Consider the following 72089-nt stretch of genomic DNA (forward strand, 5'->3'; position numbering starts at 1 on the left):
TATTCTTTTAACCTCCTGGAAAATCAGAGGACTGGAGGACACAAAAGAACTTTAGAGATCCCCCAGTTCAAAAGCCTTATTTTACAAGTTAAGAAAACTGGACCAGAAGGTCAAATACTAAAGCTGAACCTTAAATACTTTGGCCACCTAATGAGAAAACAGGACTTACTGGAAAAGTCCCTGATGTTGGGAAAGATTGAAGGCAAAAGGAAAAAAGGATGGCAGAGGATGAGATAGATAGCGTCATGGAAACAATAAATGTGAACTTGGACGGACTTCGAGAAATAGTGGAGAAAAAATGGGCCTGGTATGCTATGATCTACATAGTCATGAAAAGCCGGGCACAACTGAACTACTGAACAACAGAGGAAACAAAGGCAGGGACAGGGGAGGTGATTTGTCCAAGATCATGCAGTTAGTTAGAGACAGTATGGTGCTAGACCTGGGGCCAAATCATACCACTGACACTTTTGGCAAGCTTCTTCTTAACCTCTCAGTTTCCTCATCTACAAAATGGGCATAATAGGACACAATAGAGATTCAGCTTCACATGCAATCCTTTTTTTCTCTTCCATGTTGTATTTGTAAATGCTCATTTCAGATGTTGTTTGTTAATACCAGAATTTTTAAAAGATATGTGAATTTATTTTATATTTATTATATTTAATTAAATATCTTTAATTATATGTATTGCATTTATTTATATTTCTTGTAATTTATATGTACACAAAAACTATTAAAAAGCATAAAAAAGAAAATGGGAATAACATAGGATTTCACAATGATCAATTGAGATTTTATGTATATACACATATAGGCATATATATACATATATGCATATGCATATATGCACATATATACACACACAGAGAGATGATTTTGCAGCCTTAAAGTGCTATAGGAATGCAAGCTCTTAGTCACAAAACTAAGACTAGAACCCAGGTGTCCTGGCTCCCAAGCCAGTGGCCTTTGCCTTATATCAAACCACTTGGCACCAATGGACCCAAAGCCCCTCTCCAAGTGTTTTTTTCATCCATGCCCATCTCTGTCAGCAGAGAACCATGGATAGATGGCTTTAAATAAAGCCAGATGAAATATGTCAACTGCAGGCCAAAGGACCATAAACCCCACCTACTAGTGTGTGTGTGTGTGTGTGTGTGTGTGTGTGTGTGTGTGTGTGTGTGTGCCTCCATGTGCCCTGAGCTCCTTCTCCCCTCCCTTCCTCCCCCCAGCTTATGATGCAATTACTGTACGTAGCTTTTAATTGAAGTCAGGTTTAGCCAGCTGGTTCTGGACTCCCCCAGAAGGAGGCTTGATAGAGGGTGGGATAGAACAGGAAGAGAAACAAATATGGTTCTCCCTTCTGAAAGGGGAGACAGCTATGAGAAAGAGGAAAAAAAAGACATCGTAGTCCTCTGGCTCCTCTTGTTGTCTGTTCCCTCACTGTTCAAAATGGCTACGGCTATCACTACTAATTTGTTGTATTTCAGTTGTTTTTTTAGTCATGCCCAACTCTTTGTGACCCCATTTGGGGTCCATCCAAAGATCCTGGAGTGGTTTGTCATTTCCTTCTCCAGCTCATTTTACAGATGAAGAAACTGAGGCCAGCAGGGTGAAGTGACTTTCCCAGGGTCACACAGCTAATAAGAGTCCAAGGCCAGATGAGTCTTCCTGACTCCAAGCTGGGTGCTCTATCCACTGTGCCAACTAGCTGCCCCATCACTGCTAATGGCTAGCTTTTTTTATAGCACTTCAAGGTGTGCACAGAGCTCCATACATACAATTTCAATTGATGCTCACAATTGTTACAACTCATTGGCAGGAAACACAGTTGTTCAACTTTAGGTGCACAGGTTGCTTTTCTTAAAAAAAGCTGCCTTTCTCTGCAAAGAAAAGAAGATGATGATGATGATGATGACAAGATAACAATAACAATAACTGGGTCAGAGGTCCAGGGAGCAGCAGTAGCAGCCTTTTAAGGCAACTTTTTGGTGGTTTGGTATTGATGAAAACAGCCACAGGAGCAGTGCTCATACAGTAGAGATAAATGCATTGCCAACGATGTGATGTGGTTCCCCAAAAATCTCCGAATCTGTAAGCTGGAAGGAAGCCCAGAGGCCCAGGGATCTACTCCAACCAATAAATGAAGTGAATGTTAGAGGGTTGGACTTGGAGCCAGTCTGGATTCGAATTCTGTTTTAGATGTAAGCTACGAGACCCAGGATAAGCATTAAACCCCTGGGGCCCTCCTATGAGAGGGTTGGACTACAAGACCTCTAAGGTCCCTCTTAGTTTTAATTCTAAGATCTCAAGAACCTCCTCTTCAACATATCTGACAAGGGATCAGTCAACCAGCTTTTCTTTAAAGACCTCCCAGTGAGGCAGATCCCACCACCTCTCCAAACAGGCACTTTCTCCTCAGGACAGACCTAATCGTTAACAAGTTTTTGGCTTACATTGAGTCAGTTTGCTTCTTTACAATTTAATCCATCCACTGCTCCTCAATCGTACAAGAGCCTTAGTCAGGGCTGGACTGAAAGAGGTGAAGGCATTGAGAAGTCCAGAAAATCCTCATAATCTGCATCTCACCCTGCCCTTCCCCCACCCCCAAAAAAAGACTATTTATCTTTTCACCATATTTTGGAGTATGTGTTGGAAGTCAGACTGTTCAGTGTAGAGACTGTTGGACTCGGAAATGGGAAGATAGGGGTTCAGATCCCCGATCTGACACTACTTGTGTGGCCAAGGAGAAGTCATTCAACCTTTTTAAGCCTGGGGTTCGTCATCTGTAGAATGGTAGGGCTGGTCTCTAACTTCCCCTTTAGCTTTAAATCTATGCTTCTTTGATCATTGTTTTAGTAGAGCAGAGATTCCTAATCTGGGATCCATGAACTTGTTTTTTAAAAAATATTTTGATAACTATTTCAATATAACTGGTTTCCTTTGTAATCCTATGTACTTTATTTTATGTATTTAAAAACATTATTCTAGGGGGCAGCTAGGTGGCGCAGAGGATAGAGCACTGGCCCTGATGTCAGGAGGACCTGAGTTCAAATTCGACCTCAGACCAAACACTTGACACTTACTAGCTGTGTGACCCTGGGCAAGTTACTTAACCCCAATTGTCTAAAAAAAAAATTATGCTAAAAAAAGTAAAATAAATTAAAAAATTATTCTGAAAAGAGATGTTACCAAACTGCCAAAAGGCACAAAGCACTGAAGCACAAAGTACTCTTGCCCCGAGGAAATGCTCAGCGGGGGCCAAAATTTTTCTTGTTAAAACTTTCTCTAAAACAGAAAACAAATGTGGGAGGATTTATTATGAGACTGGAAAGCTAATACTAGTTAACATTCATTTGGCATACCTACAGGGTTTGGACAAAGACAGGACTCTGTCTACAATGGGTACCTCCTTTCTTGGGAGGCCAGAGATAGCAACTCTGGCTCTGGTTGACTGCCTTCCACCTTGGGAACTACACAGATAACCACACCAGAGCACCTATGAAACCTAGATCCATGAAGTTACTACCAGGCTCCTTAGTAAACCGTCTTCTCTCTTCAGGATATTCATAAATTATGAGCCACAGCCTCCAACATAGGAAGCAGCAGGAGACAAAAGCCAGCATGTACTTTCAGCATTTTCAGGCAATATTCTTCGTTCATACTGTCACTAAACTCTTAAGTCAGATCTGCTTCTGTCCCGAACATGAGAAGGCATTTCTGACTGAACACTGACCTCCAGTGTCTGTCTACAGAAATAGACGCTTCAGATCACAAAAGAATTACTCTTCACCTGAAGAGTTCCTTGATATTCATATACTGACTAACCATTTTTCTATGCAATTCAGTTCTGTAGTGTGGTTGCTTCAGATGCTGGACTTCAGCTCTCCTGGCCTTTCTCAACAGATCACCCCGAATTGGGCTTTGGTTCTCAGAAATAACCATCATTTGAGTGCTTCCAGAGGGGGTTTTCTTTCTTTCCTTCTTAAGCACTCACTTTTTGGTACCTTATTGTTGTTCATCCTTCATTCTAAAGAGGATCGGTGACATCAGGAAGGTGATGTCTTGACTTGCAAGTAAATTGGATTTAAGTGAGGCAATGCTGTGCAAAGTCATCAGCCTCACAGCTGCCTTCAAAGACCACCACCAACAAAGAGCAATTGTTTCTATTCAGGCCAGAACTGTGAGGGTCGTCCCCTCCCAGACTGACTCATTTGTGAAGGCAAGCTAGGCCACCTTTTGCCTCCATTCTTACAAGTTCTTGGATCCCAGATTAGGAATCTCTGCTCTACTAAAACAATGATCAAAGAAGTCTTTAATTACTGATTGGGTGTTGCCTCACACAAACTGAGACCTGGGAAAGACATTAGCTTGAAGAGGCCAAGGTCTCCTGAGTCTCCCATTACCAGTCGTCTTGACCTGTGTCTTGCTACTTATAATATAAGGGGAAGGGAGGAAGAGGCTTGCCAATGTGTCATATGTCTTTGGATAGAAGGGACATGTAGAGCAGGGATCCCCCTTCTAATTTTCTTTTTGATTGGTGGTTTCTTTTCACCTCCCCAAAGTCTACAGGTCTTTTAAAGATGGACTGATACTACCTGTGTTCCAGTTCCTCCTGGGGAGAGGCTACAGGTGATAGTGACAGCAACGGACAACATGGAAGGTAATATTACTTCTTAAAACATTTTTTAAAATACACATTCTCATTTGATCCTCACAACCAGTCAACCAGTCACAACCTCACAACAACTGGGAGGTGGGTGCCAGTATTACCAGTGTATAAACGACCTCACCATGGGTCAAAAATCTCCCATGTGGACAACTTAGTGCTCTAAGAGTCTGTTCCTCTGCTTCCCAATACAGCTGTGCTTCATTCATCCCCAAAATCCACCCCTAGCTTTAATTCTAAAGACTCACCCATTAAACCAGTTTAGTATTGTTTAGTTAATTTGAAAGGTAGGGGCCACTCTTGAAAATCAGAAAGAGGAAGCAGAGGGGAAGAGGATACCATTCCCCTCAGTCACCACACTTGGGTGGACATACCAAGGGAAGGAAGACTCATCTCGTGATAGATTCCCTAACTCACACGGATGTCTTTTCCAGCCTGTCAGTTCAAACATTCTTTTTAAAGAAGCTTTTATCACAGCTCTCCTACAAGATGGACAACGAATTCTGCAAGGGATCAACCCCTTTAAAGAACCACCGCTGCTCACTGGAGGATGTTAGCCAATGTTTACTAGCAGACAGTTTTGATCTCATTGAAGGTGCATGAAAAAAGCTTTGATGAGATTGTCACCAAGCTGCGGGGGCTTGTGCATAAAATTACAAAGAATCAGCTTAATAATAATGCACTAAGGTTCTCTATCCCTCCAATATTCTTGAAAACAAGAAGCATTATGAACTTTGCTTTTGGGACATGAAGTTCAGGTTTTAATTGTTTTAACGACTGACCATGAATGGGCAAATTTATTTTTCATCTTTGGGGAAATCCTGAAGCAGAGCAGATCATTATATCCTCTGTGTGGTAATTCTCTAGGAAGAAACCTTAATCTTAGGGAGCGGCCACAAGTGCAGAGAGGTTAAACGGCTTACCCAGGGTCACACGGCTAATGTCAGAGATAAGACTTGAACCTCGGTCCTTCTGATCCTGAAGTCCAGCTTTCTATCCACTATATTATACCACTCAGCAGTTTTAGGTGCCATTAAGTGAAACCAAGTATTAAACCCTATTTTGGGAATCTGAAAGTACCTTACAGTGACACAAGGGAGAAGCAACTATATTGCATGATCATACTAGTGTGACTAAGGTTGACAACTTGAGTCTCACACGGGGGTTTCATCACAAGTTTCCATGCTTCAGTTTCTTGGTCTATAAATTATAAACTATAATCCTAGTGATAGATATAGTCGTGAAATGAAATGTAAATGCTTAATAATTTATTAAGAATGTTGTTTCTTATCCAATTGTCAGCATTTTGTCACATGCATAGCATAATTGAGATTTCAAAAAAGTCCTTCACATCATCCTGAAATGTACTAGGTTACTAAGCACTCTGCCCCAGGCTATGGAATTTCTTCAGACCACGTGGCAACTTGTTGAGCTGCCATGAAAAATTTATATTTTAAAAGCTACTTTCCTTACTTTTTTTGTCACCTCACATCAGATATGTGAATGACTACTTTCTTTACCATTTTCTCTTAGCGCATTTACGTTGAACCTATTATGCTAAAGTGTTTCCTCACAGTTCCTAGGTCTGAGTCAATGGGGGGTTGGGATAAGGCAGATCATTGTTTGTATTCCAAGACTAAGCCTGATTCAGAGACAGAGCTATCATGTCTGTTTATTCAGTATTCTTATTCTGCAGAAGTTACTGTTGCACTCTTTTGAAAGATCCATTAAAATTCTTTCCTTACCCATAACCTCTTTTCAGCACCTAGTCCATAATCTTTCAGAAAAAAAAAAGTTTCTCAGTCTGTACGAACATGTGTGAAGTGTGATTTTCTTGGCTATTTGGAGAGCATGACTTCATAAGAGAGCTTTACCATACAAAGTCAAACCACTCAAAGGAGGATGTGACTTCATCCTACACAACTATGAGCATTACAAAGTAGATGTTTCCAAAGAAAGAGAATGGTCTTAGTGATTTTTCATGCTTGTGGGCCACTCCTTTCTCCTAGAACAGAGGGAACCCACAGCAAGTTTTCCTGCCATATTAAAGACTTTAAAAGGTTAGAAAAAAAGATGACTAAATTAGCCTTCTGTAAACAGTCTTTTACCAAGTGTGGAGAGAAAGATGATTTCGATTCTTAAATTTTGCCAAAACAACTCTGTCATCACAGGAAGAGACTGGATAACCAAAGAGCGTTCTTGTTTCTCTGTGTCTGATGTCCTTCTTGGAATGTTGTGGTTTAAATTCCCCTCGTAGCACAGTGAGAGTCACTTCTGCACCTACATAGCACTGTTGGTGGGGCAACCACAGTGATGTGAGAGATGAGAGGAATGGCCCATGGGACAGCTGTGTACCAAGTGAGGAAGAAGGAAGTTGGTAACAGCCAAATCATACACCTTCAACACAATGGGGGGAAACGAATTTGCTTTTAATGACAGGCAAAAGAAACATTATCAAACATAACACTGAATACAACTGCCCCCACCCTCACATCTCACATGAAGGACTAAAGGACTTTATCAACTATTCTAGAGTAAACTGAGGAAGCTTCTGGAGTAGAATTAGAGGGAAGGAAGAGAGAAACAATGATCATTCCATTTCAATCCACAAAAATCTTTCATTTCTCATCCATGTATTTTAAAAGAATGGTTAGAATAAATCCTTATGAACATAGCAAGGTATTCAAAATGCTGCTGAGGTTGGTGAGTCTCTTGCAGGTCAAGATGCTTCCCTATCCTTCCTCCCCCACACCCTTACTCCAAGCAATCAACCTACCCATTTCTCTGGCAGCTCCCTCTGCCAGACTATCAAAGACATTAAAGGGGGTAGACAGACAGAACTAGAAGAGACTGAGGGACAAGGAAAAATTAATTCTTGATTTCTTGAAGCAATGGGACCTAAACAAAGGATTTTGCTCTTTCCTATTCTAATTTTGGCTGATTCCTATACAGTTGTACAAGTCTTCTTTATATAACTTCGTTCACATTGCCCAGGAAGTAGAATTTTTTTGTGTGTTGATTTCCCCAAAATTGGCATGACACTCTGGTAAGGCAAAACAGAGTCGAGGCTGAAAACTATTCCTTTGAAAATGGGACAAATTCCTTTTGTTAACAAAAGTTTCTCTTCCCTCAAAAGGGTAAAGAAAAAAAGGTTTTAGTTTGTTTTTTTTTTTAGAGGAAGGGATTCATCTGGGCTCTCCTCCCATGATTCACAGGGTTCATGCTTCAGTTAGGAACCCACTTGGGTAAGCTAAAGCCTCAAAAGCCACCCCCTAAGCTCAAACTAAATGAAGAGGCTTTTAAGACCTGAAGGAAGACATGGAAGATGAAACAAAGGGGGAAAACTTCCCCTAGTATTCTGACTGAATTCCTTGTGATAAGTGGTCAGACCTATTATTGAAAATTAATAGGTATAGATTTTGTACACATATACACACAAAAAAAAGTTGCCGTGTGTGAGCTCATTCACCTATAGGAAATTCCCCTCCCATGTCCCCTAGAAGCAAAGGAATGAGTTCCTATCCTGCCGACAACCGTTGGCAAACTCAATGTTTACATAAAACACCAGCCTCTCAAAGAGAGAGAATCTCTCTTTTCTACAGCTAAAAGTCAGGCCTCCAAAGATATAGGAAGCACACATTCCTAACTTGTCAGAATGCTCAACCTCATGCTTCTAGAAAATCACTCTTAAAAAATATCACCACCACAAAGCTACCTTTGAGTACATATGTAGATTTCTTGTCAAGGCTGTTGTGACTTCTTAAATCTTTTTCTTTCTTTTTTTAGTCAATTGAGATTAAACGACTTGTCTAGGGTCACATAGCTAGTAAGTATCTAAGCCTTATTTGAACCCGGGTCCTCCTGACTTCGGGACTTGGTGGTCTATCCACCGCTCCACCTAGCTACCCCGGTGACTTATTAAATCTTCACCAAATTTATGCAGATTTCACTTCCATATAGTTTCATGTAATGGAATATTGCCTCTTTGAGAGCTTACAAAGTGATTTGAACTGGTAGACCTCCAAAACGCCTACAGATGTAACCTAGCCCTAAGATAATGTTTATCCTCAAAAATCCCATATAGAAGGTTCACATCTATCAAGAGGCTCATGCCTCTCCTCACTGAGCAAATTACCTATTCTGGAAACAACTACTATGATATGCTTGGATTTCAAAGGTCAACTTCATAGGGTCAATGGTGAACTCACTATTTAAAAATTACTTTCAAAAAGTACCCAGTAACTAAATCGCTGCCTCAATAGATAAAATTCAGAAAACTGGCTGCAAGTAATATCATGTCTGAGGCCCTACAAGCACAGATAAGGAGAAGAAAAAAAAAAAAGAAACAGAAAAAGGAAAGGAAACTCCCCCTCTCCCCCCTTGTACTGGGCTATGTACTGCAATAGTCAGTTAGCTTAGCTAGTGTTACATAACTGAGACACAACTTATATTTTTCTCTTGACTGCAAACATATTCGCCATATTGTCTTCACAGTCTTTAAAATTTAGCCTGTTAAACAGAACAATCTGTAGTGCCCAGACACTGAACTGAGCCCCGTTCTCTTCCAGTGTTTCAGGAACGGTGTTAAGCCTAACGGAGTAGATCACAGAAAGGCACAAACAACTGCTTTTCGCTGAATGTTACGTTTGGGGTGTTTGTCTAGAAGGGGAAAGCCCATATGCTATGTGATTTTTCGAGCTAAGCTATTCTGATGACAAATGTTTTTATTCCAATCTTCTAGATCCCAAGAACCCAGGGAAGGGAGGGAAAAATAATCAGAGCATGAACTATTCTAGTTCTTTGTGCTCTGAAGAATCCAGTGGCCAAAGGGAATTCTACCAAACAAAGAAAACTTCTGGACCGAACATTAAACCTAGAGGGCACAATTTTATGAGGTGAAAAAATACTTTTCCTTGTCAATGAGCCACTGGTCTTAAATAAATCAGAGCACCCATTCTTTTATGGAGAAGGGGAATAGAATCTACTAATAAATAATTTTTAGGTACAAGGCATTATCTAATACCCCATAGTGCAATCTCAGACACAGCTTAGTGCATGGGAAAGTGAATTATGCCATATGTGAAAGGAAGGAGGCACAAAGTTCCCATAAAACACTGTATCAGAACCTCTTAACCTCACTTCAAAAGTCACACCCACCACTACCCTATGACAGGTCTTTGTCAATACTCAAGGCCTCACCCATTGGCCAGCTAGCATTGGGAACATCAAACGGGATCTAATGGGGAGACCAAATCCATATTAGCAGGTCTAAAACCAGATGTGTTGAACACACACCTGGAGTAAAAGAGGTTAGGACCCCCTACGTACACTGCACCATACAGCCTGCCCACTCAATGCTAAATTTTGGTTTCATTCAATTTCATACACAAAAAGAATACAGATTAGTATCCACAACACACCATGTAACATTGCCATAACTTCTATATACAGTCGGTAGACAGCCCAGAGCCAGAATTTTATTTCCCTGCTTTCTTCACTTTTCCTTGGTCATCCACCTTCCTGATAGCTGCTTGGATGGCTTCTTGGTCACCCAGGAACTGATGAGGGCCAACAGCATGGAGGTTTTCGTCCAGTTCCAAGAGGATGGGGATGCCAGTAGGGAGGGTGATGTTGATAATGTCATCATCCGAGATGCCTGCAGAACAGGGAGAAGGGAGCAAGGAAGAAATACTTTTAAAAAAATAGGCAGATGGGTCTTTTTTTTTAAATAATAAAGTAACACAATAACCCCATTTAATAAGCATTAAATTCTTATTCTTATTCTGCACATATTCATAATTTAGGGATCACAGGGGCATGAATAAAATATAAATTTGTCCCTGCCCTGCCCACAAAGATTTTGACAGAGCTGAAGACTAAACACAAGAGAAAACAAAATCACGCTTACTCTCTCAAGTTCTGAGTTTTATGAGGGTAAACAACATTTTGTTAATCTGTTCCTGCTCAGAATGCTTTGGAAAAAGCATGGGGAAAAGAGACAAGTAGAATAGCTTTGAAAGTTACAATTGGATTTCATCTCTATTTTGCAAGGAAAAGCAAGCTATATGCAGTAGAGATTCAGTTTCATGTACCATCTTCTCTTTCTATATAGAAATGCTCATTTGTGTATGTATGTTTTGTTATTAAGTTAAAAAATACAATTTAATTTTTTTTTAAGAAAGAGCTCAAAATTTGGAGTTGGAAGACCAAGTTTCTGATCCTATTTCTGTCTTTTGTGACCTTAATAAGTTACTTCACCCTTCAGATTACACGGTGTCTCTTCTGTAAAATAAAGGGGCTGGGTTCTCTTTACTCTCTCTACATCTAGGATCTTAGGGTGTTTGGTCTTTCTACACACGTTTGTGGAGACTATGTTTTCTTCAGAAAGCCTTCATCCTCCTCTTTAGAAATCTGAAGGCCAGAGGCCTCTTCTCTCACTTCCTTTTTCTTCTATATATAGTAAGGCATTTAAAAAAAAAACTATCACAGTCAAACACTGCCCTAGTTCTCTGGAGGTATTACTAAAATTAGATCTCTTCCTCTAATGTCTCTACAAGCCAGGCTCATTTGGTAGGAATGTGGCTGGCATTTCCAACACCAATCAGGCCTGGAGCACTCTGGGCCAGACCCTGCCAAGCATAAGCTTTCCTCCCTGGGTTCACAGCAGCTGTTTCAGGTGAGTCACCTTTACATCTGGGTACTAGGGTGCCTCTGCACACAGTAGAACAAGAAAGTATGGTGGACGATGGAGGAAAGTTTACAAGTAGAAAGCAGCATAAACATTCATGCTTTAACACAGAAAATAGTTATTTAATAACTTCTATGCTTTAACATAGAAAATAGTTATTTAATAAAGGAATTCAAAAGTCTATACAACAAGCACTTATTAAGTGCTTACTATGTGCCCAGAACTGAAAAAAAAGTACAAAAGCAAAACTGTTCCTGCCTTCGTGGAGTTTCTAGTCTAACAAGGGAGATATAATTCACACCTCTAACTAAATAGAAGACATATCTATAGGTATATAGATATATCTTCTATTATATATTATTCTATTTTTAAAATTTTTATTATATATTATTCTATTATATCTTCTATTATTACATAATCCAGGGTAAACCATAACCTCTCAGCCTCGGTTTCCTCATCTCTTAAACAGGAATAATAATAGTACATTACCTCAGCATTATTTTAAGGATCAAAGGAGGTAATATGTGCATATCACTTGGAAAACTTTAAAGCGCTAAGTAAATATTAGCTATTGTTGTATGATCATGACTAGTTAGTGGAAACAAATGGTAGAATTTGAATTGGAAGAGACCTAGGTATCAATCTAGTCCAAACAATACCAGAAACGGTAGACTGCAGTATCCCTGCTACTCCCCAAATTCTCAAGTTTACAAAGAACATGGCCAGAGAAAACAGGTGCCAAACATTGACTCCCAAATTGAAATAAGAGTGAGAACCAGCCCATCTACAAAAGGTGTCATTTATGAAGGTCTCAGAGATCTCCAAAGACAAGCCAGAACACATGCACCAATCAGACCCAAGGGAGGCCAAATTCCCTCTTTAGGTGGAGAAGCAGGAAGAGGGCTACAACAGCTAGTCCGATTGGTATAAAGAAAAGTATAAAATTGCTAACGAAGACCTGGACCCTAATTCTGCCCACGGCTCTTACTAGTTATGTGGCTTTGGGCAAATCACTTCACCTCATTTGGACTTAGTGTGCTCGTCCATAAAATGAAGGGGTGGGATTATGTGACCTCTGGGCTCCCTTCAGGCCTAGGTTTATGATCCCTGCATCCTTCCCTGTGCCCTAAAATTCCAGGTCCAGAATTTAGGAACCCTTCCAATTAGAGAAGTCCTGCAATCCTTTTGCTTTGTTTTTGTTCAGTCATTGCTTCAGTCACTCTTCGTGACCCCATTTGAGGTTTTCTTGGCAAAGATACTAGAGTGGTTTGCCATTTCCTTCTCCAGTTCATTTTACAGATGAGGAAACTGAGGCAAGCAGGATTTAGTGACCTGCCCAGGGTCTTGTTATCCCACTACAAACCAAAGGGGAAAGGAGGGAGAGACAGAATATGCATAAGAGCATTAAACTGGGTGACTAGACACCCAGATCTCTGTGACATGACTATGTAAACTCTGAGACTGGCTGTCCCAGATCTATCCTGACAGGGCCAAAGCAGCTGCCGCATGGATCCTCTTACTGACAGCTAGCTGGTTAAGTCCGCTCACTCATGTTACCTTGAGAATTCAAGGACTCACTTACTCATTCAATCCCAAGTATTTACTGAATTCCAATTAAGTGAATTTTACTGTGAGATATACAAAGAAGTCCCCACTATTAGCAAGCTGTGTGGCCCCGGGTGATAATAGTAACAACAACCAACATTTATATAGTACTTACTACGTGCCAGGCACTGTGCTAAGTGTTCTACAATTATTATCTCATTTGATCCTCACAACAACCCTGGGAAGTAGGTGCTAGTATTATCCCCATTTTACAGATGAGAAAACTAAGGAAAACAAAGGCAAACTTTGTTTAGAACTCAGGTCTTCCTAACTCCAAGCCTGGTGGCTCTATCCACTGTGGCATTACCTAGCTTGGGCTACAGTTTTTTCATCACATAATAAATGTGCCTTTATTCTCTCTGAGGAACTATCCTTCATCCATCCAACAAGTATTTGTTAACCATAGGACATGGTCCTTACCCTGAAGAAGCTCAGAGTCTATTATTTAATTTTATTTCCCCCAACAGGGAAAAAAATTTTTTTTCAAAAAACACAAGGTTAAGTTCAGAGGTGGGAAGAGAGGACAATGCCGTCAGTCAGACCCAGGAAGTGCCAGTTCTAACTCATAATTATTCTTCAGGTTGGGTGAGATCTGGGGGGGGTTCTCTCTCCTGCAAGGCAGCTCAGAACTCTCTGGGAGCTTTGGAATAAGCCTCCCCTTGAGAATTAGCCCCTAAGCAGAACATTTGACAGTTTCCAGGAACTCCAGGGCTATTCTAGGCTTATGTGGATGTCCCCCAACAAAAGCTGAAATCAAAACAAAACCAAAAAGCCTACACCAAACTGAAAGTCTGGCCCAGAAAAGACCAGAGCTGTTAGGTATCTGAAGTGCTCTTGTTTATGCTTCATTAGCAGGTACTTTCCTGTTGAAGCTTGCCAGGACCTACCAACAAGCATTTGTATTTCTTGAGGAGATGCTCTCTTGTATTTAACATATGCCAGGGGCTATGATGACTGATGTTGGCCTCTTCCGTTTACAATACCCACCTCCCCAAAGCAGCTTTAACTGAAAATAAGAATTTATAGTCCAACATGTTCCACTAGACCTATACCCACCCCTAAAGTTACTAAAATATATAAAACACACACACACACACACACACACACACACACACACAGAGTGGGTAAGAAGAAAGGGATTGTCAGCCCCTAGGAGACAAATTTTCTTAAAGAGAAGAGAATTGATGTCCAAATGAATTTCTTCAATCACCTGAAGCTTTTTTTTTTTAATCACCTGATCTTTTCCTACTGGTTCATTTCATCCATTTCCAAGAAAACTTTTGTGTGTCCAACTCAACCAAGCCTCTGGTCTCTCCCCATTCCATTATACAATGCACACCAATAAAAAACTAAACCTTCCAAAGCTTCTCATCCTGTCACCCTTTTATTAAAAAAAAACCAAACCAAAAAAAACCCAAAAATAACCTTCAGGGGCTTCCCATTACCAAGTAAATGAAGATAGGGCAGGCATTCATGGTCCTCTATGATTTGGCCCCATCTCACATTTCCAGATTTCCCTCACTGTGTAAAGGGCACCCCCCCATTACCTAATTAAACTGAACTAATTGCTGTTCCTTGAAAACACCCCGAACACTTGGTTACCTCGGCCTTTGCTCATGCTATTCCATGTACCTCACCTTTTCCAGCCCTATTTATCCAATTCCAGAATTCCCATCCTTAAAGACTCAGCTCAAATACCACCTCCATGAAGCCCTTCCTGATGCCTCCTGGCCAGAAGTAATCTCCTCTTTTTTCTGAACTTTGTCTCTCCATGTATTTTTACCTCCTACCTTGTATCATGGTAGTCAGGGTACTTTTCTGATATTCTGATAACTAAACTTGACAGGGACTAGACCTCATATCCTCCAAGGTGGCTGACATATAACAAGTGCCCAAAAACTATATGTTAAATTAAAAGTACTTCATTCCACTACTGTAGATGCCTTCAAAAAGACAGGCTCTGAGTGCTGCTTGTAAGAGGCAGAACAAAGGCATGATGGGACAGAGAAAACAGGGTATGTACTAAAGATGGAAAGCTGGGTAAGTGATAAAAAGCCTTTTAAAGACATGTCTGGATTTATAGTGAAGTTCTCCACTTAAATTGTTTTCAAATGACTAGTATGGAAGTTCCATCCCTATAACACTGTTATAGATTGAAACTTAAGTGACAATATGTCTGTAAACAATGCTTCACCTAATGCCTGGCTATTCAGGCATAGTCCTGTTAGCAATGCACCATTCATCAATCCGCTGGTGGCAGAGTACCTTAACTGTGGGCCCAAATCTTTCCAATTGAAAGTCTGGCACTCTAAATGTTATGCCAAGTTGCCTTTCTAGATGAATAGTACAGAAAAGAGGATCCGTGAATACTTAGCCTTTTTCACAAGCTCCCAAATGTCAGGTGTGAAGCAGAGAGCCAAATCACCCTTAACTCTATGAATAAGTCTCACAATCCAATTAATCAGATCTTGTTTTAATCAGCAAAAAGATTTCATTAGCATAATTTTCACTCTCAATTTGAAGTGTTAATATACTGTATGTATTTAAATACCAGCTTTGAAGCAGGGTCTAACCAAAGCAATTTTTCTTTTTAAAAAATGTATACAGCAATATAATAATACAACCTTATTAAATTTCCAGTGAAATCCATCACACACAAGCACAGAAAAGAACTTAGTTTAGTTTAACAACCACACAAAAACATTTCCAACGAACAGCAGACTTTCCATTCCATTTAAATGACTCAAGCCACACAGACGGACCAACAAACTAATTGCTTATAAATATTTAAGACAGAAAAACTGGTTAATGAGTCAACTGGATGCTAGGTGCTTAAGATTCAAAAAAGGCAAATCCAGAAGAGTTACAGTCCAATAGTTGCTCATGTTTATACATTTTAGGTCAATAATTTCAATACAAGTCTCAACTCATGGCCCTAAGAAGGTCAGTGGACAGATTCCAAAAAGCTGGAGTAACCCAGTCAAGAACATGATTTGACCAATTTGCACCAACATTAGCCAAATGTCCATTACAAAAATTCACTTTGAGGGGCTTCTAAGTAATATTATTGTAATAGAAGGCAGCAAAGCATAATGAATAATGTACTGGATTCCAATTCAGAAAAGATCACGGGTCAAACCTCATCACAGTCACTTACCTTGAGCTCCCAGGCAAGTCCTTTTAACATCTTTCAATTTCAGTTTATTTATTTATAAGATGGGTATAATTCCTGCAGTACCAACCTCACAGGGTTACTGTGAGAATCAAAGAAACACAGCCACAAAGCATCTTATAGACTTTGGCCCAGACAAAATACCAGTCATTCTATTTGGCTTTCCTGCCCTTGAGGGGTTTGGAGAGGAAAGAGACAGGGAAAGCTTTCAGACTGATGGAAGGAAAACCTTGAGTTGAGCTGTTCCCAAATGGAATGGACGCAGCCAGAACCTAGCAAGTTCATGGACAGTCTTTAAACAGAAGTTAGATGGCCATTAGTCAGTCAATGTTAGAGAAGAGTTTCATGTTTTCCATTGAGGTTGAAGGAGATAACCTCAGAGGTACCTTCCAATTTTGCAGTTCTACAAAGGAGCTGGACAGACCAAGTTTTGAACTGCCCAGATATGAGGAAGGAAGTGTAATTAAAAAACTAAAACCACCACCACCAATCCTTTAACTTTCTTCCTGCTGCTTCCTGGATCTATGCTTGTGAAAGGCGTTCAAGAATTAGGGAGTGTCAGGCTTTGTTTAATTGGTTAGACTCTTTCAGGTTGGGTAGAGGAAGAGGTATCTTGAGGTTAAGGAGACAACAAACATGTGTATGCACACACTTCCCTTTCCAGCCTACAATGCAAATGTCATGTAATTAAGTTTGTAGGGGTTTTTTAGGGTTTTTTAAAAAATGTATGTTTCCCCCAGCCCCGATCTGCCACCATGACCATACATGCCAAGAGAAGTATGCCATTTAACAGGACAGGAACCAAAGAAGCAAATGTTTGCTGTACAAATTGTTCTTTGTAAAGAATTCATAATTAACCAGAACAAAAGTAAAGTTATCAATAAACCACGTGCCAGAACTCTGATAAGCTTTACTCCACAGAATTCTTCTTTGCGTGCCTACCTCACTCAATGCAGGATTGTTTACTCACATCTTCCCAGAGATGGAGGCCTTCCACAGGAAGCCCTTTAAGACTGAGGCAGGTTCTAGCTTCTTCTTCAGTAAACTGTTCTAGAGCCATAATATCCTTGGTGACAAGAGCATCTTAAATCTACACCACATCTCGGAAATGAAAACTCCATTTCTTATTGTCTTCAGCAGAAATCTTCCTAAATTAAGCTGGGCAGTCAGCTAAGCATCTACTAAAGAGAAAACTAAAACTAAAGCATGACAGAAGAGAGCTTTTTTCCCCACCTGGTAGCAGAACAGGAAGTCTTTGAGCAATGAGGAAAGCTTTAAAAACAGAAGTCTTGTTTTCATAATTATGGCCACTGCCCCAAAGAGGTATGCACCTGGTAGAGGTTGAAGTGGTTGAAAACCCAGTTTGAAATCTTTTTTTAGAGAGTAATCAAGAGCAGAAGAGGAAAACTTCCCTACTGTGAATAATGTTCTATGTGCCTTCTCTGGCTTCTTGGCTCATCATCAAGAGATGATACAGTGGCAGTAGTTTGGGGGCCCAAGAACCTGGGTTTGAATCTGGCTTGGTACTTATTTGTCTAAGGCACTTAATTTTTGAGCCTCAGTTTTCCTCCTCTGTAAAATGAAGGGATTGGACTAGATGACCTTGAAAGTCTCTTCCAGTTTTAATGTTAGTACAGAAATTCTGCCAATCTGGGGTATTTGCTGAACATCATTTGTGAAATATTGTATCATGTGCCACAAAAATAAAAAAAATAGGTTTCCGAGTAAGGAATTTTTAACCTACTGAGGAGAAGCAAGATTATGTTTTGTGTTGACTAAGAAGAAAGTAAAAGTAACAACATTTGAAATGTTCAGCAGAATTTTCCTCCAGAGGAAACTTCATAGAAGCGAATTTTTTGGATAGGAAATGGGCTGCTTTTGTTTCTTCCTACACACACACACACACACACACACACACACACACACACACACAGAGCCTTTTTATTCCTTTCCTGTCAGTGTCTACTTTTAGTGTTAACTTTTGTTAGCTGTCTAGACTATATTCCCCTTTTGGAAGCCCTTTTGATTCTAGCAAGCAAATGTTCTACGCAATAATAATTTTCAAGTCCCAAATTATTTAGAAACTGCCAAATAGGGATATATTTTGAAATACACACATAATGGGGTCACAATTTAATCTACTAAGAAGATATGATTAAAGATTAGGGAAATTTCATTTTTCAATGATTTTTGGGAGAGATAAGAGAATGAGAAAGCAAAAAGAGTCAAAATTAGCCAGTGAAATAATAAAGTCTTTAGGCTTTGTCAAGAGGTGGTCATTTAAATCACTCTTAGTTTCTGTTTTTGCTTTTGTCCTGAACACTGGTACTGCGAACTCCCTTCTACCAATCAATACACATCTTCAACTCTTCTGTAGTCTTAGGAAATTGCTTACAAGATCCATAAAATTAAAACCAGTCAAATCAGGTTGCAAAAAGATGTGCTCAATTTCTCCCAATTTGGGTGCCACAGGGCTAGAAGGACTGAGATTGAGAAAAGATGTTGTTCAGCAAGAGGGACCGAAGCACTATGTGTACTATCACCTTATCCCTTAGGATAAGAGAGAGTAAAGGAATCGTGTTTAATTCAGAATATATATTTTCTAGCCACCCTTCCCTAAATAGAGTCAGGGCTTATACTATAAATTCCAAATTAATATAGTATTAAAGATGAGAATAACTTATTCCATAGGATTATAAAATCACAGATCTATATGGAAAGAAGCTCAGAAGCCATCTCTTCCAACCCCCTCATTTTACAGATATTGAAACTGAGGCCCAGAAAGGTTAAAGCGTCTTTCCCAAGGTCACACAGGTAGTAAGTAAGACAGCCCTGAACCCAAGTCCTTTGATTATGCCCTTTCCACCATACCACAATGACTATGCCCTAAGGAAAAAAGTTAAACATAAAAACACTGAATAAACCCTTTAATGCTAGGTCCACATGGCCTATTTTAAATTATATTTCACCTAACTTGGAGCACCCTATGTTCTAAGTATCCAATTTTCACATTTTTGAAGATAGAGGAATAGTCTGGCAGAGGTTAACCAACCAAGCTGACTTGAAAATGAACAAAAATGCTTATTATGAGCCTTGATTGTATAGTAAAGATGGGGTAGGGATGGTAGTATTTAGGGAGGAAATCCTTTCTATATGGTACCATATTTTTAACTGTAAAATAAAACTGCTGAGCTAACTTCTGCAAGCTTTAATTTCAATTCCCATATAGGAACACTTAATCAAACTTCACACCATTAGGTAGGCAGGTGTTGTTTTTTCTCATTGGAGTTGACACTTGACTGCTTATGGAAATCTATTCCACTAAAATGCCAAAAGGCAGCTTACTCAGGCCTTTTCTCCACTGTGACACCCAGTCTCTGCAACTAGAACTCGCTGCGCTTTGGACTATTTCTAATTTCATCCCGTCACTTCTGGGCTTAGTTATTCTCCTATACACAATCCTCCAGGGGTTGAATCCACGTTCTCTGGTGTGGCACACTCACCCCTGCTCCCAACTAAAGAAGTCTCCATATTCTGATGATTGGTCACAGAGACTAAATAAATGACTTCCCTGGGTGGGATCCAGACGAAGCCAATTTGAAGGACCTTTTCTTTCCTCAGTGAGGGCTGGCAAAAAACAAATGCCAGAAGTGACCATGCCAGCCACAGAAGAGGAAATGAAAACTTCCTGCCTGGGAAACCTTGAGCTAGCTTCTATTAAATGATTCAACTGCACATTCAGAGCTTCCATGAAAATGTTTTGTAAAAAGTGGGTCGGAAAAGACATTTGGGGAACAGATCACAGTGTAGCATGGAACAAAATAACAGCTAAAATTTATAGAGCTAGTACTAGAGTTTACAAAGCACTTTACATAGATTATTTCATTTAACTCTCACAGCAATTTGGGTGGGGCGGGTAGAGGGGTACTATTATTAGCTCCATTTTGAAGAAGGCAAGGCAATATTGCTGCTCAGTCCTTTTTCAGTTGTGTCTGACTCTTTGTGACCCCATTTGGGCTTTTCTTGACAAATATGCTGGAATGGGCTGCCATTTCCTTCTCCAGCTCAATTTACAGATGAGGAAACTGAGGCAAACAGGGTTAAGTGATTTGCCCAGTAAGTGTCTGAGGCCAGATTTGAACTTAGGTCTTCTTGACTTGCCCACTGCACCACCTAGATGTCCAGACAGGCAGACAGAGTTTTTAAAAAAAAGAATAACTTGCCTGGGATCACAAAGCTAGTTAAGTGTCTGAGGAAGGACTTGAACTCAGGTCTTCCTGCCTCTGATACTTTATCCACCATTTCACTTATGGGATTTCAGTTATCCAAATATCTGTTAGACTTCTTTCCCTGTCAAAAGCTGACTAGATAAACATTTCTTCATATATATATATATATATATATATATATATATATATATATATATATATATATATATATATATATATATATATATATATATATATTATATATATATATACATATATATATACATATATATATATACATATATATATACATATATATATACATATATATATATACATATATATATATACACACATATATATATGTGTGTGTGTGTGTGTGTGTGTATGTATATGTATATGTGTGTATATGTATGTATGTATATATGTGTGTGTGTATACACACACACACATACACACACACACACATATACATGAAGGGACACACTGCTGGATCTCTCACAAACAACAAGATGTATGTGTGCTGGAGGGAAAAATGGTACAAGCCTCAAAGGGAAATGACTAGCATCCCTGAATTAGTGATAGAAGAGTAGAGGAAATCCAGGCATAGTCTGACAAGCATCCTAGATTTGGGTTGAGATTTCAATAAGGCACAGAAGAGAAAACAGGTAGGATCCCACAGCCTAAAATCTTACAGGCAAGTCAACACAGGAAGGTGGGAATCTCTCAAAAAAGAAAATCTTAGGAAACAGAGAATACAATTCCAACAGGAAGGAGAAGGAGTTATCAAAAGATGTGGGTTTACAACAAGCCAAGCAATTGAGATTTTTAAAAGATACGTACTGGGCCACTTAAGTGGCGCAGTGGATAAAACACCACGGTCGGAAAGATTCATCTTCATGAATTCAAATCTGGCCTCAGGCACGTACTAGCTGTGTGACCTGGGCAAGTAATTTAACCCTGTTTACCTCAGTTTCCTCTATCTGTAAAATGAGCTGAAGAAGGAAATGGCAAATCACTCCAAGTATCTTTGCCAAGAAAACCCTAAATAGGGTCACAAAGAGTCATACATGACTGAAATGACTCAAAAACAACATCAACAACAGAGGACAGAAAATGGAAGATAAACAGAAAGGCTTATTACAGTCTTATGAAAAATATTGTCAGAAATCCTCAAGGTTCAAAAAAGCCAAGTCTGACAATGAAAACTAGAAATAGCAAAAAGAGCTGGGATGTGTGTATGTCTGTGTGTGTGGGTGGGTGTGTGTGGGGGTGTGTTTGTTTAAGTCATGTTGGGGGAAGGAAGAGAAATCAAAAAAGAGACAGGACCATTGGCTTGGAGCACACAGGATGAAATCTGACAGAGAAGGCAGACTTGGTCAACCCATAGTTAGCATCGATTCTATAATGCCAAAGGAGAATGATGTTTAAACTAGAGAGAACAAAATGGCTAAATGGAGTTGAAGTTATCTTCTTATGCCCTTAATAAGGTAAGTCATCAAACCCAGATGGACTAAATGACTGGTGACTAAAAGAAAAATAATTGCTGAGCCACTGTCAAAAATACAAGATAGAAGAGATGTGGGGTAAATAGCAGTTTATCTGAAAAATACCTACAAACCCCAAATGAATCAACAGTGCAAGGCCAAGAAGGTGCTGAGCTTCATTATGAGAGGGTTGTCCTCCAAGATCCCTCCAAGCTTTAAATCTTATGATCGATGAGTCTGGTGGTCATGGCCCTATATAGTACTCTGACCTTATGAGACATGGAATGTTCTGTTCAGCTTTGCAGAATTATATTTTAAGAAAGATATTGATAAGTTTAAGGCTGTACAGAGAACAACTAGGATGGTGAAAGGCCATGAGATCATGCCACATGATAATTAGTTGAAAGAACTAAATATTTAAGTCAAAGATAAGATTGCAATGGACCTGGTAGTTGGGAGTTCAAGTTTGTGCTGGCTGGGAGCCCAGGGATCATGGACAGATAAGACTTGGCTTCGGTTGATTGGCCTTGGTCCTCACAATCCTCCCAAAAAACAGGACCTTGACAAGTTCCACGAACTGAAGGCCAAAGTCCGGCAGATATGAACCAGCTTGGCCCCTTAGCCCCAATCATCCATAAAACCAGAACCTTCCAGCACCCCCCTCAGGGGTCCATGGCCAACAGTACTACAGTAGGAAAGATGCCAGGCCCTCCAGCGCAGGGGGGCATCTTAGTCCAGAAAGCATCAGATTTTGATAAAGAAGAAATTACAGGACCTGGTTAGAGAAACAGATCCCAACGAATATCTGGATGAAGATGTGGAAGAGATGCTACTACAGATCACTGATGACTTCATCCAGAGTATAGAGTGAAGGCAGCACGCCAACTGGCCCGCCATTGAAACTCTAACACTTTCAGAGATCAAAGATGTCTAGCTGCATTTAGAGCACCAGCGGAATATGTGAGTCCCAGGTTTTAGTTCAGAAGAAATATGACCCTACAAAATGGCCTGCATCACAGAGGCTCACAAACAGAGAATGGCCTTGATCCACAAAACAACCAAGAAATAACACACAGGAGTGGCAGAGAGGAGATGGTGCTTCATTTGGAGACACTGGAGAGGCCGCCACAATATCGCCTATGGAATTGTTTATGCTTTAAAAAGAAGCATACGTATTTTTATTAACAGTACATCTATAGCGACTGAGGAGACCTGCCCAAAAAAACAATCTAGCCATTGACACTTGACACTTACTAATTGTATGACCCTGGGCAAGTCACATAACCCCAACTGCATCACCAAAAAAAAAACCAACAACAAAAAAACCCCCCAAAAACCTAGCCATTTTATGGTCCTAGATCCCCTTCCTTTTACTTGCCCTCTCAGAAGGGAGCACTGTATCTCAGCCCAAAGGCAGTTTTATTTGTGGTTTATCCTAAGTGGTTGGCCAAGGAACAGAGAGCATCCTGGTCTTGTTTGGTACGACAGTAGAGGTTTCTGTTTTCCTTTCCTCTCCATACTTTGTAACATTGTTTACATGAATATGACTTTGATTTGATTTTCAAAAATAAAGATGTTATTAATCTAAAAAAAGAGAGAAGATTGCAGGGATGGAGGGAGAGGTGGAAGATAATATCTGTATTCAAGTATCTGAAGGGTTGCCATGAGGAAGAATTTCAGAAGTATCTAAAAGTCAACCAGGGTACATGATGTACACATAAAGGATGATACTATAAATAAGCAAATTAAGAGAGAATAAACTATTGTTTATCTGTCAGATTTATGGATAAGGGAAGAATTTAGGACCAAAGAAGATATAGAGAGCATTGCAAAATGCGAAATAGATAATTTTGATTACATTAAATTAAAAAGGTTTTACACCAACAAAAGCAATGCAAGCAAAATTATAAGGAAAGCAGAAAACTGGGGGGAAATTTTGCAACAAGTATCTCAAATATATAAAGAACCAAGTCAAATTTATAAAAACACAAGTCATTGCCCACGGCTGAAGGATATGAAAAGGCAGTTTTCAGACAAAGAAATCAAAGCTATCTATAATTATATGAAAAAATGCTCTCAATCACTATTGACCTGAGAAATGCAAATTAAAACAACTCTAAGGTACCATCTCATGCCTAACAGAGAGACTAATATGACAAAAAAGGAAAATGTTGGATGTTGGAGGAGATGTGGGAAGACTGGGACACTAATGCACTGTTGGTGGAGTTGTGAACTGATCCAACCATCCTGGAGAGCAATTTGGAACTATGCCTAAAGGGCTATAAAACTCCTTTGATCCAGCAATACCATTGCTAGATCTGTATCTCAAAGACATCCAAAAAAAAGGGAAAAGGACTTATTTGTACAGAAATATTTGTGGCAGCTCTTCTTGTGGTGGCTAAGAATTGCAAATTGAAGGGAAGCCCATCAACTGGGGAATGACTAAACAAGCTGTGGTATATGATTTTAATGGAATATTATTGTTCTATAAGAAATGACAAGCAGGATAATTTCAGAAAAACCTAGAAAGACTCACATGAATTGATGCGTAGTGAAGAGAACAAAACCAGGAGAACGTCGTACACGGTAACAGCAACACTGTTTGATGAAGAACTGTGAAAGACTTAGCTATTCTCAGCAGCGCAATGATCCAAGACAATCCCAAAGGGCTAAGGATGAAGCATACTATCCACTTCCAGAGAAAGAATTGATATTATTTGAATACAGACTGAAATATGCTGTTTTTCATTTTCTTTCTTTTTTTATGGAAATGTTTTACATAATTGCACATGTATAATCTCTATCTGATTGCTTACCATCTCAGAGATGGGGGAGGCAAGAGAGGGAGAGAGGGATAGAATTTGGAACTTAAAACTTTAAATAAAAGTGTTAAAAAATTAGGAAACAAAAACAAAAGGAAAAGCCAACCAGGCTAAAACAGGGCCCCCAAATTCAGTTTTCTTCCTTATTTCTGTGGAAGATACCACCTTCCAGTCACCCAGCTTTAAAACTCTTCACTCCCTCTCACTGTCTTATTAAATCAGTTGCTGAAACTTGTTATTTCTACTTACGCAACATCTTTTGCATCCAGCCTACCTCACAAAGCCGCTGTGAGGATTAAATGAAATATTGATAAAGCACTTAGCACAGTACCTGGCACATAATAGACTCTATATAAATGTGTATTCCCTTCCCCTCCTCCTTCCGTTTCTCTTAATATAGGCCCTCATCACCCTTCACCTGGACTATCATTCCTCTCTTTTCTAGCTTCTCCAGTTCATCCTCCACATAGATGATAAAATGGTATTTCTAAAACATGGTTCTGACCATAACGTTCCCTCTGCTTCTAGGTCAGGATAAAATACAAAGTATCCACTCCATAATCAGGCTTCAACCAATCTTTCAGATTTATTGTCCACCACTCCCCACCACACATGCTACATGCCAGTCCAACTAGCCTCACTGTACCCAACCTTCCAGCTCCCATTGACATGTCTTTGCACATGCTCCTCATCTGTGCCTCCTGAAATCTTCAAGCCATCATAGCTCAAAGTGCAAGTTCCTTTCCAGACCCCCCCAATGGTTAACGCTCCTTGCTAAGTTACTATGTATATGATGTGTGCATACGCATTCACTAATCTGCATACACATTGTTTCCCTCTTGTAGAATGTGATTTTTATTTCCCCAGCACCTATCCTAGTAACCAGCAGGCCGCAAGCGATTAATAACTGTTTGTTGGACTGGACGAATTAGGCTTCATTCTGCACCTCTCCAGAGGGTAGAATGATGAGCAACGAGAAGTTGTAAAGAGGCAAAATCAACATCGATACACAGTTCGGGGGTGGGGGGCTGGGGGGTGGAAAAGAGTTTTTTAAATATTGAGAGCTAGCCAAAAGTGAACTGACTGCCTCAAAAGGCAGTACATTCCCGACACTGAAGAGCTTCAAAACGAAGGCAGTATGATGTAAAAGGGATTAATTATTATTTAGGTATGAAATACACTGCTAGGTGGCACAGTGGATAAAGGGCAGGCCCTGGGAATCAGGACGACTTGAGTTCAAATCTGGCCTTAGATACTAGCTGTATGACCCTGGGCAAGTCACTTAATCCTGTTGGCCTCAGTTTCCTCATCTGTAAAATGAGCTGGAGAAGGAAATGGCAAACTACTCCAGTATCTTTGCCAAGAAAACCCCAAAAGGGATCAGGAAGAGCTGGCCATGACTGAAACACCATCACCACATGTCTTTGCAGGTCCCTTCCAACTGAGATTCTGGGACATGGTGAATCTGCTCTAATATATGGGTACGTCATAGGATGGGCCTTTTTAAAACTGAAATTTAACAATTTGGGTAGGAGTTACTAACACTATACAAAAGATACTCCAGTATCAAATGTTTCTTCATTGATACTTTTCAAAGTATCTTTTGAGTATTAGGAGCTAGTGCCAAGGGGACAAATCAAACAAAGGTAATTTTGAGTAGCTTTAAGTCTGGAAAGATAAAATTTGTTCTTTCAAAGTTGTGTATAATTCATTGTTTGAGCAGAGATAAATCTGCATAGAAAAGCAAAGCCATTCTGAGGCCTTACTTGCTTTATTATCCACCATGATTCAATAATCAGAGACTCAGCAAAAAGGCAAGAGATCGCAGAGGCACTTAACATGTGTCCTAACCTGTTTTAAGTACTCTGTCTTCTGGTTTCTTAGTTTTCTAAGATTTCTAGGGTATTATTATCTCCAAATATATATTAATTTCTCATGATAACCAAACCCAAAATGACATTAATAAAACCAGAATAATTCCTCGAAGCCAGTTCTGCCTTTAAGAAAACACTAAAAGAGAGTTAAAGGAATGTTAGAACCAGCCTCCCCTCCCTTCCCCTGTAATTTCTCAGGTGCAGTCTTGACTATGATAAATAGCTTTATTAATTGGTCTCCCTGCTTCTAGTCTCTTCCTTCTATAATCCATCCTCCACATATCTGTCAAAATATCTTTCTAAGGCACAAATCTGACCATGTCACTTGTGTTAAAATAGTCAGTGGCTCCCTATTGCCCTATGGATCAAATGTAAAGCACTCAGTGTAGTATGTAAGCCATTGAAAATATGACTTCAAACTTCCTTTCCAACATTATTCACATCACCCTTATTTACTAATTCTGTTTCAGAGAAAGCAAACGTCTATCTATTCTGCAAACACAGTGTTCCATCTCTCACCTCAGTGTATTTTGCCTACACCATCCCACATCCCACATCCCCATGCCTAGACTGGATGCCTTCCTCAATTCTACTTCTTAGAATGCTTATCCTTCAAGCATTAACTCAGGTATGTTCTCAGTGAACCTGTCAACTGGCAAGTGTCAGTGTTTTCTCCTTCCACAAATTACCTTGACTAAACTTATCTGTTTACATATTGAATCACCCAGTGGAATGTAAGTTTGAAAGTAGATACTATTATATATTGTCTTTGTATTTCTAGCATATGGCACTGCATCTAGTAGGTGCTTAATAAATGTTTATGGAATTGAAGGAGACAAGGCAGTCTTGGCCATAGAAAAACAGAAAGATACCAATCACAATGAGGTGCCACAAGTAGTGTGTGAAATGAGGCAAGCTGAGACCTATCCAGCAGTGTACTGAGTCTCCACAGATTTTGCCTATTCCTTATTCCTTCTCTACTGAAGCTGTGAGTTATGAAGGAGGCTGCATCCAAAACTACTGGGGGGCGGGGGGAAGAGGACTGAAACTATCCTTATTTGAGAATGTGGCTGAGTGTTTTCTATTGCTTTATTATTCATTTTGATCCCAATTAAATGGTTTAACCATGTCAATGCTGTTCTTTGCCTGGGTCTCTAAAAAGTTAATCACAAAGATCTCTACAAGGCAAGCTCCTTTTACTAGGCTTCTAACTTTCAATGAATTGATGGAATCTTTCAGAATATGCAAAGCAAAAATATCACACTTAAATAAGAAAGGAAGAACTTATTAAGCACCCACCATGTGACAGGCAGCTAGGTGATGCAGCGGATAGAGCTCTGAGCTTGGAATGGGAAGAATCCTTTTCACGAATTCAAATCTGGCCTCAGACACTTACTTAAGCTGTGCGATTCTGGGCAAGTCACTTAACCCTGTTCGCCTCAGTTCCTCTTCTGTAAAATGAGGGAGGCAAAGATTAAGTGACCTGCCTAGGGTCATACAACTGGTGTCTTGAGGCTAGACTTGAACTCAGATCTTCCTGATTCCAGGCCCAGAGCTCCATGCACCTAGGGAATCTGGTGCACAGGAACTTAGGTAAAGTAAGTTCTTTTCATGTTTTCAATTTTGTCAACTATGATAATGGCCAAGTTTTCTAGGTTCTTCTTTAATCAGCACTGCAACAAAATATTACTTGTCTCTGCTACCTCACAAGAGTGTAGGGGAATTTATGTTAAGGATCTCCAAATACTGACTAACATTTAAGAGGACATGTAGTCCCCTATTCTTGTGGAATATTTGATCACAGATAATAGCTTTTGGAGCTGGAAGGAACCTTAGAGATCCCAACCAATTTCTTCCCCCCTCCATTTTAAACACGAGGATATTGAGGTCAAAAGAAGTTAAATGGCTTGTCCAAAGTCACCATGGTCATAAAATAGGAGACCCAAAATAGGAACCCAGGTCCTTTGACTCAGCACTCTTTCCATTACATCATGCAAAGATACAAGATAAATGAATATACTTCAGAAAGACATTAATGAAGTCCTTTTAGATTTCACAATTGTCCAGTTTCCTAATCAGATTTATAACCAGAACCAAGTAGAGCCATAACTAGGGCAGAGTAACCAGGGTTTTCAAACGGAGAAGGTACTGAAAGCATGCACAGTCCTTCAGCAAATTAGAAGCAACTGAGAACAGCTAACCAGGTGACATGTCAGTGGCTGCATAAGCTTTTTCCCTCCTTATGCTCCCCTTCCTCCCCCTCCCCCAACTCCCACCCAACAGCCTTCCCTGAAGTATGAGGGGACTTTAGTACTACTTGTCTCCAAAGTATATTCAGTCGGTCAATAAGCACTTATGAAATGCCTACTGTGTACCAGGTACTGTGCCAAGTGCTGGGGATACAAAGAAAGGCCAAAGACAGTCCCTGCCCTCAAGGAGCTCACAATCAAATCATGCTGCTTGGGCTAGAAGAATTTTGTACTATTTAACCCACATCCAAAGATGATTAATTAGAGCTTCAAAACCAGTTGTTAGCATGCAATAGTAATTGGTAGGATCCAGCAATTCTGCTGCCATAAGCCTAGAGTGGGCAAAATATACATATATTTTTAAATTGGGGTTGCATTCTTTGCTCCCATGGTCAACAAGGAGGAAAAAAAAACCCAACATTTTCCAGCCTGGCTAATGAATGTAGGCACTTTTACTGTGTTCCTTCTCAGATGTGGTTGCTTCTCAGTAGAAAGTTATGCCAGTCTACTCTGAGAAATGCTCGTTTTCAAAGCTAAGAAAGGTCCAGTTTGGACATGGAGGAGGGGGTACAGCAAGAAAAGGGGAAATAGTGTCTGAAATTTCCCTCCAGAGCTTTTGCAGGAACAAACACTTAAGGATAAAGATATGGGGGAATGCAGACGATCACTTAGGCTCCCATTCCTAGAACATGAGGCTTTATGTTAAAGAGATTAAATTCATTTCTCTCTCTTAGAAATCCTCAGCTGGCTTACGAATTCACTGCTAGGATTTGCTTTAGTGCTCCCTTAAAACTTGTGACATAAATTGTTAGCCTTTGACCGCTTTAGCTATTGGAAGCTATCAGAAGGCAGTTTTCAAAAGAAATGAAGCTTAACCATATGAAAGAATGCTATAAATGATTACTAATGAGAGAAATACAAATTAAAATGGGTTTCACCTCACATCTAGACAACAAAAAAAGGAAAACTCTACATTAAGAGGCATGGTAGGAAGACAGGCACACAAATGCCTGTGGGTAGAGCTTGGGAGGCAGTCTATCTATCCTGGAAAATCATTTGGAATTATGTTCGAAAAGCCAGGCACCTGTTTGAGAACAGGGAAGGCCTCACTGCAGTTCCCTATACCAATGAAATCACAAGACAAGTCTCTCCCAACTCACCAAAAACCCCAAGAAACCCAAACCTCTAAAAGTCACAAAACCATACATTCTTCCTAAGCCAGCAATACCACTACTAGCCACATATCCCCAAGGATGCCAAAGAGAAAAAGATACTGTATGTCCTAAAAATAATAATAATAATAATAATAATAATAATAATAATAATAATTCTAGCACTTTGTAATAGAAAAAATTGCAAGGAAAGTAAGTACCTATTGACTGAGGAAATGTTGAGCAAATTGTGGTATATGAGGTAACAGCATGGCATAAAAATGACAGATATGAAGATTTTAGAGAAATTTGGGAGGACCTTATGAAATGATGCAGAATGAAGTAAGCAAAACCACAAGAATTTATATGACGACGACAATAATGAAACAAAAAACACTGAAAGGCTTAAGAACCTTCATCAGAACAGTGACTAATGATTTCGGAGAACTTTGTTGCATGCCTCTCTATGTCTCAGAAGACAGGTGGTGTGTGCTACATGGCCACGTTTTTTGTTTTTTTGCTTAACTATACTCCTTTGTTACAAAGGAGGGTTTCTTTGGGGAGTAAGGTAAGGGAATCATTTTTAAAAAGTAATTAACCAGGGGCAGCTAGGTGGTGCAGTGGATAGAGCACAGGCCCTGGATTTAGGAGGAACTGAGTTCAAATCCAGCCTCAGACACAAAACACTCACTAGCTGTGTGACCCTGGGCAAGTCGCTTAACCCCATTTGCCCAGCCAAAAAAAAAAAGTAATTAACCTTTCTCTTCCAGAAGTTAAGAAAAAATCCATCCCTTCCCATAACAGAAGAAATACATTTGATTTTTCAAGATTTGAGAAACTTCAGAAACTGAAAATCCTTTAAATTTCCACAAAAGAATTTATTGGAATATATGCATATGAGTCACAGATTAGCACTAGAAAGACCTTAGGAACGACCTACTTAATCTAACCCTCTTATTATTATTATTTTTGGTGAGGCAATTGGCATTAAGTGACTTGCCCAGGGTCACACACCTAATAAATGTCAAGTGTCCTCCTGGCTCCAGGGCCTATGCTCTATCCACTGTGCCACCTAAGTGCCCCATCAACCCTCTTATTTTACAGCGGATTGGATGCTGTGGCCCAAAGGGGTGAAGCAATTTTGTGTGTTGCTGAAAGCTAGTTCAGACATCCAAGTTCAACTTCCTGCTTGCCACCAGTTCCTGGTCTACTCTTTTTCTGCATCATACTATTGCTGTTCTCAATTCTATCTCATACTTCTTGTCTCCACCAGGGGGTGCTATGCATTGAGGAATACAAGTCCACAGCTGGACCATGAGAACAGTAGGATTTAGAGTCACAGGGGTTCTTAAGAGATTTAATCCAGTTCACACACTTGGCAGATAAAGTAATCAAGGTCAAGATAAGGGAAGTGACTCACCCAAGGTCACTTCGGTAGTAAGTTAGAAAGCCAAAACACAAACCTAGGTATTTCTTATTTAAAGCCAGTGTTATTTCTACTACTGCTCTTTGCAAAGTTACCAATCTTTATCCTCACTGCCACATCGATGGCTGTTTCTCAGTCTTCATCCTTCTTGGCCTCTCTGAAGCATCTGACGGTGTTGATCATGCTCTTTAGGTTTTCTGATGCTGCCTTCTCCTGGTAATCCCCCTACCACTCTACTATTTCTTAGTTTCCATTGCTGAATCGTACCCTCCCTGATCTAATGTGTACACCCAAGGCTCTGGCCCAGGTTCTTTATTCCTCTCTCTGACAGTCCCAATTAGGGAGTTCATGGGGTTCCATGGACTTATTTAACCATCATCTCTCTGCAGATCCTCCCAAACCCTTTTTTCCCAAGCTCCAGTCCAACACTACTGCCTCTTGGATATGTCCGTAGGCATCTCAAACCCAGGATGTCCATAACAGAACTCATTATCTTCCCCAAAAATCTATCCCTAGTCTAAATATTCCTATTTCTGCTGAGAGTACCATCATCCTTCCTGTCACTCCAGTCCTAATCCTCCCTGTCATCTTCAATTCCTCATTCTCACTCATCCCATATATCTGGTCACTTGTCATCACTTCTCTATGTGCACAGTGCTCACACATATTCACTCCTTTCCACTCGTATAACAACCACCTTATTTCAATTCCTCATCATCTCTCTATGGGACTACTGTAATAGGCTCCTAATTGGTCTCCTCAAAACACTTTATATTGTTCCGCTTACATCCTTTTCTTATACCAAACTAAATCCCTAAAGTTCCTTCTGTTAAAATAGTAACTCCTGTTCCATCTGTTTATGTACTTTGTCTTTTGAAGGGCCTACAGAATGCAACTATGATTGATGGGCAATTAAATAAACTGGCTCATTATCAGACCTTCCATTTCATACAGAATAGAAGGAAGTTGGTGGCACAAGGAGTATCTAGGAGGAGGTGCCATTACAGCTGTAGAATCCTGCACCCATAGATGGACTACAGTAACATCCTAGGAAAAGGACGAGAAGGAATAGTGTTGAACCTTAGAAGGATGGCTTAGACATAAGGACGTCCTGATCAAGAGATTGGAGAAAAAAAAAACACTCTCTGGAAGAGGTCATAGACTTTATTCTTTAGGGAAGGAAATCTATGTAGAGTTAGAAGAGTCTCATCTGGAATCCTGGAATAGAAGGGTAGTCTAGATACCCTTTTTTCTAATGCCCCCAAAACATCAATTTCAGATTAAAATTTGCTCTTCCTTCCTCACACTCCCCAAAAGATTCTTCAATCTTATCTGGAGCACAAGATACTTCTATAGGTACTAAATATTTTCTTTTAAACTGATTTTATTGAGCACCTACTATGTGCAAAGCAGTGATCTATGCAACAAAAATAGGCTTTTTGCCAAACAAACTGATGAACTGACCACATTTGACCATGTATGCCTCATCCTGCACTCTCAGTCCAACACGTCAGTCCCTAAAGGATTGAGGTGTATGCCCTGTGGAAGGCAGGGGTCATTGCATCCATCTGAATTCTGATGCCTTTTTCGTGTATTGGTTTTACATTATTATGGTAACTGCATGCTTTTTATCTTTGTTTTGCCTCTCTGAGTCACTTCATATTAACCTTCTTGAATTTTATTCTGAATTTTTTTGGGGTCATTTCTTATGACTCAATAATACAGACATACCTCAGAGATATTGTGGATTTGGTTCCAGACCACCGCAATAAAGTGAATACGCAATAAAAAGAGTCACACGAATTTCTGGGTTTCCCAATACATATAAAAGTTATGTTTACACTATACTGTAGTCTATTAAGTATATAATAGTATCATCTCTAAAAAAAAAAGTAACACTTAAATTAAAAAATACTTTGTTGCTAAAAAAAAAAAAGAAAATAGGCCTTTTGGTTAGGGGGGCACTGAGGAGGAAAAAAATTGGGGATGTAGTCGGAAAGTCTCCTCTTTTTGTAAACCCTTGTTAGAAGAATACTTCTCTTCCTGAAATTAGGACATCCCTGGAGATCTGGAATATGTGATCACTATAGGTACAAGACAAGGTCCCTGCCCTGAAAAGCTTACAATCTGGATGAAAAAGCTATATTCGGGCATGGATATAAGAACCTAATTCATAGCAGCCTTTATCTAGACAGTCTTAAGGGCATAAAACTAAGACTGAAAAACACCTGGTAAAAGCTTCCTCATGCATCAAACTATTTTCAGTGTAAAAGCAAATGAGGGCTTTTTCAGCAGCCAAACGCAAATGTCAACATCTTCACACTAAATCTCTCTTCTTTATTCACAGCATAAGTAGCTGAGTACCTATTCTACAAAGAGTAATATGTTCTCCCAGCTGACAAGAGTTGCAGAAGCAACACACTTTAAAGGGGAGTAAAAGGAATAGAGGGGCAGCTAAGGGGCCCCGTGCATAGAGTGCCGGGCTGGGAGTCAGGAAGACTCATCTTCGTGAGTTCAAATCCACCTTCAGAACACTTACTAGTTGTGTGACCCTGGGCAAGTCACTTAACCCTATTGGCCTCAGTTTCCTCATCTGTCAAATAAGCTGGAAAAAGAAATGGCAAACCACCCCAAATGGAGTCATGGAGAGTCGGACACAAGTGAAAAATGACTGAACAATGACAAGAAAAAGGGACAGCACCCTGGAAGCACACAATAAAAGGACAACCCAGAGAGCAGTCCTAAGAAGCAGACACCACAAGATTTCAAAGCACAGTAGTCTGGAGTGAATTAGCTTGTGAAGTAAACAAACTTTAAACGATGGTAGCCACTGTATTGCTGTAATACAAATACCATAGCTCATGATTTAAGCTTCCAACTGATCCAGTGAGCATCTGCTAAATAAAAGCACTGGAGGATCATTAAGTCAATGTTGTTCCTGGCCTCCACGAGCTTACATTCTATCAGTGGGTACATCGTATTCGCAGATAAGTATAAACACCTGATTGCTTCAGGAAGAAGAGGACATACCACCAGGAACTGGGGGTCAAATACTAACTAACGGTTCCCCAAAAGGGGCCTTCAGGCCTTGAATGAGCCTTGAAGGGAGCTGCGGATTCTAAAAACTGTTGACTCTTCTATAAACTATGGTTCAAGGCCATAATTCTGTAACCTTGCTTAAGAATGAAGGGAAACATATAAGTCACAGAAAGAATTATAGTAGAAATAAAGGTTTTGGTCCTTAAATTTCAGCTATCTGGAAAATCCGTTTGGGCAAACGGCCAGCCTTCAGCAATGCTAAGTAAATCTGGAGGCATTTGTCCTTTTCCTTTACACTGATTGAGCTAGTGTTGGAAAACAAGAGGGTGGGGCCTGAGGATTAGCCATAGGAAATAACTTTGAAAACATTAAAACAGCATGGAAACTAATCGGAACAAAGAGCTCTAGAATTTGGTTCGCCATCGGACTCCAGTCTGGCCAGCTGCTAGCCACCCCTCCTGATGTTCTCTGTACCGACATTCCGTCTCCTACTTCTCCCCGGACCTTTTCAGAGGCGGCTCCCCGGGGGCTGGGATGCTCCCGTTCTTCACCTTCACATCTCAGATCAGTTTAAGGCTCAGCTCCAATCCACCTCCTTCCAGACAGCTATTCCAGCTCCCCTACTTGTTAGCTCCTTCTCCTTCACCCTAAGAACTAGGCAGTACAATGTACAGAGCGCTGGGTTCAAATCAGGTCTCAGACACTTCATAGCTTTGTGACCCTGGGCAAGTCAAGTCACTTAACTTCTGTTTGCCTCAGTTGACTCCCGTGTAAAATAGAGATAATAACAGCACCTACCTCACAGAGCTGTTGTGAGGATTAAATAAGATGATACTTGTAAAGCACTTACCACAGTGCCTGGCATGTAACAGGTGCTTATGTAAATGCCGATTTCCTTCCCCATCAGATCACTGCATATTTATTTTGTACATGTGTGTACATGTACTTATCTGTGACCCTGTTTATACAGGGGCCCTTAACCTGAAGTCCACGGACCCCCGAGGTATTTATGGATAGAGTTTAGAAGACACCCCTGAACTTGGGTAGGAAAAAAAAATTACACCTTTATTTTCACTAATCTTTAGTTTTCTTTGCTATGTATCTTGTGTGTTATTCTGAGGTGTCCACTGACCTCACTAGACTGCCAAAGAGGTCCAGGATGTAAAACAAGATTAAAGAAAACCTGTCCTAGCCAAATGAAGACTGTCGGAAAGCCGACACTGTCTCGTTTTTGTATTTGTATCACCGGTGCCTAAAAATAGTGCTTAGTATATGTTCTTGTTCAGTCTTTGTTTAGTCTTGCCGCCTGACTCTTCGTGACCTCATGTGGGGTGTTCTTGGCAAAGATACCGAAGTGGTTCGCCCTTTTCTTCTCCAGCTCATTTGACAGATGAGGAAACTGAGGTAAACAGTTTAGTGACTTGCTCAGGGTCACACGTGTCTGAGGCCACATTTGAACTCACAAAGATGAGTCTTCCTGATTCCAAGCCTGGCACTTTATCCTAGCTGCCCTGTGTGGTGTGTGGTACACACTTAATAAATACATATTGAGAATGGAAGCTCAGTGACCTCATTTTAAATATTACATTTTCTCCTAGCTTGTCTTTCCCCTATATATCCATTGTTTGGAAAAAATAGATGTTGGGGGCAGGACGGACACACACACACACACACCACACACACACACACACACATATTATTTGATTTACAAGAATATGATGATTCTCAGACCTGAATTACAAAGAGGCTGGGAACATAAAGGTGTTCAAATATGTCTAGTTCATGTATTAGTAACTGCATCCTTTCTAAACCAAAAATAGCACATAAGCACATCATGTAAATCTAGTAAGCAGCACTGTTTCATACCTTCCAGATGTTTCAGGAGTGCTCTACTACTATTGCCATGAGCAGAGATGAGAATAGTTTTGCCACTTCTCAGTTCGGGGGCAATCCTTTCAGTCCAATAGGGAAGAAGCCTGTCCAACACTTCCTTCAGGCTTTCTGCTCGGGGCAGCTGGTCCACAGGCACGTCACAAACCTTGTATCTCCGGTCGTTGTAGATTTCATGATAGTAAGGATGAGATTCATCAATGGGAGGTGGAGTTACATTGTAGCTTCTCCTCCAGATTCTCACTTGTTCTTCACCGTGATTCAGTGCCATTTTCTCCCTGTTAAGGCCTATGAGGGCCCCGTAGTGCCTTTCATTTAGTCGCCAGGAGCTCTCCAACGGAACCCATTCCTGACCCAACTCTTCCAATATCAGCCAAGCAGTATGGATAGACCGATTAAGGACAGAGGTAAAGACAAGATCAAACTCAAAGCGCAGGGCTTTGAGCTGCTTGCCACAGTTTCGGGCTTCCTGCTCTCCATCGCTGTTAAGCTTCTGATCCACCCAGCTGCAAAAGCGATTCTCCTTATTCCAAGCTCCTTCTCCATGCCTTAACAAGACAAGTTTATACTTGGCCATTGCGACAGTGAGTTTTCCTAAAGCTCTCGAATAGACCCACGTTTAAGGATGGCAATGCATCTAGAAAGGGGAGGGGGAAAAGGCAAAGTGAGTCACGCTGCTCCTCCTCCTTCAATACTCTCACTAGGAAGAGGCAGCAAAGACAATAGGTGTTTTTTATTTACATTGGACAGCTTCCAAAGAGAATTAGCATTCCTTTGAACACCTTTTCACACCATACCTACCTAGCCACTCATAGGCTACAGCACATTCTCTGAAGATACCTTACAGATAATTAATTACAGGGAACCCGGCTGACTTGGGTGTCTTGATGGCAAGATATTATGTGTTAATTATAGGGTATCAATTAACAGAACACCTACCTACTACACCCAAATGGTATGTGGTGGTTCCTCCACATGCATAAGCAATGTGGATTCGTTCTGGGGAGAAAGGATTTGGTGGAACGAATGGTGTCAGGGAATGTTGTGTCGATGGGAACACACCTAACTTCTAACAGTGCCTCAGGCTTTGAAGAAGTCCCACCCACCTTTACGTGCCTCCACTTTCTCTCCTTAAAGAGAAAGGAGGTAGAGAAAAGGAATCATTCCTGGGTTCTGGAAAGTTTACATTCCCTTTCTTTCCCAAAGTCTATTAAAAATGGTCACCCCAGAAAAAGAACACGAGCATATCCATGTTATGTAGAAGTCATTCTGAAATACGGCAGCTATCATTATCACTACCCATATTTATATCAACAGTCACCAAGTATTTATTAAACACATAGCATGTGCCAGACACTGTGTTAGATGCTGAAGATGCTGAAGAAAAAAAGGGAGGGGGGAGGGAAGTCTTTTCCCCTAAGGGTCTTACATTCTATTTGGGGAGAAAAAAATGTACAAATAAAAATAAATGTGATAGCTTTGGGAGGAAAGGAAACCTTATTATTTAATTATTTTAAAAGTACTTTCCTTATAACAACCCTGGGTTAGGTAGATAGTAAAACCCATCTTCTACAGATGAAGAAACTGTTTCTTCATCAACTTCTCCAGAGTTACAGAATTGATAAATCAGAAGCCATATTTAAATGCATCTCCTCAGACTTCAAGTCCAGCACTACTCTACCATGCTGCCCCTCATTGTTCAAAATAAACCAAATGCTACAGCTATCCCAAATAGATCCCCAAGCAAGGCTCTAAGGAGCCCAACGTAAAACTGACAGCCATGAAAAATACACGAAAAGACGAACTCAATATGGTGGCACTCACCTGAATGGTCAGAGGCATTTAACTTGCAGCAGGTCTCAGTCCTGCTATACAGGGAAGCCTGTGACAGAAAAAAAACATGGGCACAAAAAACAAGTTATCCAGAGCAGCTGGGTAAAGCTGCCTGGAGGAGCAGATAAAAAACCAAGCAAGGTCTGAGCAAGGTCAAAGACAAGACACAGATAACAGGGCCTTCGCGCTTACACACGAGCCACGCCCTTCACAGTAAGGGCTACTAGTTACATGTCAAAAATACATGGTATCAACCCAAACGACTGCTTAATCCTATGTCCCCTCTCCCCAAAAAGGGGCCATTCTTTTCTAATCCTTGGTTCTTTCACATGTAAAGTGAGGAGGTTTACTACGTAATCTCAGGGCAGGAGTTCTTAACTTGTTTGCATCACCGATGTCTTCGGCAGTCAGGGGAAGCCTAGGATCCCTTCAGAATAAGGTTTTTAAATGCATAAAATAAAACACACAGGACTGAAGGAAACCTATGTCATAATACAGTAATCAAAGGATTGGGTGGCACAGTGAGGAGAGCACCGGGACTGGAGTCAGGGAGATTCATCTTCCTGAGTTCAAATCTGGCCTCAGACACTTACTAGCTGTGTGACCCTGGGCCAGTCACTTAACCCTATCGGCCTTGGTTTTCTCATCTGTAAAATGAGCTGGAGAAGAAAATGATAAATCACTCCACTATCTCTGACAAGAAAACTCTGACAACACAAAAACTAAGGGGTCAGGGAAAGTCAGATAAGACTGAAAAATAACTGAACGATAACACAAATCAAACTATTAGTTTAAAAATCAAGTGAATGGGCCCTAGATTAAGAAGTATTGCTTAATTAAGAGTTCCTTTTGGCTCTAAATCTGCTGGTGATGTTTTGCTGCATATCCTATTCATCTCATCCTCCTCCCACAAGACACCAAAGCTTAGCCAGATGGCTGTTGAACAGTCATTTGACCACTACTTTTATTAAGAAGACTCACGTAACAGCACAGTGCTTAGGTATTTGGAAAAGACAAAAAGATCATTAAGATGTAGTGCCAGCAGTGGTTAAATCATATCTATCCTGGCAAATAAGGCATGTGTTTACATGCATCAGCCCCCAACCTCTTTGATATTTGCAACGTGGGGAGGGAAGATTATGGGAATCACTGGGTCTTGGGCCTCCTCTGCTATTCTTAGCAACTCATTAATCTCTGAAATTCTTTCCCTGTTTACTAAAAGACAGTGATTCACCCAGAAATACATCATCATCAGTAGCAAGGTTAAGACTCTAGACTCAACATTTCTCTCTCTCTTTAGAGGCGTCTAGAGCTACAGGAAAAATGCCTTTTAAAAGGAGCCCGAGGGTTGGTGAGAAACAAAGGAGGGAGAAGATCTGGAAGTCATTAAGATGAGGTAGCATTTACATTTAAGTTTTCTCTTTCCCGGAAAGTTTGGGGCTTGGGCATTTCTTTGTTTGGAGCTAGAACAAGGGTGCAGTGATTTAGGGCTATGGCAGCTCCAGACTATTTACCTAGTTAAGACTACCTCTGGGGTGAGGGTATGGGAAAGAGAATTCTGTGCCCCTCACCTTGAAGGCCAGGAAGAAGGCAGAGATGAGAGAAAAGGAGTGTCAAGGCATTCAGACAATAAGTGATCAGTTCTGGCTCTCCTTTCAAAAGTAATTAATGCCAAGCTGCAATTCTCATCTCAAGCGGGCTCTGTAAGCTGCAGCAGCTATCTTTAAAGCAGAACTTCATATCTATATGTGTGTGTATACATACACATGCATATATACACAATACACACATTTGTGCACTCATGTGTGCATACATGCATATGTATATATACATACACATATGTATGTATGTACATAGGCATGTGAAAAGAAATGCTAGAATCCTTCCCTCAACCTCCAATATACATAGCAACAAATATACAGAGGAAGGGGTGAGTTGATGGTTATATAAGAATAAATGGTAAATACACTGAGTACTAGAAAAAACATGGACTCTTGAGTCATAGGGCCTAGATACACTGATTCCACTTATTACTACCTATGCGACCCCGGGCAAGTCACTTCTCTAAGTTTCCTCCTCTGTGAAACAAAAGGGTTAGACTAGATTTTTGTGGGGGTCTCTTCTGGTTTTACAACCTGTTATCCTAATATAAATCCATATAAACATGTTGTTTTATATTACACTGATGCTTCATCAGGAGGTGACCCTAGAGTTTCAAGGGTTATGCCAACAGATCACTCAGCTTGCACTCAGCTGAAAAAGTAGAGTATGGCACCAGTAGTAAAAATTTGTTGCTGGATATTACGAACATGTGGCCTCAGACTAAATTTTTGAGGGGGTAGAGAGATAGCAATTCTGAGACCATTTAAGTTCTGGTGGGCAGTGAAGGAAATTATATCTATTAAATTACAGATCACTGACACATGCATAAAATTAAATTTATAATATATCATAATTACAATATTCTTTTATGTAATATATATAATATAATTTTATTTATTTTTATTTTTATTTATATATATATGTGTGTGTGTGTGTGTGTGTGTGTGTGTGTGTGTGTGTGTGTGCGCGCGCATAAAGTAGCCAACAAAGTACCAGACCAGGAGCTCAGCTTTTCTGCCCTCTAAGATCTTTACTTTAAAAGGTTGTTTCCTTTTGAGTTCTGTATCTCCTCCCTCTTCCTGCTTCTCACCTTAGTTTTTAGCACAATGCCCTAAAATACTCAATGTTTAGTGTACTGAATTTCTGTCCCAGTTCTCCCAAATGGCAATTCTCATTTTCCTGTTGCTGCAAATGCTTGCAAAAGAAACAGCAAGGTTATGATGCTTTGAAGCTCAAGAGGCTCACCTTATAACATACAGACTAAGAGGGCAGGTTTTACAAAATGTTTCCAAGTTGGGGTATATCTCTAGGATAGTATCACAGAGCTAGGAGGGCCTCTGAGGGGTGATGTACACCAATTCCCTCATTTGACAGATGAGGAAACTGGGGCTGCAAGAGGCGAGGTCAAACGTCTTAAGTCGAAAAATGTTTAAAGAACATTAATGCTGTGGCATATACACATGCTTGGAACGAAAGAGATACCATGGTTGGAAATCAAACTGTAAGGGAACAAGGGAGCCAGTTCAGTCGGCAAATTAGAGTGTTATTCTAATGCTCTGGCCACTACAATTTCAACACAGCAACACTGAGGACTAACGAATACTATAAAATAAGACTGAGAATTGAGAGGTACAAAGCTGTATACCTACAGACTTCAGCAGAAAGAGAAGCCAGGAATTTGAAGCACATCAAGCACTCCCTTTAGCAGGAAAAGGTCAGCTCAGTAAGGGATACATACCCACACATACACACTTAAAATCTACGTTTACAAAGAAAGTTAAAAAATAGCCATTATATAAAAACAACAAACCAGCAATTGTTCAGAGGATGACTATGTAATGGGAACGGACACACTCTCTATGCTATTGTTGTACGGAAGGAAGGAAGGAAGGAAGGAAGGAAGGAAGGAAGGAAGGAAGGAAGGAAGGAAGAGAAAGGAAGGAAGGAAGGAAGGAAGAAAGAAGAGAAAGGAAGGAAGGAAGGAAGAAAGAAAGAAAAAAGAAAGAAAGAAAGAAAGAAAAGAAAGAAAGAAAGAAAGAAAGAAAGAAAGAAAGAAAGAAGAAAGAAAGAAAGAAAGAAAGAAAAAGAGAAAGGAAGGAAGGAAAGGAAGGAAGGAAGGAAGGAAGGAAGGAAGGAAGGAAGGAAGAAAGAAAGAAAGAAAGAAAGAAAGAAAGAGAAAGGAAGGAAGGAAGAAAGAAAGAAAGAAAGAAAGAAAGAAAGAAAGAGAGAAAGGAAGGAAGGAAGGAAGGAAGGAAGAAAGAGAAAGGAAGGAAGGAAGGAAGAAAGAAAGAAAGAAAGAAAGAGAAAGGAAGGAAGGAAGGAAGAAGGAAAGAGAGAAAGAGAGAAAGAGAGAAAGAGAGAAGAGAGAAAGAAAGAGAGAAAGAGAGAAAGAAAGAAAGAAAGAAAGAGAGAAAGAAAGAGAGAAAGAAAGAGAGAAAGAGAGAAAGAGAGAAAGAGAGAAAGAAAGAAAGAAGAAAGAAAGAAGAAAGAAAGAAAGAAAGAAAGAAGAAAGAAAGAAAGAAGAAGAAAGAGAAAGAAAGAAAGAAAGAAAGAGGAAGGAAGGAAGGAAGGAAGGAAGGAAGGAAGGAAGGAAGGAAGGAAGGAAGGAAGGAAGGAAGGAAGGAAGACAATAGTTCTGTTGCCTTTGAGCACAGCTAGGATGGGTGATTCTGAAACCTCTTTTCAGAAGAGCACTCACTAACAAGCTGGGATGGATCTAGATGAAGTGGACCAGGTTAAAGGAACTCAAAACTGAGTCGAGAGAATCTATTAGATCAGATTAATCTATTAATTAGATTAGAACAAGGGCACTCCACCTTCACTTAAGCCTTCCTTAACTCTCTCTCCCAGACTAATGCTGCCACAGCTCTCTAATGGGATTCCTGGCTTCCAGTTCCTCTTCTCTCCAATCCAACCTCTCTCTACAGATATCAAAATAATCTTCTCAACATATAATTTTTGGACATGGCCAACATGGGGAATTTGTTTTGCTTGACTATGCATAATTGTTAAAAGCTTAGTTTCATCTTTCTCTTTTTTTCTGGGGGGTGGGTAGGAGGGAAAGAATAGATTTTTGCTCATTCAAAAATAATCTTCTCAAAGTATAAATCTGATCTTGTGACTCCCTGGTTCCAGAACTTCAGGTAGGTTCCTATTGCCACTAGGACCAAATACAAAACTCCTCAGCTTGGTATTTAAAAGTCTGTCATGGACTCATGATGAAAAATCCTACCTACCTCCAGAGAAAGAACTGATGGAGTCTGAATGCAAATTGAAGCATTTTTTTTTAACATTCTTTATTATCCTTGGGTTTGTTTTCCTTTTGGTCCACATTTTCTTTCACAACATGGATAATATGGAAATGTTTTACATGACTGTACGTAGATAATCTTTATCAAATTGCTTGCCCTCTCAAGGAGGGAGGAGGGAAAGGAGAGAGAGAATTTGGGACTCAAAATTTTTTAAAATATATTAAAAAAAATTTTTGTTTACATGTAATTGAGGAGGAAAAATAAAATCAAAATCTTTCACAGTGAAGGACTACCTTTCCAGACTTTTCTCATTACTTGTTTCATATGCTCTTTGTTACAAACCAAATTGGTTTCCTGGCTCTTCCTAAAGTCCTCCCAATTCCTCAGTCATTAGTGTAGTCTCCCTCTTAATCATGTACATACATGTTTATATCCCTGGTAGAATAAGTTCTTTGAGCTGTTTTTCCCTCCTGTTTTTGTCAGGCTGTCCCTAGCACCTCATACATAGCAGATGCTTAATAAATGTTAATTGGATTGGTTCTTCAGAGGGACCCAAGCTCCTTTAACTCAGAGGAAAGACTACTTAAAGGGAAGGCTTAGGCACAGTTTAGGATTTTTGAGAACCTTGCTATAGAGAAGAGGGATTAAGGGTATGCTGCTGGTACACAGAGGGCAGAATGAGAAGTGGGGGTGTGTGGAATGTGGATTTTGGCTTAATATGAGAAAGAGTAATTAGCAAACTCCCAAAATAGAATAGGCTATGTCTTGGGGTAGTGAGTTCTTGGTCAAAGAAGGTATTCAAACGGGAGTTGGAAATCCACTTATTATGGATGCTACAAAAAACTTTTTGTTTTGGGTTGAGACTTAATCCTAGAAAGGGCAGAAAGAGCAGGAAGGGGAAGGGGCCCCCAGCTTCTCTTATCTTTAAAAAAAAAAAAACAAAGCAGACCTAAAAAATAAGTAAACACACCTTATCTCTCCTCTCCCCCACCTTCTGGCACACTCTCTAGTGTCCCTCCTACTTTTCCCAGCCCAAACTGTTTGTGTATCTTTATGACCTCAGGGCCTATTGTAGTAGGTGTGGTTGAACACATTCATAGTGTGGTGTAGAAATGCATCAAAACTCAAAGGGAAATCAGCAAGGAACAACAGGGGGCCACGTTAAGTGGCAGGATAATATTAATAATACTTGGAAGAGAATAGCTGCAAGAAAAATAAACTTCCTGATCCAGAAAAATAAATTAAAAGGGGGAAAAAAAAGAAATGCAAACACCTAAAATCTATTATTAAATCAGCCATAAATTTGAGGATGACACTGGACAAATTGTGTTACATATGAAGATAATGGAATAGTAGCTCACCCTAAGAAATGATGAAAAAAAATCCCTTGTAGTATGAACTAAGCAACCAGAAGAATAATTTCCATAAGGACCACAACACTTTAATCTGCTTTTGTATATGCCTATATATGTACATTACATATATACTAGATGTACATTTGCTAGAATGTAAGTTTCCCAAACAGAGGGAGTTCTCCATTTATGTTCTGTAGGCCCAGCTTTCAGCACCTGGCACACTGACTCACATCTGGTAAGCACTTTATAAATGATTGCTGATTGGTCTCTGAAAGCTGTGCTTCCAGAGTCCAAGTCCTGGTTTGTCAGCCCAAGCTGAACAGCCTTTGAGTGTGATCCTAATGATGAATTTTGTGACAAACAATCTAGTTACATTCAGTGAGCATCATCTTTAGAAGGCAGACTATTAGGTGATACTGTGAACTGATTCTAGTTCACCAGCTTCAGACTCTTACTAGTACTCCGTGACACTGGGCAAGTCACTTAGATTCTTCTTACCTCAGTGCCCACAACTGTAAAATGGGAATAATATAGCACCTATCTCACAGGGTTGTTGTGAGGATCAAAGGAAGTAATATTTGTAAAACACTTAGCGCACAGTAGGTGCTATGTACATACTTGGCCCCTCCTTTTGGCCACAGCAATTCATGAAGCTCACTTAAGGTGTAACAGTTAAAGATCTGCATCGGTACTCAGGCTGAAGAAATCGGGGATTTTTTTTCTTCCTGTTGCTATCACAGTTTCTTCCAATGATGGATGGCTCTGGAAGAGAAAGTGGGGACTTTGCACAGCTCTCCCTCACTTAACTCCAGTTCACTTGCACATCTTAGCATTACCTCCCTTCAAGAATGAAGGACAAACAACAATAACGCCTCCTTCCAAAGCCTCTCCTACCCCTATTCTTCTCCTTACTAGTGTCTGTGGATTCTTGAAGGTTCTTGCTCTTCTGTCACTAACGTGCTTCCTCCAACATCTCACCTGCTCTCATGGTTTTAAACTCCCCCTTCTAAACCGGTAACTTCCAAATTGGCATCTCTGTCCCTGTCTTGTAATACATCAGTGTGTCACTAGATAATCTCCCTGTGACAGTTAAATATTCCCCACTTCTCTAGCAATGCCTCCTCCTTACCGACAGGTGGGTCAAGAGGGGCAGAGATTTGCTTTCTACAGTTATGGCCCTGGGATTTATAGTCCTTTCCCTTCTTTTTCCTTCTTAACATTATCCTTTCCTTCTCCCCCTCTCCCCCAGCAAATCTTATTCTATAGTACAGCTAGCTTTTTACCAAGCATGGCTATTTGTTATAGTTCAAAGGAAGCTCAGCAGGACGATTTCAGAAAAACCTGGAAAGTCTTACATGAACTGATGCAGAGTGAAGTGAATAGAACCAGCAGAACATTGTACATAGTAACAGCAATACTGTACAATGATCAACTGTGAACGACTTGGCTATTCTCAGCAATATAATGATGTAACACAATTCCAAAGGACTTATGATAAAAAAAAATGCTATCTGCCTCCAGAGAAATAACTGATGGCATCTGAATCTAGACCAAAACCTACTATTTTTCACTTTCTTTCTCTCATTTTTAGTTTGAGTTTTCTTCCATAAATAAGTAATATGAAAATGTTTTACATGATTGCACATGTGTAACTTACATCAAATTGCTTACCAATGTGTGAAGGGAGAAGGGAGGGAGGGAAGGATAGAATTTGGAACTCAAAACTTAAAAATAAAGTAACAAATTTAAAAACTGTTTTTCATTTTATTGGGAGAAAATAAATATTGTTTTAAAAAAGGAAGCTCAGGTGCACACCATTTGTGCTGTGAGTGAGTGACAGACATAAATTTATTTTAACTTACCTTAGAGTTACCATGGGTTCCTAACCTGGGATCTGTGAATTTGTGGGGTTTTTTTTTTAATATTTTGATAGCTATTTCAATATAATTGGCTTCCTCTGTAATGCATTTTATGCATTTAAAAATATTATTCTGAGAAATAGCCCATAAGCTTCAACAGAGGGGTCCATGGCACACAACAAGGCTACGAACCCCTTATTTAAAGCATTATGCTCTCTCTCTTCTAGACTCTCCAGGTAAAAGTCTCCTTTAGATATGGACTATTATAGTCACTGTCTTTGTAACTAGCTCACTCAATTCCCACCACAGGCCCAGATCTGCTTCCCAGATCCCTGGACAAACAGAGAGGGGTCCTTTTCCATCTTTGCCCTGTGCTCTGTTCAAAGTCAGGGGATCTCTGACTCAAGTCGGCATCCCTGGTGTTCTGCCCACAGGATAGCCATCCACCAGCCTTTCTCTTTCTTCTGAACACTGGGTCCTGTTCCTACACTGAGCCTTCTATTTCTCCCTCTCAGGGCTCATGTTAGTTTTGCTTCCCCATTTCCTGATTTTAATGCCTTTTTCTTTTTAAGCAAATTATATATCCCATTCATTTGACTCGGAAAAGTTACACTAGTGATCGGTCAACTTTTTCAACAAGTACATTTTTTAAAAAGCTGAACAAGCATTTATTAGTACTAGGAACTATGATAGGCACTGGGGATACAGAGGCAAAAATGAAACTTCTGTCCTTGAGGAGGTTATAGTCTAGCCAAGGGAAACAACATACACATATATAATATATGTAATAGATACAAGGTAATGTGGGGGAAGGTATTAGCAGGCGGGAGTAGGAAATCTGAAAAGACTTCATATAGAATGTAGTGCTTGAATTAAGCCTTTAGGAAAACCAGAGATTCCAAAATATTGAGGTGAGGAAGGGGTACATTCCAGGCGTGAGGTGGAAGCCTTTCCCAATCCATCTTAATTCTAGTGCCTTTCCTCTGCTAATTATTTCCTATTTACCCTGTATCCAGCTTATTTGTGTGTGTATATATATGTATATGTGCATGTGTATATAAACACACACGTGTGTGTATACATATACATGCGTGTATATATGTATGTATATATGCATGTTGTGAGCTCCTTGAGGTCAAGAACGGTCTTTTGCCGCTTTTTTTGTTCTTAAATTCCTAGTGTTTAGCACAATGCTTAGCACTTAATGGGTACTTAACAAATGTTTATTGGCTGATCAACTGGTTCCTAGGAGGAGATACCAATATATGACAGCGGGGCAGAAGACTATAACACAGTAAGCCTTATCTTAGTTGAAGTAGGGGCAAGCTAGGTGGCGCAGTGGATAGAGCACCGGCCCTGAAGTCAGGAGGACCTGAGTTCAAATCCGGCCTCAGACCAAACACTTGACACTTACTAGCTGTGTGACCCTGGGTAACTCACTTGACCCCAACTGCCTAAAAAATAAAAAAAGACAAGAAATATTCAGTTGAAGTAGAGGAATTCCTTAGCTTTCTAAATAAAAATCCTCCTTACCCAAGGAAGCCAAACTTATTGATTAAAAAAAAACAAAACACAACAACCCAATCACACTTACATGTCCATAAGCACTTGTCTATTAAAGGTTCATGGAAGCTTAGAGCTGGAAGCAGCCTTGGGTCCAGTTTCCTCATTTCACAGATGAGAAAACTGAAATCCAGAAAGGTTAAGGATCATAGGATTATAGAGCTGGGGCTGGGATGGACCTAAAGGCCACCTAGGGCAATCTCCTCATTTTGTAGATGAGAAAATGGAGGCCTAGGGAGGTTAGGTGATATGCCTAAAGTCACAAGTATAGTGATCATGAGAAGTGGAATTTCAACCCAGCTCCTCTGGCTTCAGAGCTAGGACTCTTTTCATTATACCAAGGTCACACTACAAATGAGTGGTAATGGGTCTATTCTAGAGTGGACACCAGTTACAATGGTTCCAGTATGATGGCAGATCTTGCACTCTACTTTCTGCCAGGCTGCTGACCCCTCCTACACAGTCTCCTCCAATCTGCATATAACAGGTTCCTAGAAAGCAGGGCCTATGTGTCCTCTTTATTTCCCCAGCACTTAAGAAATGCTTTTTCATTTGCTCATTCCCAAACCCTTCCTTAAATATAAGTGAATTACAAAAAAAAAAAATCAGCATCTAATCAGTGAGAATATTGACTCCCTGCCCATGTGCCCTTATACTTGTCAAAATGGACACTCAGTAGATGACATTACTCCAGCACCTTTCCCATTCAAACCCTCCCCCCAAATTTACTCTCTTCTCCCCTTAGTCTCTTTTTTAAACAAACGGAGAGAATTGAATGCTGGCTCAGGAAACAAACAGAGATTGTCAAAAACTGGCATACTTGGATCAGCAGAAGCCAGGGCTTAACAAAGATTATTTCTTGTCCTGGGCAACACCCCCAATGCCAAGCTGGTTTCCTCTAAATAACACACAGTTCCAATCCACTAGCACATTGTAGCTCCTACGCCCTCCACATTTAGGACCTCAGCTACATAGGTACATAGAGGTGGTTAAAGGAAGGAGAGCAGTTCTGGCAAACAATTAGGAGTGACTAGCTCTTAGCCCCACACCAGTCACAGTCCCTCTGCTCAGCCTCCAATACTGAGTGGAAGGGGTGGCAGAGAAATGAGGCAAGTATGTGGGGGAAACAGGTGAAGTAGGACACTTCCCCAGGGGTGTGCTAAAGCAAGTGTGAAGGGAGAGCCGATTGTTAAATTTTTAGTGACAGCATCTGCATCTTGGAAATTGGCCAATGCTACAAAGTGAGGCTTCGTTTGTTGTGTATAGTGTAGACTTAAGAAAGCGATGGGGAAAATATTAATACAGATTAAATTTAAAAGTATGTCCTTAGGTACATATTCTCCTCTGGAGAATCAGTAGTTAAACATTTAGTAGCATACCACTGGACTCAACACAAGTTATGGTTGAAAACAGGAGATGAGCTTACAGAGTTAGAGAGGGTGGAATTTTAAAACTTGCTAGGAGCGCATCTTAGGTCTATCCTAACACAAATGCATTAGGCTTCTGGTTATCATTTAATCAGTTTGTTTTCCATAAGTATTACTCTACCACGTTGGCAATCAAATTTCAATGAAATTGAACCTATTCTACTCTTTCTCCCTTTACAACAGGGTAAGGATCTCCCAGATCTCTCAAGGTCCATCCCAACTCTTTGGCCACATTAGAGATCTTTCGTAGCAATAACTACTCAGAAAAATTGAACATCACAAGGCTTGGAAACATTTTTTGTTACAGATTTTGATGTTCTAATAGTCAATGTATATCTGTTTTGTGTCTCTAGCAGCAGATAATGAATGGCTAAGGTCCACTACAGGGAATTATTATTTATAAATCAGGGTTTCACAATCTTAGTTAATTTTTTGGGTTATATATCCTTATATAGGAACTTTAAACATCACTGGGTTGGCCCTTTGATTGAATCCAAACTTCACAGAAAAAATCCCCTTAATGAAAGGATTTGTTCTATAAAACTCCAACTCAGTCAAATAGGCCCCACCCAAGGACCTAGAAGGCCACATATGCCTTTGAGCCCCCAGGTTCCCCACTCCTGGGGCTTGCCTTAGAGAGAAGGGAATTTAAGCCCTTTGTGGGCTTAAAGCACACAAAACTTAGTGACCGCAGCTGAACCAGTACTAAGGCCTCTTTACTCATCAAATGTTCTTTGTTTACAATAAACTCCTCTGCTTTTCTTACTATCTCAGTGCCTATTACTGAACGATTGCATTGCCAAGGAAGAACCTAGGCTGTCAATAATTTCACACTCAATCACCAGTCATTAAGCATTCACAAAGTACTTACTCAGTGCCAGGGACTAAGGTAGGCTATGAGCTTTTCCAGACCAATAAATAAATAATCAATCTTGACTCTTAAGAAGCTTACGTTCTATCAGGGCAAACAATTTGTGCACATACAAAATGTACATGTTAACACTTGAGGAGCATTCAAAACAGGGCTACAAATAGAAATTTTATCCATGAGTTTAGTAATTGTTCTGCCCCACTAGACAAAGTAACAGAATTTCAGAGCTGGAAGGAACCCAAGAGGCCAACAGGTTCAACCTATACCTTAACAACGATCCTTTCTACAGCATCCCTTAGAAGGCTTCTCCAGCCTTTGCTTGAAGACCAATCGCTAGTGAAGGGGAATTCCTTCCCTCCTAAGGCAGATCATTTCACTTTTGGATACTTTTCCTTGGAGGCATCTAGGTGGCTCACAGGGTCTGGAATTAGGAAGACCTGAGTTCAAACCTGATCTTGGATAATTACTAGCTGTGTGACCCTGGGCAATTCATTTAACTTCTGTGTGCCTCAGTTTCCTCAACTATAAAATGGGGATGGGGCAGCTAGGTGGTGCAGTGGACAGAGCACAGGCCCTTAAGTCAGAAGGACCTGAGTTCAAATCAGGCCTCAGATACATAACACTTACTAACTGTGTGACCCTGGGCAACTCACTTAATCCCATTGCCTAGCCAATGAAGAATGAATGAATGAATGAATGAATGAATGAATGAATGAATGAAAAAATGGGGATGATAATAGCATCTACCTTCCAGGATTGTGAAGCTCAAATAAGATAATATTTGTAAAGCACTTAATACAGTCCTTAGAACACAGCAGTCACTTGGTAAGTTCTTCTTCATTTATTTCTTTCCATCAAATCTGTCTCTTTACAACTTCTACCATTGTTCCTACTTTTATCTCTTAGGACAAGCAGAACAAATTTAATCCCTCTTTCATAAGACCATGTGCCCATCCACACCTATCCCTTCACTACTACTACTACCAAGTCATCTCTTCAGCCTAAATATTCCTAGTTCCTCTAATTAGCCCTTATACAACAAAATCATGAAACCCTTCGTTTTCCTGATCACTCTCCAGCTTATTAATGACCTTCCTAAAATGTGGCCCAGGAAGCAAAACAGTACTCTGGAAGTGATCATCCCAGAGCAGAATGCTGCTAGGCTATCAGGGGTTCAAGAACAAACAAAAATTAGTATTTGCCCTCAAGGAACTTACATTTTATCAGGGGACACAACACATACACATAGCAAGTATATACGCCATCACTTGAGAACATTCAAAACAGAGGTACAAAAAGAAGTTTATTTCAAACTGTTGGTTCGCATTGAGCCTGCAGTCTTTTTCAAATGGTCTAGCCATTCTTCACCCATCTTGTGCTTATGAAATTTGCTTTTTGAACCCCAAGGATGACTTTATATTTATCCTGAGTTTTACCTTGTTAGATTGAACCCAAAGTTCTAACCTATCAAGATCTTTTTGAGTCCCGATTTTGTCTCCCAGTTACTGTCACCTATAAATGTGATAAGTATGCTATTGGTACCTTTATCTAAGTCAGCGATACACACGTTAAGCAGCACAAAACCGAACCCAGATCCCTGGAGTCCTCCACTAGATAGAGCCCAAATTGATATGGAACATTTATGACTATTCTTTGGGTCTAGGTCTAAGCATTCAATCACTTCTGAATCCTACATCTTTCCCACATCTTAGCCCACATCATTCTGAGTCCTACATCTTTCCACTGGACTACAAAAATAGGATAAGGCACTTTGACAAATGCTTTGTAAAAATCTGAGCAAGCTCTTTCTACAGAACTACCCTGCCTTACCAATCTATTAAATCTGTATTTACCTATCAATACGTGTGTGTGTGTGTGTGTGTGTGTGTGTGTGTGTGTGTGTAAAAAATAAGCTGCCATGACCAACAGAATTGAAGGGCAGGAAGATCTTTGTACCCTCAGTGTGTGGCCCATAATGGGTACTTTGCCTGTGGACTGACCTTTTCTTGATAACACCATTTAGGCTTTTTTCAATTACTGCTTTTAAACAATTCATAAAATTATAGAGCTAGAGTTGGGGCGGGGGGGGGGGAGAATCTCAGGGGCTAGCTAGGGCAGCTTCATTTTACAGATGAGGAAACAGAGGTCCAGGGAGGTTAAGGGCCTTATTTAAGGTCATAAAGATAGTATCAGAGATGGGATATAAACCCAGATCCTGATTCTAGAGCCAGTGCTCTTCCCACTGTCAACACAGAAGTAGAACTGATAATATTGATTATGGTATCCTATTTTTAGGTCTTTCAAAAATAAAAAAAAAACCATGGCTATGGCTATCTTAAAAAATTAATGAATCCCATAGGCTGTGTAATAGTACCATTTAAATATTCTACTTATAGCTACTAAAATAGCCACCATCTCCCTGTATATCTCTTTTTTCCTATGGACTTTTGAGTCTAGTCTTTTAAATTAGACTTCAAGCCAGGTCCAATTAGCATTCCAATGAAAGGTTCACATCAAGGGGCCTTCATCGCCCCCAGCCTCAGCTACCTCCCTAAGCACACTGCTCCTGTTAACTCCTACTTACTCTGGCTTCCAGGGCACCACTACCAGTCACGTGGGGTCTCTATCTAGGGCTATCAGTAGCAGCTGCCAGAAAGCCTCAGAGAGAGGAAAGACAGCTTTGGCGGGCAGGGAAGAGAAGGGAGGGAATTTCCAAGGGGTTAGCAATTGCGGCTGCACGGGGTGAGCTCATACAAATGCAAGCTGCATTAGGGCAATTTTTAAAAAACGATCTTCCTTTCTCATTCCCTCCCAAAGCACCTAATTTCCTGTGCAAGCACGAATAACCGTGGCATACAGTAATTAAGAGCTCCTTCCCACCGACCTCACCCCAGCAGAAAGCACTTGCCTGACCAAAGACCACTAAGCTCTCCCTCTCCTCTGAGTAGCCAGCAACAGCTTCAACTCCTCATAGCTTCGCCAGGCTCAAACAAGCTCATATAGAAGTAGCCAGAGGTGGGAGGGTAGCTTATTTGGGTCTGCCCATTGGCAGGCTGCGCTGTCACTCCACCAGACCAGCTGGCTCTCCGAGACAACAGCCCCAGCCCTGGCAAGTGGGACGGGCTTCAAGACACTGGCCAAAGGCCTTTCGTGTTTCCAAGCCTCCGGGATAGGAAGTAACATTTTCATTGGCCCTCTATAAAGACAGGCACTTGTAAGAGCCAGTAGGCTGTGTGATGAGACACCTGGTGTGCTTCCCAGGCCCCTGCAAACTGAGCAGCTGAAAAGCTTAGCAGGGCCCACTGGGAAAAAAAAAAAATAAGCCCTTTGGCCTGGAAATTAATCTAGGATGCTCCGTGTGTGACTCCAAACATTGGAAGAAGGATGCAAGTAAGATGGAAATGATCTGTTTGTAATAGGAAGAGCTAGCATTAACACAAGAATGATACAGGCTATTAAAAACAATAATCTTGCTAGGAAGGTAATTCTGGCATAGATGTCTGTGATCTAAGTGGCTTAAATGGACATCAAAGGTTATGAAACATGATGGTTTTCTGAGCAGACTTTTGGGGAGAAAAAAACCAGTTGCTTTCCTCACTTTTGCTACATTCACTCAGTCTATAGTGGAGTCAGGGCTCTGGATAGCCCCCTACCCTCCAGACTGCTTTCAACTAGGGAAAGATATGCTCCTTGCCTAGATGCAGACAGGTACTGAGAACCGTAGTGAGTGGGATGCCTCCAAAGCCTTTACCAAACGTGAAAGAATAAGGGAAAGGATCCTGGAGGCAACAACCTTTGAGACTAGAAGCACTGGACAACAAGAACCATCCAAAAATAGACCTGTGACAGCTAGTCCAACCCGGAGTAGGACAGACACTTTTCCATGTTGGTTTGATGTAAGGAAATTTATTGTGTGTTTTTTATTCTTGATATCTGGTCAAGCTTTTTGTCCCCTTGAAGAATATGCTATATTTATGGAAACATTCTTTTTAAAAAGCCATCATTGGATCCCTTATTATCAGGATGCTCTGATTTAACTTTAATTTTGTTAAATTTCCTTGAGGGAGAAAGCTCAGCAATGCTATAGATGGTTCAGTGGATGGGGTGTTGGACCTGGAGTCAGGAAGTCCCAAATTCGAATTCTACCTCAAAAATTATTTAATCTCTCTCAGGCAAATGTAAAATGAAGGCGTGGAACTCCTTGTCCTCCAAAGTCCATTCTACCTCTAAATCTATGATCAAAAGGTTAAAGGGACTTTAGAAAGCATAGAATCACAGAATTTTGGGGTTGGTCAGTGGCCATTCAATCCAACCCACAACCGAAAGGAATCTCCACTTTAACATTCCCTAGTGGTTCAACCCCATCATTTTATTGACAAGAAAACTAAGGCCCAGAAAGGAGAAATTACTTGTAAACTAGAAGAACCAGATTTCAAACCCAGGTCCCCAGACTAAAAACCCCGTGCTCTTTCCATTCCATTCTCTTGTCCCTGGAAACCCTGCCTTGTAATCTAGCATGAAGGGATTTATTTTCCTGCCTCTCTCATAGAAGTAGTCTAGTATCTACTCTCACTGTTCTCCCAGCCCTAATTTCCACCAGGATATAACTGAAAAGGGACATCACTAGCATAATTTTAAATGAATCAGAAAACCCAGAATTCTTTGCACATAGTATGGGGGGGGGAACTTCATATATATCCAATATTAAGTGCTTAATATAGTAAGCCCCCCTGTTTATAGCCTCTTCAGTAGCCTGGCACAGGACAACCTTTCCATTGGCATCAACCAAGCTTAACTTCTCTCCAACAATAATGAGTATTTGCAGTTCTCTTCCCCTGAAACATCCAGAGAGCAGAAGAGAAAGTAGACCAGAGCCTGAAAGCTGAATAGAGTTGGGGGGAGGGGTACAGAAAAACAGGACTCTGTGCCCAGAATCCCTTGTTCCTGCCTTTAGTAACAGTTCACACTTATACAGCATGTTATACACCTCACATTTGATCTTCACAATAAAACCTGGGAAAGAGAGGTAATATAAGTATCATGATCATCCCATTTTATATAAATGAGGAAACTGAGTCTCAGAAAGATTAAATGACTTGCCCAATGTTACACAGCAAATAAATAGCAGGAAGGACCTGAACCTAGATCTTATGAATCCACATTAGAGTCTCTTTTATCAAATTATTTATTTATTTATCGAAATAATAGCTAACATTTAAATAGAATCTACTTTGTACTAGGAAGGACAGCTAGGTAGGTGGGGCAGGATAAAATGCCAGGCCTAGAGTCTGGAAAACTCTTCTTCCTGGGTTGAAATCTGGCCTCAGACATTAATTAGCTGTGTGATCCTGGGCAAGTCACTTAACCCTGTTTCCCTCAGTTTCCTCATCTGTAAAATGAGCTGGAGAAGGAAAGGCAAACTACCCCAGTATCTTTGCCAAGAAAACCCCAAATAGGGTCACAAAGATTTAGACACAACTAAACAACAACAAAATTTTTATAAGACCCACAAACCAGAAACTAATATTATCTCACGTCATTCTCACAACAACCCTAGGAGGCAGGTGATATTATTACTCCCATTTTACAAATGAGGAGAGTGAGGCAAAAAAAGAAAAGAAAAGAAAGTTTTAAATGACTTATCCAGGGTCACATAGCTAGTAAGCATCTGAGGCTGGATTTGAACTCAGGTCTTCCTGACTCCAGGTCCATTGCTCTATGTACAGTTCCACGTAGTCTCCTCCAAACATTCCCTTTATTCTCCTGTTCGTCCCATTCTTTCCACACACATGTTCCTCCTACTAGAAATCAGGAAACTAATTCACCCTCTTCTTGCAAGGGAAAGAGATATAAACCCTAACCCAGAAAAACAGCTGACAGCCCAGCTGGTTTGGTGGCTCTTAAGGCAATTAACAAGTCAACTCAGATGAGCTTGACTAGAGTTGAGGGTGCCTTTAAGGGGAAGTCTCCCTACTGTCCTTCACCATTTTGTTCACTGCCCTGAGTAAAGCTTCCACGATGAAATAACAAGGACTCTTTTGGAGAAATGGGTGTTGATGGATTTGTTGATCTTTTGCCCAGTAAGACCTACTCACCTGACCATCTTTTTGCAGTTTATAAAAAGGCTAGGGGATCAGAGCCAAAAGGACCAGGGAATTAGAGGAAGAATGCTTTTGCACTACAACACAAAGTCACACTTCCTCACACGTGCACTCTTCTTTCCCCTTCTCCTACCAAAGGTTTTGTGCTCCAGTTGTCTCAATCTGTATCTTGCCACTGGTCCCAGATGGCTCTAGAGGAGAAAGTGAGGCTAATGACCTTGCACAGCCCTTCCTCACTTAAATCCAACTCACTTGCAAATCACGGCATCATCTTCCCGATGTCATGTTCTCTGCACAAACAAAGGGCAAACGAACAACAACGAAGGATTTAGAACCAGAAAAGACCTTTGTACTTATCTAATCCATTTTACAGATGAGGAAAGTCAAGCATCAAGAGGGAAGAGATGACTGTTCCAAGATCCATAGGCAGCAGATAGCAGAGCTTCAGGATTCAAACCCTTTGATTTGAATGACATTGTGATTCCTATTCCAGAAATCATTATTCTCTTCTACACTTTGGGTAGGAGTATATTGTCACACATACACAGGGAGGAGAGTATGGTGAGACTTGGCACTTTGCTTTAAGTTACATGAATGCCCATGGAAGATGTCATACAGAACCCTGATAATATCAAACCTTGCCTTTCTCTTCAATATCACTGAACAGAACGTTTTGTTGTTGATAGGTAAAAAGAGTTCACAGAAGGCCAAAAGAACTTAATCAATCAATAGGAAGCAACACGGCATCGTAGAAAGAGTGCTAGATTTGGAGTCAGAAGACTTGGTTTCAAATGCCAGCTGTTACCTCAGTTTACTCATCTGTAAAATGAAGAGGTTGCCTGAGTGACTGCTAAGGCCCTATTTAGTTCTGAATCTATGACCGACAGTGAACAGGAAGTACAAGACTTATCGTCAAGAGATGAAGTGTGTATAAGCCCAGTGCCCTATAAGGAAGTGAGAAACATACACTGAGGTTTCTATGGGCAGGGACTCACCATTAAGGTATAGCCAAGCTCTATTCCAAAGGTAGCCAAGATAACTAGACTGCTTGAACCCTGAGGTCAGATCTGATAAGAGAACAACAATTTCCGTCATAAACTTTCATGTAGATGAGTCAGTCTGCAGAGACAATAGGGAGGCCAGGAACTTCTTCTTCTTTCTTGGAATTACAGAGTCATTCTGTTAGTAAGAATCAGGGCAGAACTTTAGGTATTCAAGGAGGTAACTTCATCCCTCTTGCTTTGTAGGTGCAATGGTGGTATTAATCTCCTGATCTACATCTCTGTCTCTGTCCACCACCAACTGAAACCTCTTCCTGACTCTCCCTCAAATTTCTTCTACTTCATACGTTTTCTAAATTGCCCTGTTCTTTACCAATAAAACTTATCTGTTTCCTTTGATGGATGACTTAAAACAATATTTTCTCTGTAGACGTTTATTTTTCCCCACAACTGGCCAATGTCCAGTTCTTATAGCGTACTCAGAAAGGTCAAACTCATTTTTAAAAAGCAGTTTTTATAAATCCTGCATCAATCTTAAAACTGGACTTTTTGAAAATGAAACACACATGTTACTTTTCTTGGCTTTGGGGCCTTTTGAGTTATGGCTATAAAGTAATGTGACTGATTTTTCTCATGAGCTACATCAAATGGCTGTGAAGGCAATTCCAAAAGAAGAGAGACAGAAATACTTTGAGCAAAGGCAGCAACGTGGCAATAAACAGATGACCTCCCCAAATGACTATGATGAAGTGCTCTCACTCCTCTGAATTTCACAGGATCATGGAATCTCAGAGTGGACAGGGATATCAGAGGCCATCTAGCCCAACATACCTGACAAGTGGTCATCTGGCCTTCAAGACACAAGGCTACTAGTCCTGGCAATATTTGCTTAAAAGCATGGCTCTTAATTTATGGGGATGTCATGTGATTTTTATTTGTAAATGCTTTGGATCCACACTAATATTGGGCCTGTTTTTATACTGAATGAGAGTAGGGGTTAGGGTATCAATTCCCATCTTATCCCTCCACCCCAAAGCACCAAATGTGCATTTGTGTGTGTGTGTGTGTGTATACATATACATTTAATATGTACATATACATACAATATATATTATACATATGTATATGTACTACCCTATTACACCCTAATACATACATCTATACACATATGTGCATTATCCAATACATTTAATACATATATTTAATATGTCTATATAATATTAACTTCTAATATATATTATACATATGTTTATACATTCCCCGAATATATCACATATATGCATATGTGTGTATATGTATATACACATTTAACTCCCAGACTAAGGATTTAGTTCATCCCCTACTCCAGTGTGTCTTCCACTCTGCTACTGAAACCATCTTTCTAAAACATGGCTCTGACCATGTCACTCCTCTACTCTAAACTCCAGGGGCTCTTATTGCCTCCAGGATCAAACATCAAATATCAAACACTCCTCGGTTTATGCCCTAGTCTAGCCTCTTCCTACCTTTAAAATTATCCCCCATTTTACTTCCCTCCAGGTACTCTGCAATCCAGTTACACCATCCTCCTGGCACAAGACTAACCATCTCCTAACTCTCGGCATTTCTTGTAAGCTGGCTTCCCGTTCTGAGTACTCTCTCTCCTCAGTTGCTTCCCAGGATTCCCTTAAGTCTCAGCTTAAATCCCACCTTTCGAGGTTCCCCTTAATGCTAATACTTTCCCTCTGAGATTCCCTTCTGTCTACCCCCTGTATATCTAGTGCATACATACTTATTTGCATGTTGTCTCCCCCCATTAGAATGGGAGCTCCTTGAGGGTAGGGGCTGTTCTTGCCTTTCTTTGTATTCCCAGTGTAGCACTGTGGCACAATGTCAGACACATAACAAATTGGCTGACTGATGACTGGACCCGTTCGGCAGTCTGATAAAGCCTATGGGCCTCTTCTCAGAATAGTATTTTTAAATGTATAAAACATAATATATGGAATTACAAAGGAAACCAAATATATTGAAATATAGTTACTAGTTCTCAAGTGTTTGGTTAAAATGATTATCAAAGAAGGAGAGTGAACATAAGAAACTGGGGGTCCAAAAGAGGTAACATTTTAAGTTAAAATTATGAGTTCTCAGTATTGTTTTCCTTGTGGCAGGTGGAGGAGGAGGGGATGGAGAAGAGGAGCCTGTCTTATTGAATTTCTCCCATTTTCTTCTTGCTAAAGACAAAGAAAACAAACTAGAAGGCACTGACCAAGCAATGAAAAGCTGGAGCCAGAAGATAAGGTCCCAGAGGCTGTTCTTGATAAAAAAAAAAAAAAAGAGTGTGCTGATTACTCAGCCAACAAATCCCACATCACAGATGCTTTTGTGTTGGAATAACACTGACTAGGCAGAGACCAGGAAAAAAGAAAGGAAAAAAAAAATCCAGACAATTTGGTAATTAAATCATTGCAGGGGACAAAGCAAGTCATTTTTTCTGAAGTCAATTTACTCCTAGACCAGACCCTTCCTATGCTTAGCATAGTTGCCTGTCACATAGCACTTAATAAATGCTCATTGATTGAATGCTTTGGTGTCAAGCCTTTCTGGACATATGTTACCTAAAATCCCAGAAAGCACCAGGTGCTCACCGGAAGCCTCACTGCTGTTATATAGGAGTATATTCCCCTTCATTTGTCATTTAAGCTCAGGCATTAGCAGACTTGCTTTATAGGACCTGGACAAAAAAACAAAACCAAGGAAACCTTCAACAACTTAAAGGCCTTTCATTGTAATAATAACTGACGTTTATATGCTGTTATACATATATTATTTCATCTGATCCTTAGGACCTTGCAAGATAATAACTACTACAACTATTATCTGCATTGTATAGATGAGGAAACAGAGAAAGTAAGTGATTTGTCCATGGTCACACAGCTAGCAAGCAGCAGAGGGAGGATTTGAACCCAGATCCTTCTGACTTCAAGGACAGTATTCTCCCATCTATTCTATATGCTTATGATCCCCACAGATAATAGAATCATAGATTTTTAGGGAACTTCAACAAATACTTGTTAAACCTCTATGCAGAGTAATTTATTTTAGACTAGGGGAGATAAACAGAATAAATAAGATATAGCTGGTGCCCTCAAAGAGCTCATACTACAGGAGGGGAATAAGTACAAGATGTGTTCAAATAACTATATGACATGAAAATACAAATAACTCTTATAAAAATGGGATCTTAATGATCATCTACATAAATCCCCTCATTTTGCTTTATTTTTAAATTAATTTCTTTTCAACTAACAAGCATGTATCTCCTCTTTCCCATCCTCTCCCAGAAAAGAAAAGAAAAACAAAAATACAAATATTACATGTGTCCCACCTCCCCCCAAAAAACCCCTCATTTTACAGCTGAGGGAACCGAAGTCCAAAGAATCAAAGCGAGTGGCTTCAGAGATAGGCAATGACAGAGCTCAGGTCCCTTAGCCCACTACTTTTTCCACCACCACACAGTAGGGAACAAAATGGTGGCTATGTGTCTCCATTTATTTAAAAATCTCCCCCCAAAAAGGGCTGGAAGATGAATGACTTGTTACTGATTCCCCAATCATCAGCGTTGGGGCTGGACACAATGGCCTTCTGAGGCTAAGTTAGGGCTCTAACCACTTTCCCTCCCTTTTTGAGTTAGTTAATGTTGAAGGAATTGACACCATTGTCTGTGGGTAGCTATTACGATGTAACGTGGTTAATAAAGAAACATAACGTGCTGTGCTTTCCTATTAAACCAGTTTGAACACTGTGTACAAATGATGATCCAGTAGTTGAATAACTAACAAAGATTATTCCCAAAGATTATTCCTAAAGGGTGTAGGCTTTCTCTTGAGATGGAAGGTAGGTTGTAGTGATTAGTGACCACCTTGTAATAAACTGAGACAAAATAACAGACACTGTGGAGTTCAAATGCTTCACCACAAAAACCTCAGGCCATTAAAGGAAAACTAGGCAAATATCTTGTGGGCATCTCCCACAATGCCCTCCCATAAAAAGATCCTTTAAAATAATCTGGAAAAGAACCTACTTTCTAATCCCCAAACCCATCTGTGTCCGCAAAGACATGAACAGAGGGATGTAAGCATTAACAAAGTATCACGCAGCTCACCTCTTCTCAAACAGCTCAGTATTTCCCTAGCAGAGGTACTGGGGGAGTGGAAGGCTTTGTTTGTCCCCAATTCAACTAGTTCCCCTCACCCAGAGAGAATTAAGTAATTCCTTTATTCATTCAATAAACATTTATTAAGCACCTACCGTAGGCAGTGCTTAAGAGGTGTTCTTTGACCCCAAAAGGCCTGATGATTTACAATTTACCAGGGACCATTAATCACACAACCAGATAATTATAATACAGATAAATCAGAATGAAGAATATGAGTCCTGTCACCACTGCAGATAAAAGGGAATTCTTAAAGTATGCCAGAGAGGGGGACATGATTGTTCAGCCAGCTGAGGTGAAGTCTGATCTCATGGGATTCTGAAACTCTTTGCTACTCCCTGTTCACTATGGGATCATGGGGGAAGGGGGGAGGGAAGGTAATCATTGTTATGCAAAAATGGCTCAAGCCCCCAGTACATTCCTCCTCCACAGACCAGCAAGAATAATAAATCAAATAGTGAAACATTTAATTAGGACAAAATATCCAAGTACATAGCAAAGGAAAGCCAAGTAGTAGAATCATTTTTTGCCCTCCCATATATGGAGTACAACCTTCTACAGACTCACAGGCTAAGTGGGAGTGGGAACATTTTCCAGGAAATTTTTATAATTACGTGAGGAAGGGTCACATCGTGGCTAGAACACCTCCTTACATATTGGCAACACGCTGTGCCTTGAAGCTTCTCACATGCACCCCTCACAGCTCTCTCAAGATGATCTCAGAGCTTCCATGGACCCTGAACTCAGCCTCTATAACTGTGCTTCTCTGCGCCGCTTCCCCCCCCCTCTCCCCTAACATTTGCTGCTGTTTCTCCATGCCGTTGCTGCCATCTACTGGACCTATCATCTGAGGCCAGGGCTTTCTCCTTGTGCGTGTGGGGGTGTTGGGGAACGACACACAAAGGTCCCTCTGACCCAGGAAAGAAATAGGAGGGCAGAAGTCTTAAACTATAGGGTTTTTTTCTTTTTCAAAGCACAGGAAATATACTTACTTGAAGATGGTGTAGAAGAGCTAATAGAGGAGAGACTGAAGATAACAGGCAGGGAGGGATAGTTGAAGAAACAGTGCAGGAAGAGATAGAGAGGAATGAGAACAGTGACACAGGTTTATTCTTGGCAGAGGGGAGCCATCCTCCAGGGCATTCTAGGCATATAGCCAAATAATTTGGCCAACAAGGCTGTGTCAAACAGCTATTTGACTTGTGGCATCCAATTTTCTATGATATTTTTGTATTGTATGAAGGGCACAGTAGAGTAGATGTGCCAAGGACTAAGTCCATTTAATTCCTGCAGGAATGGTAGTCACCAAAAAGAGGAACCATTTCATCCCAAGGAGGAAAGCCTTCCTCTACGTCAATGCCCTGGGACGAAATCTCTTTGCTCACTTATTATAACTAATGTCACTCCAGCCTCACTCCAAAATTCGAGTTGTAATCACCATCACAGAGGGAGGAAGGAAAGGAGGAAGGGAATTTAAATGTTAAGAAAAGTGAAGGAAGTATAAGATGATTGGAAATCCAAGATAGGAATAAGGCATTCTGGTACAGTAGAAAGGCCCAACTAAGGCAATTTAGTACTCGTGTGATTTAGAGCAAGTCCTTGGAACTTCATCTAGCCAAGTCCTAGCGTTGGCTGAGCCATCTGGTAACCATGTGATTTGGGGCAAGCTCCTGAAACCACTGTGTTTCAATCTTCTCATCTGTTAAATGAGGATTATACTTTGCCCTGATTGCTTCATGAGGATTTTTTGATCAGACATCTTGTAAACCAAAGTGCTTAATAAATTGGAAGATGTGAGTCTTAGTAAATCGACCAATGTGAGTCCGTTACTTTCTACTCTAATGTTCCTACTGTTATAAAAATGGGGGTGAGTTATTTTTTTAAATGCCCCTGCCAAAATAGATATACACTGTTATTCAGTAACATCCAACTCTTCATGAGCCCACGCCCCCTACTGTCCATGGGGCTTTCTTGGCAGGGATACTGGAGTGGTTTGCCATTTCCTTTTCCACTGGATTAAGACAAACGGATGTTAAGTGACTTCACCAGTATCATACAGCTTGTAAGTATCTGAGGCCGGATTTGAACTCAGATCTTCCTGACTTAAGGCCAGTGCTCTCTCTACAGAGCCACCTAGCTGCTCCTGTACTTACTTGGCTTTATTTCATATTTTTCTAAATGCCACTTAATTTGTTGAGCTGAACGCCAAACGGAGACTAAATGACGATCGCAGTAGAACTGTAAATATCGCATTCTTCAAAATGAAGCTGATGTTCTCCCTTTGTTGGGGAAAAGAGGCTCTAGCTTAGAAGAAATAAGGTACAGTCTTTAATTTTTAGGCTTGATTTACAAAGTTGTTGAGCGAGAGATCCGTGTCTAAGAACTGTGGAATGGGCAGCTCAATCTGTCCCTTGGATAGTTCGTAGGGTTAGGGTTGGAAGGGGCCGTTAGATGTGATAGAGTGTGACTCTTCTCATTTTACAGATGGAGAAACTGAGGCCCGGCACGGTAAAGGGAACATCCCAAGGTTGTGAAAGTGGTAAGCGACAGGACTGGGATTCATACATCTACATCCTCTGCCTTTATCTAAAGCTAAGGTCCACACTTTTTGTGGTAGCAAGAAAAATGCTAGAAACCACACGGCTATCCACTAATAGGAAGAGAGCTGAGCCAATTGTGATACATGAACACAATGGAAGACAAATGTGCCAGAGAAATTCAGAGAAGCGCAGGAGGATCTATATGAGCTTATGCAGAGTGAATCAAGCCAAATCAGGAGATCAGTATACCCAGCTTATAGCAACGTAAATTAAAATAACGCTAAAAAGAAACTGAACTCTGGTCAGTTATAATGGCCAGTCTTGCTCTCAGAGAACAGCCGATAAAACAAAAACCTTCTTCTGGGTAGAGAGATGGGAAAACATGGGTGTGGAATGTGGCTGATGATGTCATTTTTGCATGACTGTTTTTCTTTCTTCCAAAGGAAGGGTGAGCGTTGTATGGGCACGTATCAGGAAATGACTGGGCTGTGAAAACAAAAGGCATAAATAAATCTAAACAATAATTCAGTCCAAGTTATTTCCCTTATACCAACTGCCTCTCAAATGCCTCTGGAGAAGTTTTAGCTTTCCCTACTGACATCTCATCCCCGGAAAGGGCATTCTATGTTTACCTATGCCATAGTAAGCTCCTGATAAATGCTTATTGATAATAAAACAGCTAGCATTTCTATAGCACAGTCAGGCATTGTGCTGAGTGCTTTACAAATATTATTTCATTGGATTCTCACAACAATCCTGCAAAGCAGGTGCTATCATTATCTCTATTTTACAGTTGAGAAAACAGAGGCAAATAGAAGTCAAGTGCCTTTTACAGGGTCACATAGTCAAGTGTCTAAGGATGAATTTGAACCCAGGTTCGATGCTCTATCCATTGTGCCACCCAGCTGCCTAAATGCTTGTGGGTTTGTTTTTTTGTTTTTGGGTTTTTAGTGTCCTCCTCCCACTTAATCATATTTTATTTTTCCCAATTACATGTAAAGATAGTTTTCAACATTCACTTTTATAAGATTTTGAATTCCACATTTTTCCTCCCTCCCTCAATTCTCTTCCTCTTTCTCCTCCTCCCCCTCCCCAAGATGACAAGCAATCTGATTGATATAGACTATATATGTACAATCATATTAAACACATTTCCGTGTTAGTTATGTTGTGAAAGAAGAATCTGAACAAAATGGAAAAACCACAAGAAAAAAAAGCAAAAAAGAGAAAATGGTATGCTTTGATCTGCATTCAGACTCTATAGTTCCTTCTCTGGATGTGGACAGCATTTTCCATCGTGAGTCTTTTGTAATTGTCTTAGAGAAGAGCTAAGTCTATCGAAGTTGGTGATTGCACAACATTGCTGTTACTGTTACAATGTTCTCGTGATTCGGCTCACTTCACTCAGCGTCAGTTCATATAAATCTTTCCAGGTTTTTCTGAAATCCTCCTGTTCATTATTTCTCATAGCACAATAGTATCCCATTATATTCATATACCACAATTTGTTCAGCCATTTCCCAGTTGAAGGGTATGCCGCCCTCAATTTCCAATTCTTTGTTAGCACAAAAAGAGCTGCTATAAATATTTTCGTACATGTGGGTCCTTATCCATTTTTTATGATCTCTTTGGAATACAGACCTAGCAGTGATATTGCTGTATCAAAGGGTATGTATGCACAGTTTTATAGCTGTTTGGGCATCGTTCCAAATTGCTCTCCAGAATCACTTCACAACTCCACCAACAATGCATTGGTGTTCCAATTTTCCTGCATCTTCTCCAACATTTATCATTTTCCTTTTTTGTCATATTAGCCAATCTGATGGGTATGGGATGGTATCTCAAAGTTGCTTTAATGTGCATATCTCTAATCAACAGTTATTTAGAGCATTTTTTCATATGACTATAGATAGCTTTAATGTCTTCCTTTGAAAACTGCCTGTTCATATCCTTTGACCATTTATCAGTGGAGGAATGCCTAAATGCTTGTTAACTGACTAATTGATGTGCTTTGCATTTTGTTCCAGTCAACATGACCATTTTAATATAAATTCCTTTTTTTTTTGCACTTGACTGTTTTCAAAATCCTTTTATTCATGCTATTATCTCTTGTGATACCCATAACAACTTGTTTGAAATTGGTGAGATGTGTATTATTATCCCCACTTTACAGATGAGGAAATGGAAGCTCAGAGAGGAGGAAGGATTTGCTCAAGATTGCAGAGCTCTTAATAAGTGCCATAGGGGATAAGACTGAGATCCTCTGACCTACAATTAGTGATTTACTCATTACACTGCCTTTGCTACTCTTACAGTTAATACGATTCAGAGATGTCAGTTAGGAGAATAGTTAGTAGGCAACAAAGATTAATTTTTTACTCTTGTCTCCAGACCATAGTCTAAGAAAATGGTTCCTAATCACATTGACCTTCAAACACTTTTGCCTATATGTTGTCTCTTTCCCTGATACCTAACTTTAAAATATTCCCAATATGTTCTTTTTCTTACCAAAGGCAATAAATTACCTTTAAAAGGGTAGGGAACCTGTGGCCTTCTAGGTCCTCAAGTTCAGCCCTTTGACTGACTCCAAACTTCACATAACAAACACCCTTAATAAAAGGATGTGTTCTGTAAAACTTGGACTCAGTCAAAAGGCCACACTTGAAGGACCTAGAAGAACACATGTGGGCTCGAGGCCACAGGTTCCCTACCCCTGCATAGGTCAAAGTGTTTGCCCTTTCTGCCCCCACCAACAAGAAGAGAGGCTAGATTTTATGTTCATTTTCCCCTCTTTCTCATTTGTGATGGCCACCCACTGAGAAAATATGATGTGATTCAAGCAAAGGCTTAACATGAGGAGCTTCTGTATTCTCATAGACCTCTGGGGCATTATCCCTATATCTCAATATGCAATCTGTCTACTTCATTGATTCATCCATTCATTCCAGAAGCATTGATTCAGGGCCCAGTATGTGCCAGGCTCTGGGGACACAAAGACAAAGCTCTTGCCCTCAAGTAGCCTATTTTTTGGTGGCAGATTATAGATTTGGAGCTAGATGAAACCTCAGAGGTCAGCTACTCCTGCCCCTTTCTATTACAGATGAAGAAACTGAGGCATAGTTGGATGACATGACTTACCCAGCATCAAACAGGTAATATAGGGCAGAAGTAAGATCTGAACCTGAGTACTCTGACTTCAGAGCCATAGCTCTTTCTACTGTACCACACTACCCTTCTACATTATATATATGTATATATACATATATATATATTCATATTACACTATGTATAGTATACACTATCTAGATCCCCCCCATTAACACCCTTTCCCCATCATGAGATATATACACACCACTTGTACACACATACTTACATACACACACACACACACACACACACACACACACACACATGTGATATGCAGATATACCTCAGAGATATTGCACTTTTGGTTCCAGACCACTGCAATAAAGCAATAAAGTGAGTCACATGAATTTTTTGGTTTCCTAGAACATGTAAAAGTTATGTTTACACTATAGTCTATTAAATGTGCAATAGTATTATGTCTAAAATATGTACATGCCTTAATTTAAAAATACTTTATTGCTAAAAAGATGCTAACCATCATCTGAGCCTTCAGTTTTGTTGGTGGAGGGTCTTGCCTCCATGTCCATGACTAATGACTGATCAGGGTGGTGGTTGCTGAAGGTTGGGGTGGCTGTGGCAATTTCTTAAAATAAGACAACAATGAAGTTTGCCTCATTGACAGACTCTTCCTTTCAGTAGAACACTTAGAGGCCGTCGTAGGGTTATTAATGGGCCTAATTTCAATATTGTTTTATCCCAGAGAATAGGGAGGCCTGAGGAGAGGGAGAGAAATAAGGAACACATTTATTGATTAAGTTTGCTGTCTTACTTGAGTGCGGTTCAAGGTGCCCCAAAACAATTACAATAGTAACTTCAAAGATCACTGATCACAGATCACCATAACAGATATGGCAACAATGAAAAAGTTTTAAATATTGGGAGAATGATCAAAGTGCAACACAGACATGATATGAGCACATGCTGTTGCAAAAATAGCACCGACAGACTTGTTTGAGAGAGGGTTGCCATAAACCTTCAATTTGTAAAAAACACAAAATTTGCAAAGCACAATAAAGTGAAGCATGATAAAATTAACTATATAGGCCTGTAGTACTATATAACATATGATATAGTCTGTATAGAATGTCATATATAACATACTACAGAATACATTATTATGCTATATTCCTAGAGCCTCATATTGCATTATAGTATTATTATTTTTTATTATATTATATCCCCAGAGCTTCACATAGTGCCTAGTAGATATATTAGGCAATATATATGTTTATATGGGGAATATGGGGTATTCAGGGAGGATTAGCACCTCTGGTGTGAGAGGTCTGCCTAGCGCTTTTCAGCCTTTTTCATCCACCTTGGCGTCCCATTAATTATTCACTCTCACCTATGACTCCAAGAAGCTACAGCATGAGCAGCAGCCACACCCTTGGTAAAACTGTCTAGGCACATGGGTTAAATCAGGTTAAGGGTAACCAGCAGCCTCAAACCCATTAGTGAATAACCCAAGCACATAAAGACTTTCCCCAGAGAAATGGACAGATGTGAACAATTTGTTTCAGTGGCCATAAAGGTGGCTGAAGCAAGTGTCATGGAGCACTTAGAGCTTGGTTAGATGTCGAAGACACCGTCATCCACTACATCCCAGGCCATCGCCAGTCACCTTGACTTTTGTCTTGCCACTGGACTTTGATGACTCTGGAAGAGACAGTGAGGCTGGCAATTTTGTGTAACACTGTCTTGTTTAAATTCAATTCATGTGCAAGTCAAGATATCACCCTGTCATGTCATTGGTCCTCTTCAAAAATGAAGGACCAATAACAGCATATATATACACCCACATATATACAGCCACGTACACATGTGTGCATATACAAAGTGGCTTTCAGGGTGGGGGAAGGATATCAATATTGGGGCCTCAGGGAATCAAGATAGAACTCTTCTAAGAAATGACACTTGGTACTCTCTGATGCAGAAGTGAGAAAGGGAATACATTTTAGACATGGGGACAATGTGGGCCAGGGCACAGTGACAGGATATAGTATATCATGTCTCACAGAGCAGGTTGTTATGATAATGAAATAGTAGATTAGAGAGCCCTTTGAGAAGTTAGCAGTTTCAATGGGAATTGTTGCTGTTTTCAATCTGCCTTTGAATTTGCTGTTTTGCAAGGAATTATCTCAAGATTTGTATATGTTTTTCAGAGTCCTTCATCAAAAACACTTCTATGTCTCCCTCTTCAATCACCTTCTGAACAGAAATGGTAGGAAGAAATAGGGAGCTCCTGTACCACTTGTGCATGTCAGTTTCACTGAATTTGACAAACTTTCATTAAGCACTTATTGTGTATGGGCACTATGCTAGACGGAAACACAAAGATTGGATAGGACATAAATTATTACCTTACTACTTAATAATGGGGGGGAACACATGTACAGAAATAATAATAATAATAATACAAATTAGAGTCTGATCAGTAAAAATGGAAAGGTCCAGGTATCATAGGCTATAAGGAAGTCATAGCATGATAGATTTAGGTCTAGAAAGGACCTTGGACTTTACGTCAAAGGAAGTTAGTTTATTCTTTCAGAAAAAATTCGCAGAGTGATTTAGTGTTCTCCCTCAAAATACCAAGGGTCACCCACGTATACCTGATACAGAATACTATACTGAGCAATCTCTGCTTACTCACCTGTGAAATAAAGTACTTGTCTGCTCTCTAGTGGTCAGAGGAAAAAACACATCTTGAATGACTTACTAACTTGGCTTTAATTGTAAGACAGAAAGAATGCTAGAATTCCCCCAAAAGGGGTCCAAGACCTCACCAGAACAGAACTGACAGGGACCTTGGAGATCATCAAGTCTCTTATTTTAACAGGTGAAAAAAACAGATCCATGGACTTTCCGAAGGTCACAGAGGGAATGAGTAATAGAGTCAGGATTTGAGCTCAGCACCTCTTGACACCAATTCTAAATCAGTTTCCACTATAGCATACTTGTTTCTTCCTTGGTTGTCTTCTAGAAAGCTATAGTCTGCATTCATTCAGCAACTTTGGTGCTGACAAAATTGAAAAGATTATTTGGAGACATAATATTGATATTCCAAAAATATAAATTCATTCTTTCCTAAAGAGTCTATGGAGAATTTAGATTCTACTAAGATTGGTAAAGAGAGGGTATGTTTATATATTAGGTAATAAAAGGTGTTATTAGGTAAAGGATGAGAAATGTCACTAAACTACTCATGGGTTCATAGCTCTCGCATGACTTCCAGGCAATCTGAATGAAATCTTCATTCTTGTACCCCTACATACTACGTCCAAGGCTTGTTCTAACCATGGTATTCAGCTCCTCAGAGAAACACAAAAGTCTGATGGGGGCACGAAGAAGATATATGCTAGTCTGCTCTGCAGCCACCCAGGTTTAAGCCTTGGGTCCTGATTCTAGGACATCTAGTAGCTGACAAGGACCATCCTGGAGTTGGCCAGCTCTATCAGGACTGCAGACTGGCCCTTAGTGGCCCACTATTCCCCCATCCCAAATACATTTAGCTACAGTCTTGTATAAGTTGGCTACTTAGGAATATTTCACAAATCACATCTAGCTGAGTCAAGAAAATCCTATGCAACTGTGCATGTATCTATCAGAAATAAGTTAAATGAGAATTCACAAAGGGTTTTTAATCTTTTTTATATTATAAACCCCTCTGGCAGTCTGGCAAACCCTGAGGACCCTGTCTCAAAATGATGTTTTTAAATGAATAAAATACATAGGATTACAAAGGAAACCAATTATATTCAAATTCAGCTATCAAAATTATTTTTTTAAAAGTTCATGGGGGGGAGGGGAAAAAAGAACAAAGTAAAAAGCACACAGCAGAGAACAAAAGAAAACTTACAAGGAAGCAAAAAAAATATGGACAGCTCTGAGCACAACATGCAGTATTTATTATATAGGCCTTCTTGAAATGAAAATTGTTGTATATTTTCAATCCTCTCTTACATTCTTCTATGCACATTGCAATGTTTCTTTTTCTTTTCTTATTTTGTATTTAAGTTTTAATATTTAGGTTTATAATATGTTTTTTCTTACTGTACATTTAAGTTTTAGTATTTAAGTATAAAATACTTTATTTGAAAAAATAAAGTTAATAACCAAAAATTAAGAACTTGTGGTATAAGGTTTATTTCCTTTGATTCATAATGATTACGCCCTATGGACTCTCTAGTTATCCTGGATATTTATGTTGGTATAGGTTCCACCCTCCCTCTGAGAGGAGAAAAATCTGAGCCAAATGCCTCATCAACCTTCTTTGTAAATGCATTAGAGAGGGAAAGAAATGTGTTGTCACAGTGCCTCACTGGTCCCTATTCCCCATATTATTGCTGTTGTCATAGTTGTTCAGTTGTTTCAGTCATTTTTCACTCTTCATGACCCTTTGGGGGTTTTCTTGGCAAAGAAACTGGAGTGGTTTGCCACTTCCTTCTCCAGCTCATTTTACAGATGAGGAAACTGAGGCAAACAGGTTTAAGTGACTTGTCTAATGTCACACAAGTAGTAAGTAGTCTGAGGCTGGACTTGAACTCAAGAAGATGGCTCTTTCTGACTCCAGACCTGGCACTCTATCCACTGCACCACCTAGTTGCCCATCACATGGGATACATTTTTCCTTAGTGATATTTTAAATAGAGGTTAAGTTTATGAATTAAACCTATTGAAACTAGGACCTATAATTTCCTCAGTATGACTATTCCCTTTACTAATGTTGATCATGAGTCCTCTATAATTTCACTTAAATGGGCTTCAAGAATGGCTGTGACCAAAAAAAATTTTTTTCAAACTGTCCCAACTTAAAGATGAACCTCTCTGAACTTAGTGTCCACAACTAGAAAAATTTCAGCTTGTACTACACTGGCATAACCTTTGAGAACCTGAGGCCCCAAGTCACAATGAGGCATCAGAGCAGGATCTAGAAGGTAGCTGAAATACTAAACTCTAGATTTACTACCTGTAGTTGTTGGACAGCAAATACCATATCGACCATTCCTTGGCCCTTTCTCAAGTCACACTGGCTCTCAGGTAGATGACCATCTTCCAGGTGAAGGA

The 72089-nt window shown here is 40.1% G+C and overlaps 1 protein-coding gene, 1 long non-coding RNA gene and 1 pseudogene across 3 annotated transcripts; 2 read left to right on the forward strand and 1 right to left on the reverse strand.

The window, feature by feature from the left end:
• Nucleotides 1-7077: 7077 nt before the first annotated feature.
• BPGM (bisphosphoglycerate mutase) lies at nt 7078-53124 on the reverse strand. 2 transcript variants are annotated; one of them, XM_078153641.1, is made up of 4 exons: nt 52950-53124; nt 38105-38162; nt 36257-36917; nt 7078-10325 (listed from the first exon to the last, which is right to left on the reverse strand). In XM_078153641.1, the coding sequence occupies exons 3-4, from the start codon at nt 36855-36857 to the stop codon at nt 10147-10149; spliced, it is 780 nt and encodes a 259-aa protein (XP_078009767.1). In that variant the 5' UTR covers nt 36858-36917; nt 38105-38162; nt 52950-53124; the 3' UTR covers nt 7078-10146. The 2 variants fall into 2 exon arrangements, with proteins under 2 accessions (XP_078009767.1, XP_020857943.1); XM_021002284.2 differs by lacking the exon at nt 38105-38162.
• LOC144456791 (transcription initiation factor TFIID subunit 12 pseudogene) lies at nt 22269-23166 on the forward strand (annotated as a pseudogene).
• On the forward strand, nt 38830-59705 carry LOC110219159 (uncharacterized). Its single transcript, XR_013486279.1, has 2 exons — nt 38830-39509; nt 59294-59705. It is a non-coding gene; the product is annotated as an uncharacterized LOC110219159 (long non-coding RNA).
• Nucleotides 59706-72089: the final 12384 nt, after the last annotated feature.

Source organism: Phascolarctos cinereus, unplaced genomic scaffold (assembly GCF_003287225.1).
Source record: "Phascolarctos cinereus isolate Bilbo 61053 unplaced genomic scaffold, phaCin_HiC Scaffold_1;HRSCAF=81, whole genome shotgun sequence".
Classification (NCBI taxonomy): domain Eukaryota; kingdom Metazoa; phylum Chordata; class Mammalia; order Diprotodontia; family Phascolarctidae; genus Phascolarctos; species Phascolarctos cinereus.

Bases quoted from the DNA above. Each gene is read 5' to 3' on its own strand.
- BPGM (XM_021002284.2), bottom strand. From the start codon at position 36,857: ATGGCCAAGTATAAACTTGTCTTGTTAAGGCATGGAGAAGGAGCTTGG. The intron at 10,326-36,256 runs GTATGAAACAGT...CCTGTTCTGCAG, and splicing joins ACTCCTGAAACATCTGGAAG to GCATCTCGGATGATGACATT.